A 72,089-nucleotide genomic window follows, 5' to 3' on the forward strand; every position below is an offset into this window, starting at 1 on the left:
GCAGGGGCCAAAAAACGGGAAAAAAGCCGCGGCTTATAGTCCGGAATTTACGGTACCTTTTGTTTTTGGGTCATGGTTTCACTACGCATTTTATGCATAAGGAGAAAAAAATGCTTCCATTTCTAAAATGGAAGCATGGAAAATGGAAATGCTTATTAGCAAAAAATCTATTTCTGGTCTATAATATGAAAGTATAAAAAAACACTTGCAAATGTAAAAGTGCTTCTTAGTAGGGCTGAACGATTTGGGTAAAAAATCTAATTGCGATTTTTCTGACCGATATTGCGATTTCGATTTAATTTCGATTTTTTTTTTTATCAAGTTTCAGTGCAATATTAACTGTAATAAATGTAAAACACAATGGAGCATTTGCCTACCACATTCAAACATCACAATCAACAAACTGCTCTATATTATAATGCAAGGATGAGAACTTGGATAAGAATTCCTTCCAGCAACATTTATTTGCTTTTAAACAACAGCTGCAATTCTCTCTGTGTCTCAGTCTTTAACAATACAAACAAAACAAAAAGCACCAGCATCGCTGCAGCTCTTGAAGTAACTGCCCAAGGATCGCTTGGCCTTTTTTGCAGCCGATGGCCTGGCTCCTTCCTGTGCTGCACTTTGAGGCACAGCAGCAGCATCTGGGGGTGATGGCAGCCCTCTTCTCCTGCAAAACACAGACACAACTGTTAAGTTTCACATTAATGCAATTCACAGCACACACATTCATTCACACATCAAATACGGGGCACAGGGCAGGCTATATACACAAGCAGTGTTTCAGTGAAGCCCTATTTTGCAAGGAAAGCCAGGGGAGAGAGGGGGAGGATAAGGAGAGAGGAGTGGGAGAGGAGAGAATTAATGCAAGTTACCTTTAGTGCCACCTGCACTTGTTCCATCTCTCTCTTCACCCGGGCCTTGATTTGTGGGACATTCTCTGCACTTATGTAGCTTGTTCGCAACTTTTCTGAAAAACAAAATAATTAACCAAATTATTCTATAAGTACTACATGGCTGTATTGCATTTTTAAATTGGAACTAATTATAGATGATGTAGGAGGGAGAGAAAGTAGGGAGGAGAGATGGGGAGGGAGAGAGCAGAACGCTGGGAGAGAGGACATTAGCTACTACAGAATCATTCCATTTCCCAGACTGACAATATATTGGCTATATAATATATTGGGGGAGGTGAAGAGGGGCATTTAGACATTACTGTAGGCTTACCCAGGGCCGATCCTGGCCATTTGGGTGCCCTAAGCGTAATTGTTCTGTGGTGCCCCCCCCTCCCCCCGTAAAACTTTCAATAACTGTCAAACGAAAGACTGCAAAATCATTAATTATGAACGATACTAGTGTATCTCACATTTCATTACATGTGGGAAACAAACAATTGTTAGAATTACTGTACATGTCAGCAAACAAGTGATTGTTAAACTGTACATGCAAGCAGGGGCGGACTGGGATCATAATTCAGGCCGGGCATTAGATACCAAGCAGGCCAGGCCGATACAGGCCGACGTGCGTGCCGGCGTCCGAAGGGCGGCGGCGAAAAATTTGGGCTGTTTGAAGCCCAATTTGGGCCGTTTGAAGCCAGATTTGGGCTGTTTGAAGCCAGATTTGGACCGTCTGAAGCCCGATTTGGGCCAGTTGAAGCCAGATTTGGGCCAGTTGAAGCCAGATTTGGGCCGGTTGAAGCCAGATTTGGGCCGCTTGAAGCCCAATTTGGGCCGTTTGAAGCCCAATTTGGGCCGAGTCCAATTTTACAATGAGATGCACCCTGAATAAAGTAATAAAACCACTAGTAAACCAGTAGGCGGCGCCTGGCCTGCTGTTCAGTGAGTGGCCTGACTGAGGGCACCAAAAAAAAAAAAAAAATTTTTTTTTTTTGGTGCCCTCAGTCACGTGATGCCCTACGCAGTCTGCGTACTCTGCGTAATGGGTTGGAGCGGGCCTGGGCTTACCAAGCTAACGTTACAATACAAGTAGCCTACTGCATTCAGGCAGAGTCAGACTGATAATGTTAAGTGAGAGGGGAAGAGGACATGTAACGTGAGCTAGCCAGTTAGGGCTAGCAAGCTAACTTTACTAGCTAAATGAGCTATCTCCTTAGGGAGAGAGCTAGCGTTAGTAAAGTTAACTTGCTACGTTGCTAGCCCTAGCTGCTAGGCTAAATAACGTACCGATGGCGAGGTGTAGTCTGTGGTGAAGCACTGGAGTCTGGTCCATCTGTTGATTTCCATAGCTTTTATGACGTTTGAAGCGTTGTCGGCACCGCGCTTGCTTAACACTGTCTAACTAACCGATGCTCTAAATCCAAAGTAGTTCCAGCCTTTCTTCGGTGCTAAATCATCCGGCGGCCGCTTCTTGTTCTTGTTCGGCTGAAGCTATTACACTTCCGAGTCTTGTTAGATAGCTGCCCTTCCATTGTAGAGAATCCAGTCAGTGGCGCACTATTAAAAATCCAGTCAGAGTGAATAATGTGTCAACTTTTGTAAAGTTCGCTAATCGGCTCGCTAGCTATATTCTGCAGACTGCTGCAGCCATGGAGCTGCAGCTAGGTTTCTCCTCCTCCATCCAGGCACGTTTGATGCTGGTGCTGCTGCGTAAACATACGTCCGTCTACTACGGCGTGCTGCTGCTGCGTAACGACGTCACGTAACGTGTACCTACATGCAGTCATGTCACATGTTAAATCGAAGCCTTTGCGATTAATCTAATTGCGTTGTTTCAAATCTCGGTTTCGATTTAAATTCGATTAATCGTTCAGCCCTACTTCTTAGCCATGACTACTTGTAGGATAACCTAGGTAATAACATTACGAGACATTGTACATTTTATTTTCGAAGCAAATAGATAGCCGGAGCTACTTTCCTGATAAAACAGGAAATGTCAGGAAAGTAGTCTCTTATGGGGTTGTGTTTCTGTGGCTTTCTCTTTAAAGCTGGAGTGAGTACATTTACAATTGCTGGAGTGAGTACATTTACAATTTGTTTATATAAACAAATGTCCATTACGTTCAAGGCATTGCCAAACAAGTTCCCACAATGCTGTATTTCTCAATATACCAGAGTTTTCAATCCGACACAGTCGTGCCCGACAGGTAGAAAACTCAGGTATACTGAGAAATGCACAGAGAGAGTTATGTGGTGCAGATAGGCTTAATCAGCATTGTGTGAAGTCGTTTTGCAATAGCTGAATATGTGCATAACATAAACATTCGTTTATGTTATGCACTCCAGCTTTAAGCAGCGAGGCCCAGTTCCATGTCTTTACGGTGAGACTTGTGCAGTATATTGGATACTGCATGCCTACATTATGTTTTGTACTTTGTCATTTTCACAATGACATAAGGAGAAGTGTTCACACTGTGATTTTTGTTTTAAGAGTCGCTTTATTGAAACTTGGTTTCAGTATCTGGTCAGCAAAAAAATTATACAAAATCTTTTTCTCCGATTTGATGTATAATGATTGTTTTAACTGTGATGGTTTTTCTAATTGGTAGTTTTCTAATCTTTTACATTGACTTTTGTCATCTAGGTTTCAGAAGACCCAAACGGTTTCCTGCGCCAACAACCTCTATCATCTCCAGTTGTGGTCATCAGTGAGGAAAACTGCATGATCGCCATGGGAGCATGCCAGTGGCGACCTTCGAAAGAGATCGGTTGAAAGAGGGACTTGTCTACCCGATGGCATATTATTATGTCCTACACCTCACTTACTCCAAGTGTGACTCAACAGTGCTCTCAGTACTGCAAGCTGAGATCCACCATGATGCCATCCGTGATGGACATTCAACCCCTTCCTACAAAAAGCCTATGGGCGAATGGAAGGCCTTCATGAGTGAGGTGAGTGTGAGAGAGTGAGGGACAGGCAAATGGAAGGCCTTCATGAGTGTTCTTTTTTTGGAGGAAAAATATATATTGGTCTGCCATCACTGTAGAAATGTCTTAAAACCTTGTCAATTGTTGTCTGAGCTTCAGTTCTGTGTTGTAACAGTCATGTTCTGCCATTTCACATTCAAGACCTTTTAAATGTGTTATTTTTTCGATGTGAATATATATGTTCTCAATCATGATGTTCATTTACGCTGAGTTAAAAATAATTTGCGTGCTTTTAAAAGAAATAATTTTATGTTACATGCATGTGACATTGTGTCCATGTGGGGGTGTGCGAAGAGTGCTCCAAGTGGTGCTCTGCTTTAACTCCCTGTCGTGGGCGTCCCCCCCCCCCTCCTCTCTTTCACTCATTCAGAGCTTCAACACAACAAACATGGCTGCTGTGAGCCCATACGGTCTTGTCTTGGACATGGACAGAGCGAAATATGGGATTATTTTGCTTACGTTACATTGCTGACAGTGACAGGGACTGACACTACATAGCCCGTCAGTAAACAATGTGTAAAAGTGCGGAGGCGAACTGGCGAAGGGAGCTGACCAAACGCCGACAAACATCCCGACTTAAAAGAGCAACAGGTTAGCGAATGTGATCGATAACCTAATTACATTCCCTCAAATAAGTTTTTTATTTTGTGACGAGCAAACATTTTTCACCGTCAGTTTGACGAGGAAATGTGCTCAGTACGAGCGACCCTCTGCCAAGTAACATTATTGAGTCATGACGCTGTTTATTTAATAGGGTGATCTGGTTGTAAAAATAAAACATTTACATCAGAAAGACATTGAAAGCAGTGATTGATAAATGAAATCCAATGTTTTTCTACAAATTGCATCATTGGGAGGTTGATTCTGGCACTCAATATTAAGGGTGGGCAATATATCGATTTTATATCAATATTGTGATATGAGACTATACATGGCAAGGCTGTCCAAACCCTTTTGAATGGGGGCCAGATTTGATAATGTGAAAATACCTGGGGGCCAGCTACTTTCTGTTGTATCTGAATTCTGTTGAATTGATACAGTACATAGAAGTTATGGCAAACTTAGTCTCGACGCCAGACCCATGAGAGTTCTTACGCTGATACACTAGGTTACTGCATGCTGCAGAGCTCTCTCTGGGTCTGGGACACTTTCCCTCAGAGGGCTGGTTATGGGAGGGAACCGTTCACTTGGCCAGTCATATGCCAGTGATGGCTTCAGTCCTCTCCAATCAGTAACGACTTTGCGATCAGACAACACGGGAGGCGCAGCCCATTTGCTCTCTCATCGGTGCTACGACCTGTCACTCATTCAATTTCAACCCGCCTTCAAAACCAGCAGTGGCTGTTAACTGGCACAGACTCACTTATGTAGTATACGGAGCGCAGCGATTCAACGTAATATTTGAGTCTGGGGAGAGACTATGGCAAACTAAGACAGATGGAATTGAATGCTTATGGGAGAGGAGAGTGACTGCTGTGAGGAAGATGTTGAAGATGATGATGGCTAAGACACATCCTTGTTTTACTCCTACTTTGACGTAGAAGGGTCAGACTGTTGTCCACTTATTTGAACGTGGTCTTGCATGCCGTCATGAAATAGCTTTAGAATGGAGAGGAATTTGGGTGGGACTCCAAATCGACTGAGTAGGTCCCAGAGTAGCTTTTGATTTACTGTGTCGAATGCCTTCGAGAGATCAATGAAAGCCATATACAGGTCTTGCTTATGTTCTCTGCACTTCTCCTGGATCCAGGCAGTGGTGGCCGATACAAATTGGCACTGACCTCAAACTATCCAATCAGACAAAAGTTGACATTTTCTCGGAAACAGAAGGTCAGATCGAGATGCCTATAAAGGACTATAATATATTTTCTCACCCCAAATCCATCCATGAGTCTCTACGAGTTACAGTTGCAGAGATACGTCCGCCCTGCATGCAGGACTACAGGAGAGACATAGAGGACAGCGAAGTTGGGGGTTTAAGTCACTGATCAAACACTCGATTTCAGTGATTGCTGTCAGAATATAGAGCCATTTAACACTTATTTTAACACAAAAACATTGCTGAATGTACCTTTAATGTGATAATCTAATTTCTTACGTTCTGAAAATAAATCCTGTTTTCTAAAATTCTGTATTCAATGTTGATTTTTTTCTTTTTGTGATACGAAAGTTTTGACATCAACCAGATTTAAATTTCTACCCATGTCTAGCCAACATTGGAGGCTGATGCCTAGCCAACGTTGGAGGCTGATGTCTAGCCAACGTTGGGTTTTGATGTCAACCCCAACCAAAATTCTGTGTCTATATAACGTTGGAGGCTGATGCCTGGCCAACGTTGGAGGTTGATGTCTACTCAACATGGGGTTTTGACGTCAACCCCAACCAAAATTCTATGTCTATCCAATGTTTGAGGCTGTCTATCCAACGTTGGAGGCTGATGTCTAGCCAACGTTGGAGGCTGATGTCAGCCCAAAGTTGGGTTTTGACATCAACCCAATTTTCATTCTCAACCAAACTTCTACATCTATCCAACGTTGGAGGCTGATGTTTATACAACGTTGGGGGCTGATGTCTGCCCAACGTTGGGATTTGATGTCAACCCGATTTTAATTTCCAACCAAAATTCTACATCTATCCAATGTTGGATGCTGATGTCTAACCAACGTCAGAGGCTGATGTCTATCCAACGTTGGAGGCTGATGTCTTGCAAACGTTAGGTTTTGACGTCAACCAGATTTTCATTCTCAACCAAAATTCTACATCTATCCAACGTTGGAGGCTGATGTCTATACAACGTTGGGGGCTGATGTCAGCCCAACGTTGGGATTTGATGTCAACCCGATTTTCATTTCCAACCAAAATTCTACATATATCCAACGTTGGATGCTGATGTCTAACCAACGTCAGAGGCTGATGTCTATCCAACGTTGGAGGCTGATGTCTTGCCAACGTTGGGTTTTGACGTCAACCAGATTTTCATTCTCAACCAAAATTCTACATCTATCCAACGTTGGAGGCTGACGTCTATACAACGTTGGGGGCTGATGTCTGCCCAACGTTGGGATTTGATGTCAACCCGATTTTCATTTCCAACCAAAATTCTACATATATCCAACGTTGGATGCTGATGTCTAACCAACGTCAGAGGCTGATGTCTATCCAACGTTGGAGGCTGATGTCTTGCCAACGTTGGGTTTTGACGTCAACCAGATTTTCATTCTAAACCAAAATCCTACATCTATCCAACGTTGGAGACTGACGTCTATACAACGTTGGGGGCTGATGTCTGCCCAACGTTGGGATTTGATGTCAACCCGATTTTCATTCCCAACCTAAATTCCACATCTATCCAATGTTGGATGCTGATGTCTAACCAACGTCAGAGGCTGATGTCTATCTAACGTTGGACGCTGATGTCTTGCCAACGTTGTGTTTTGACGTCAACCCGATTTTCATTCTCAACCAAAATCCAACGTCAGTTCAACGTTGGAGTCCAACGTCGATATGACGTTAAACTGACGTCCCGTGCCAGCTGGGAACCAGCGGATCTCTACCTAATAGAGGCTATCCCATACGACTAGAAATACCCAGAGTAAAAAGGCAGACATGTAAGTTCCCCGATGAGTAACAACACCCTTTGTACACCTCCGGGTCTTAATCTAGGACCTCTATCCCCTCCTCCCCGAACATCGGGTGGGCAGTCTACCAATACAGGTGGCCTTACAGCACTTTTTCCCTCCAGGGTGAAGGAATTGACTAACCTATATAGTAGAATCACCCAGTACTTACCGTATTTCCCCGCGAACGAGCTGAAGCCCGAGATCATTCTGTCATTTCTACATGCATGGAGGAGGCTAATTATCTGAACCCAAAATCATGCCTCTTACCTTATTGGATGTGTGGACCCTTCTCAATGATGTTTTGAAGAAGAAAAATAAATAAATAAAAAATCCTTGGTTTTTATAGGTTTTATATAAGTTAACACTTCTCCTTACAAAGCATACTATAATTGTCCATTACATTCAATATACATGACATCATTATCCAATATACCTTACCTTAATTCTCAACATGGAGTTCATTATACTCTCCCTATTTAAGCATCACTCTTGGCTTAAATGGCATTTCATTCATTTTCTTTGTTTGTATCTTCCCTGAAGGTCTCTATCTAATAGGAGCCTGTCTGGTAGTCAGTCAATAAAGTAACTCAACCCTACAAGCTATTTTCACGTCCTCCACATTGGGTTCCAGCAAGGGTATAAACTTATAGCCTATCAGCCTGATCTGCTGCACACTAACTCGACTCTACTATTCCCGTGAGGGTTTTTCCCCGAAGGGTACTAATCTTATAGCCTATCTCCCCTGAAGGTCTCTATCTAATAGGAGCCTGTCAATCTCCCTGCGTCTCTCTCTCCCTGGTGGAGCCGAGACCATTCCATTTAAGGCTACGTTCTCCCGTCTGACTCCCTGCGTGTGAAGGAGAGCACCAAGGCTCTGAGGTCCGGTTCGTTTATCTGTCATTGTCGTCGAGGGTGTGTCTATATTTTTGCTGACTCAATGACTTCAATTCTGATTGGATCCAACATGATCCCTCTCCTAATAGTGGCCCTGCCCATCAACTGGGCCACCTCCCTTAGGTGTCTTGAACTCAATGATACTCTAAAGCCCTTTTCCCACATGCGCTTTCTACCGCAAAATGACTGGAACGCAGTGTTGGGCAGTAGCTTGCTACAAGTAGCGAAGCTACATAGCTTAACTACATTTATCAGTAGCTTGGTGGTAGCTTCACTACTTTTGAACCAAGTAGCTTTTTCAGTAGCTAAGCTATTTATAGACTCAAGTAGCTTGTAGCTTCCCGCAAAAGCTACAAGCTACCAGAGAAAATCCATGAGCAAAGCACACAGTGGAGATTTCTGCTGCGGTTTGGATTAAACAGGAGGAGACATTGCATATGTCAAGTGTGCCTGTGTAGCCAATAAAGCACTTCCAGTTCCATTATGACGGACAACAAGTGTTGTTGTCTCATCCTTGCTTTTTAGCATCCTTGCCTCTCTTGCAGCAAGACCCGGCACTACTCTGCCTCTGATTGGGTTGGGTTTAGGCAATGAAGACTGACGATTGGTTAAGGGTAGGGCAAAATACGTCATGTGCTAGCGAAGTCACATCAGCAACAAACTTTGAAAGATGGTGGAAAGTTGTTCTTTGACATGAAGTTGATTCAATGTGAGAAAAAAAGTAGCTTTGATGTAGCAAGCTGCTTTTGCCATGTTGCTCGTAGCTTAGCTTGCTACATTTCTCTGGGGATAGCTTCAATGTAGTTTAGCTATATTTAATCGAGAGTAACTGATAGCTTAGCTTACTACATTTTCCAAGTAGCTTGCCCATCACTGCTGGAACGTGGTCTAATGCCTGCATGTGGGAAAGGCGCCGTGCCGGTATAAGCGCGACCCCGTCGTCGCGGCCATTTCACCAGTTTTGAGCCAGTCAGAAGAGCGGTATGCCGCGATAGGCAGACAGGTGAGAAAGGGGTCCAGTCATTTTCCGCGACACCGGTCCTTCTCTCATCATGGGCGAGGTGTACACACGTTGCTTAACGTTCACTTCCAGCTTGCGTCATCTAATCATTCGCGCACATCAAAGCAAACTACTTCCACATTTTGCTTTGTGCATTTCGTCGCTGTGCAATGAAAGCCACTTATCTCCAAATCGCCAACTTTTCAGGAAATGAAAAAAAAACCGTGCTCTTAACACATTCACTGCCAACAACGTATGAACACGTTTTCAGAATCCAGCTGTTCCCTGCCAACAACGTGTTTACACGTTTTTGGCATCGATTTTTTTTTTTTGACGGTGGGTTGTGCATCTAAGCCTTTTACATCTCTTATATAATTATTGGAGCCACCGAACGTTTACAACCCATTCCACCGACCCACTAAGTGGCAACAGTGCTCTCCTGGCTAGAGAAAGGAAAGCATTTTTTTAACTTGTCAAGCCATTCTCAGCCCAGCCATTCTCCTTTTCGCGCTGATTGCTGGCGATGCGGGATTGCAAATTTACATAATAGATTCAGCCGATCTACTATGATCGGGTGATAGATTACAGGTGGAGGAACACACTTTGAAACACGCAGCATAAATATGACCAGAATCGCAAAAGCTTCTCTCAACCAAAACTCCAAACGAGCGAGTCCATCCCGACTTCCTCAAACAGCGGCCCAGACATGCAGGCACAGGAGAGCAGCAAAGCACTGACTGGTGACAAGCTTGTCCGCCCACGGAGGGCGGAGTTGAAGCAACTCGAGAGGGAGGGAGAGAGAGAGAGAGAGAGAGAGAGAGAGAGAGAGAGAGGGAGGGAGAGCGAGAGGGAGGGAGAGAGAGAGAGAGAGCGAGAGGGGGAGGGAGAGAGAGAGAGAGAGAGCCAAAAATGAATGGTTAAAGTGACAGTTCCATCCAATTTCACAAAAAGCCGTTTATCTCTGAATATTCTTTTTCACGCTAAAACCATGCTGTATTCAACTGCTAATGCTTACATAACTACTAACTCTACAAACTAACTCTTTTAGACAGAGAAAGTACACATTCTATTAGTACTTTTGAGATATTGTATGTTCACAAACTCCAAGCTGAAACGAATCCTCGGCTCTTATAAAATGAGCCATAATCCTCAAAAAACGGCTTGGCAGAAGCTACCTACAGCAAAAAAAAACGTCTGGCAGTCAATGTGTTAAAATACTGAACACCACGTTGTCATATTTGACACATGTCTTCATTGTAGACAGTTTATCGCTGAATGTGTCATTACATTATTAATATCTTACCTGAATAAGCTCAAATGCTGTTACAGGATTATCACACCGTGTCTGGAGCACTTTCTGCTGGCCAGACAGCAGCGTGTGGGAGCCTGCCTTTTAGAGTGCGAGCACGAGCCGCTGTGCTCCAGGCAGCGGGGACGCGCGGGCGGAGGGCTTCACTCTGCCAAGCCGGGGAGAGTGGCTCTGTCATGGGTTGAGCAGTTCCGGAGTAACGTGACATTATTCTTGTCAGAAACAACTTCGATTTGCATACTTTAAATGAGTTTGCAGCCCAAGGACAAAACACCTTATTGATCTAAACCCGACCCCCCAAATAAGCTCCCCCCTCCCCCCGCCCCCCAACATACAGGAAATTTCGCTCCTAGATTCTCACATGCCAGCGCTGAGGTGTGAAGGGAAATTCCGGGAAATGTCCGATATTGACTTACAGGTAATTTTCAGGTACGCATGTGGGAAAACGGCTTAACTGAACTACCTCTTATCTGAAAACATCCATCAACTGGGACACCTCCTATGGTCTTGAACTCAATGACACTCTCTTCCCACTCTCATCTGAAAACATGTTATGTAACAGGCTTACTTCAGCACACAACAATGCATTAATACAATTGTCATTTCAACATTGCGCATGTAATATAGACTACTTCAGCATACAATTAAAATCCATTATTATTGAGGTTACTTTTATCACTTGGAAGTCCATAGACACGTGTTCACATCCCTCAGAACAACACAATGCATTTCAACAATATAATTCAATCCATGTTAGTATGAGATTGTGATATAAGGAGCAGGCTTCGTCACAGCCTGACGAAGACCAGTGAGGTTGAAACGCGTTGCGTTTTGTGCACCTGTCTATTTAAAGTGAAGATGTACTTTGTGATTAAATATTGGCTCCTTTTGTCCAAGAAGCTGATTTTTTTGACTTGATTCTTCTATTTTTGGCCTGTATCGTATTCTGATTCCCCGGAACCCCAGGAACAAGATGAGCCGGCACAAAAATTTGGCTGGGATGATTGAAGTTTGTAATATAAAAATAATTTATTATGAAACTTGCTGAGGTACAATACAAAAAATAAATGAAAGCAATAAGCTACAAAAATGACCTCTTAATAATATAATTGGAGTAAGAAATTCTCCATTGAAATGAGCCACACCCAATCTCATCTCCCAGTCTGCATCCAGTTATCTGACAGATGATCTTGAGTGAGACTGATCTCCAATGCCCCAGTGTCTGTTTTATAACAATCAGTGATTTCCTGCTTCAGGGTGTTTTTTTCCCCTATACACACACACACACACACACACACACACACACACACACACACACACACAACGAAAGTTCATCTATAGTTAAACCTCAAAAATGCATAATGCGTCACAGGAGTTCGACCAAAGTTCCTTTGTGGTTAAACCATACCTCGCTTCATGTAAGGTCCTCCATCTATCGACCCCACTTTCCCCGAAAAAGAGCGAGGACAGGAAGTCTCATTTGCACCTGCACAGGATGCCTGTACAGGTCTGTGCAGTCCTGCAGCCTGCAAATACGTATACTTCTCTGCAAGCATAATCATGTACACAAAGAAAGTCACTTTATAGGCTATTTATCTCTAGTATACTTAATGATAGAGGAGACAAAATTGTTGCACTTTCCAACACCTGCTTAGCTTTCTTGCGAAACCTTTATTTTTATTTTTCCTTTCATAAAATAAAACATGCAATACAGTGCTTGTGTTTTGGTCACAAACACCTCTGACACAGAGGCCTGCTGTTGTTTTTGTGAGTGTACCTTGAGGGTGCCTCCCTTCACCATGACCTTCTGTCTCTCTGGCTGAACCCCTGACAGGGCTGAGCCTTGAAGACCATGGGTGGCTCCTCCGTGTTCAGCTCCACTCCATCAAACTTCTCCTTGCCCCATTTCACATTTACTAATAGAAATGGAGAAACAGCACAGACAGGTCCTTGAGTTAGTGTCTGCTCATAGGGTGAGTGGTGACAATACTGAATGATCATGTATGACACGGCATGAAGTGAATTGCTGCATACAAACAGGCAGCTGCAAATGCACGATCGACCTGCATGGTACTAGCATAAAGTCACCTTAGTATAGCTGCTATGGATATGCCGACTGATTATTGATGAACCACTTTTCAAAGCGAGATGATGTCGGCAACTGCACTGGAACGCTTAAAAAATAGTGTACATTCATTTGGCTAGCTTTTAGCATAGCTAACGTCAACTACGTTACCCAACACGCCGTTTAACGCAACGCTACTTGTCAAACTGCATTCGTATTCAATAAATCATAAACCGATACAACATTAGCGTTAGCTGCACAAGTAGACCGAGAATGAGAAGATAACTAAAGCCTTTAGTTATCTATCAGGGTTCGAGTTATGGGGGGACCTATGGGGTCTTGGACCCCATAGATAGAGTCTGGGACCCCATAGTCCAGAACACCTGTGGGACCCCCACAAATATAACTTTTTTATTTTTATTTTTTTCCAAATAACACATTTTTCGATGTAAGAATTAGTATTATTTATGTTAACTAGATAAATAGGCTAAATAAGAAACATGTTTTCAGTTTTCCCAAAAAAAACTTTTGATGCTATATATTTCTATCAAGAGAGGAACTCTAACCACAAGCATGAAATTATTGATATTATACACAAATGATAGGAAGAGGAAACACAGCTTATTTGGTCATGGTTGTCAAATTAGAAAAACCATGTGACTGTCTACTGAACTTTGCAATTTAGAGAATTGATCAGGTGAATTTTAAAGAAGAGGGGAGTTCCACGTCAAGGCTGTAAGGAAGGAAGTTCAATGTCAAGATTAGAAGGCCTCAAATATACGTTTGACTCAATCTCGCTATGGAAACGGATGGCCTCCCATCTAAGAAACTGCAGTACATGGGGAACAGAGAGCATACTTTCACTTTCAAACAGCGGATACATTTTTGTATCACATCACACAACAGTCTAAACCGAATGTTAATTTAAAATGAGATATTCCTCTGGCTTCAAACGGCCACAATTTGAGGAAAAAACAGCCAAATTCTTTCTCGGTGCCCCCCTTCGGCCACCGACTTAGAGGGACCCCATAGCTATCTGACTATAACTCGAACTCTGACTAAAGGGGTTGCATTGTGGTTAGAAACACTGCCGTTACCTAACTTAATGTTAGTTAACTAACTAACTAACTATCGCTAACTAGTTTCTAGCTAGTTAGCGATGTTAGCTAGCTTTTAGCTGGCGACAGCTAGCCTTTTTCTGAGTCGGATGCCGGTTACGCTAGTTGGCTAACGTTAGGTAGCTGACTCAAACTCAGCTAACTGACAGAGTAACGTTATAGCAGTTATAGCAACATGGCCGTGATGTAATGTAGCGACCCAGGGTTTGACATGTCTGTGGTGATTACGACATTACGTGAAGGCAGCAGACCAGCCAGTGGTAGTGGGACTTCCGGTCTCGGGTGTGGAGTCAGTCAAGCTAGGCGAGGAACGAGAGTGGAGGTGTGTAGCTAGGAGCGTAGCTAATGCTATGAGCTGTGTGTGAAGCTATGAGTGGAAGCCCTGAATAAAGCCTGTACCAAGTATTGCCTCTTCTCCTCCTCACTTAACGGTCCCGGGAGCGGGCCGCTACAGTATGTTATCATGTCTGGAAATACTCTTTTTGGAACATATGCAGAGTGTTTAACGTTACTCCCTATGGCCTAGCCAGGATTAAAAAAAAAAGCTGCATCCATCATCATCTTAATCTTTTCCTTTTTTCCTTTGACCTGTTCCGCACAATTAATTACCATGGCCATGAATGTCAAAAATCCTTTCTTGTCCACACAAATGTTTCGTTCAATTCCACCAGTTCCACTCTTCTGCTCCGATTCATTTTGCACTTCCACTTTTTCCTTTCTCTCAATCTCCCTGCATTTAATAGCCTCAGCATACGACACTCCTTTCTCCTCTCTGATCCTTCTCACTTCATTCTCCTTAACTCTACGTGGACACTGCGCTGATCCTGTTCTGTGACTCCCCTCACAGTGCAGACATTTTGGCTCATCTTTACATTTCTCCCTCCTGCACTCCTTTCCACCACACCGTCCACATCTCCTTTGTCCTCTGCACACTGCAGCAACATGACCATACTCCTGACAAGAATAACACCTGAGAGGAGCCCTCTCATAATCCCTCACCCTATAGCTGACACAATCCAAAAATACTTGATCCGGGATTTCTCCTTCAAAACTCAAACACAATGAGGTATTTGGCCACTGTTATTTCCTTAACTCTATTTCCTTGTTTCAGTCCACCGGGGCGCGAATGTAGAGAGTGGGTTTGTAGAGTGGGTCTGAACGTCTGAACTCATTCAAACAGAATGACGCTGCAACAACACGCTGAAAATCTATCACTAACCTGGCCTGTCTGATGCTGAGAATAACTTTTTTTCTTTTTCTTCTTCAAATATTCATGTACAAACTATGTATACAGTGTTTGTACAACAACTGTTTTCTGTGAAAATTGAAAGTCATGATGTTTGTTACAAACATCATGACTTTCAATTTTTACAGAAATCACGTAGGCCTACATATCACAGAACAGACAAAATAGAGATCAAAACAGACAAGACAACGAAATAATAAATAACAGAAAGTGGGGTACCATCTTGTGGAACTAACTTTCATAGTGATTTTTTACGAGGTGACTAGGCTACTGCTAGAAAAGATGTGATAGCAATGTCAAGTCAAGTCAAGTCAAGTTTATTTATATAGCCCTAATTCACAAGCATGTCTCAGAGGGCTTCACAGAAAGTATGTCTAGTTGATTCTAGCTAACACACAGTAACAAGAATATACAGAATAAAGATAACATTTGAACAATTGATAATATAGAAAATATAGAAATGAAGAGAGAGCAGAGGAGAGAGCAGGAGAAGGGGGGAGAGCAGGGGGAATGTGAGAGAGTGATGGGGTGGGGAGGGAATGGGAGATGTTGGAGGGTATAGGAGGTGGGGAAGGAGCAAGAGGAGAGAGCAGGAGAGGGGAAGGGGGAGGGGTGTGGGGGAGAAGAGAGCAGGGGGAGGGAGGAGGTGGGGAGAGAATGAGAAATATAGACGCACATCTTGCAAACGGACATATGTCAATTTCTAAGCAACCAAACTATGCCTAATTTAATTGGCTGCAAGCCTTTAGTAATGAGTCCTTTTGCCAGATAAGCACATGTTCACATATAGAGCTTATGGGTGCCTTGCTTTAGGGAAAAGTGGGTGCCATGCTTTGAATAGTGGCGAAATACTAAGAGCATGGGTGCCATGCTTTAAATAGTGGCGGAATATTGCCATGCTATGCCATGCTTTAAATAGTGGCGGAATATTGGAGAGGATAGAGTGGGTGCCATGCTTTGGAGTAAAATGTGTACTATGCTTTAGAGTAGTGGGGGAAAGGGGGAAGGGGAAGAACACCGGGAAGAGGAGAAAGCAGGAGAGTGGAGGAGGGAGGGAGAGCGGGGGGATGTGAGGGAGGAGAGGGGGGAGGTGGGGAGAAAATAGGAAATGTGGAGGAGGAGAGAACAGAGGAGGAGAGATGAGGGTGCAGGGGAGGGAGAGCCAGGGTAGAGGTAGGGTCTAGGGTTGGGGGAGGGAGTAGGATACGGGCCCGGATTAGGGCGAGGGTGGGGAGAAATGGGAAATGTGGAGGAGGAGAGAACAGAGAAGGAGAGGTGGGAGGGTGCAGGGGAGGGAGAGCAGGGGGAATGTGAGAGGGAGGAGAGGGCAGAGAGGAGGAGAGAACAGAGAAGGAGAGGTGGGAGGGTGCAGGGGAAGGAGAGCAGCGGGAATGTGAGAGAGGGGAGAGGACAGAGAGGAGGAGAGAACAGAGAAGGAGAGGTGGAAGGGTACAGGGGAGGCAGAGTAGAGGTAGGGTCTAGGGTGGAGGGAGGGAGTAGGATACGGGCCCGGATTAGGGCGAGGGTGGGGAGAAAATGGGAAATGTGGAGGAGGAGAGAAGAGAGAAGGAGAGGTGGGAGGGTGCAGGGGAAGGAGAGCAGGGGGAATGTGAGAGAGGGGAGAGGACAGAGAGGAGGAGAGAGGCAGAGAAGGAGAGGTGGGAGGGTGCAGAGGTGGGAGGGTGCAGGGGAAGGAGAGCAGGGGGAATGTGAGAGAGGGGAGAGCAGGAAGTGGCAGGGATTCAGGAAAATAGGGGAGAAGAGGAGAAGGAGCAGAGGGGGGGAGAAGGAGGAGAGAGCAGGAGAAGGGAGGGGGGGGCGGTGGGATGTGGGGGAGGAAAGAGCATGGAAAGAGAGTAGAACAGGAAGGGGGAAGAAGGGAAGAAGCGGGGGAAGGGGGAAAGAGAGAGGGGGGGGGGAGAAGATCAGACAACTGACTACTCTAAGCATTAACCAGAGCTAACTGGGACATAGTATCTAGCTAATCTACAGCCTAATCTGGCCTATCCTACTCTGCTCTAGTCTGATTTTAGCCTGAACACTATAACAGGTCAGCCTTAGGCTGTAGCTAATCTATCGCCTACCTAAGCTGTTCTAAACCAACCGGCAGCCCTCGACCAGTGATGAAGAGCACCGATGCCCCCCGACCCGGCCCCCACCCACATAAGGCGTGGGAGGGAAGGCCAGGCCGGGACACAGCGGCGCCCCCTCACCCCCAGTGAACGCAAGAAAACCTTTCCACCATATGGTGGCAATCCACACATGGATCGCCACATGGATTGCCCCAGTGACTTGGCTGAGGAGGAACCTTGTGAGGTTGTTGTGCTATAGGGACCCATTGCTGCGGCCCGGGCGGACCCAGCCCCCACGCGACCTGCCCCCCCAGCCCCCAGCCACCAGCATAGTGACTGAGAGCGTGAGAGCAGGCCACGCGGGGGACGGGCCCACCCAGGCCACAGCAACAGACCCCCATCCGGGGACTCCCCTCCGAGACAGGCCGAGAGATGCCGGGCTAAACCATGCACAGAGTTTCCGATAATGAAACTCTGTGAATGGTTTATTATGGAAATAAAATTTACAAGAGAACAGAAAATTGAAAATGTAAAAAAGAGTCCAACAGAAGGGATATAAAAATGTAGTTTTTAAATTATCCTAAGATCAGGGAAGGGAGTTGAAAATCTAAAAAGTAGAGTCCAAAAAGAAATAGAAAATGTAGTCTTTAAGTGTTCGTAGGTTTAGAGAATACTAGTTAATTAGCTAGGTGAAAAAAGGGGTAATAAGATTGGGAGTTCCATGAGGATGATCTGAGGAATCCATGAGTCCGCATTGGTGACATGGATTAAGAGGAGGGGAGGGGAGGATAGGAGTCGGAGGTGATGATTAAGAGGAGGGGAGGATAGGAGTTGGAGGTGATGATGAGGCGGCGGGGGGGGGGGGGGGCTGGGGGGGCGCCCCCCCCTTCCCTTAGGCAAGCAGGTGACCAGGATGATGAGGATAGGGGTCGGTGATGGTGATGAGCCCGGGGTGTCAGACAGTAGAAGGAGTAGTGGGTAGATGGCCTAGAGTGACGACAGGTGGCTAGGGCGATGACGGCCGGACCTAGGGCTGCAGCGGCGGGGTGTACGTCAGGCCAATGAAGGACACCTGAGGGGGAGAGAGAGAAGAGAGCGGGGGAATCTGCGCAGAGGTGGAACTAACTCTATAGACAACAATAAAATTAGGTCAAATCAAAATTTATTAGGATTATTTAGGATGACTAATATTATACTGCTAATTCAGGTCTAGGTAGTCTAGGTCTAAGTTTAGACTGATACTGCTGGCTTGTGATAGCCCGCTCAGCAGTTCAGGACTAAGTTTATTCACCAGCTATTAGATTTTCTATCTGAGCTACTGGATCGGCTGATGCCATATTATTAAATTAGGTCAAGTCTAAGTTTATACTGATACTGCTGGCTTGAGATAGCCCGCTCAGCAGTTCAGGACTAAGTTTATTCACCAGCTATTTGATTTTATATCTGAGCTACTGGGTCGGCTGATGCCATATTATTAAATTAGGTCAAGTCTAAGTTTATACTGATACTGCTGGCTTGAGATAGCCCGCTCAGCAGTTCAGGACTAAGTTTATTCACCAGCTATTTGATTTTATATCCGAGCTACTGGATCGGCTGATGCCATATTATTAAATTAGGTCAAGTCTAAGTTTATATTGATACTGCTGGCTTGTGATAGCCCGCTCAGCAGTTCAGGACTAAGTTTATTCACCAGCTATTTGATTTTATATCTGAGCTATTGGATCGGCTGATGCCATATTATTAAATTAAATTAGGTCAAGTCTAAGTTTATACTGATACTGCTGGCTTGAGATAGCCCGCTCAGCAGTTCAGGACTAAGTTTATTCACCAGCTATTTGATTTTATATCTGAGCTACTGGATCGGCTGATGCCATATTATTAAATTAGGTCCAGTCTAAGTTTATACTGATACTGCTGGCTTGAGATAGTTGCATCAGTTGCCTCCAAATGTGTGCTATCACCCATTTTAATAACACTACCAAGCATATTCTTCAGGTCTCCTGCCCAAAATTACATCCCCCAAATTAATCATATCTCCTGAACCATGAAGCCCTATATATTATGCATTTTTCTGGTCTCCTTTGATAGGTAACAAGCTAATCAATATGGATATTATAATATTAATAATTATATTATAACTAATTACTATAAGTTCCATCAGTAGCCTACAGACATAGTCAGTCTAGTATCCATGGCGCTGTTGGTGGCACTCATCACCACAGAGCCGCACGGCATCACAGACGTAAAATTTGTCCTCTGGACCGGCTTGTATGGTCGCTACCCGGTCCTCTAAAATCCGATTTCAATAGGGGAGAGTGGGGTGAGTTGTGCCACTTTTTACTTGAGGTGTCTTTAAAGTGAGGGCATGACAGTAATGCCTCCAACTACAATATGTAAATATATTTCAGGATGTTGTGCACCACTGGGAACACTCCCTTTGGATCTTAAATAAACTGTTAAAAAAATATGGCTATTCTTAAAAAAGTGGTCTCTTGGCACAACTTGCCCCCGGTGCGGGGTAAGTTGTGCCTTTGGAGAGAATACGTTGGGGTAAATTGTGCCATTGATTACTGAAGTAAAACAGAACATTTTCATCTCATATACTGTAATGCTATATCAAAGCAAGACAAAATAAAGATAACACTAAAGTCCAGTGTACTATAACAGGGTTAAACAAGGCTAAACGGTAGCAGCAGTTGACCTACATATTTAACATTTTCAGAAATAGAAATTATGTTCAAAATGAACAAAATCACCTATCACAGAGCCAGGCTACACTTGCCAATACTGCAATATTCTTCAACAAGGTCTATTTAAACATTTAAGAACAAAATGAAATAAAATTTCACTAAATCAACTGCAACTGCACTGGCACAACTTAACCCAGGCCTTTTGGCACAAATCACCCCATCCCCACCATTTTAACAAACTTGTATCATATAGCTGGTTTGGAGCTAACATCATGCTAACAGTATAGCCTCATATTGTAGCTTACTAAAACACTAACACATGTGTGAAATGTTTTCAAGCTTGTCTATAATTGTTCAGACACAACAATCAATAAACCTTGATCATAAAAAAATTACTTTGAGAGGCAAAAAACAGTTTTTTGAACTTAAATGTGCTTAGCTCTTGTGCAATCTGCCTCCCTTCTTTGCAGAGTGAGTAAAATGGATGCCTCTTCAAAAATGTGTGGTCACATGACCAATTTCTTCTATGGTTTTCTAGATACAAGGGGTGGCACAACTTCCCCACTGGCACAACTCACCCCACTCTCCCCTATAGGTGTTATTTTGATAAATTGAGCTCATAACGGGGATCTATAGGCTACTGTTACGTGTATCTACTAACATTATTAAAATATCATAAAGATAACGCTGTTTCTGGTAGTTTACTATTAATCTACAGCTATGTTGCTAGGCTAGCGCTAGCCTGCCTTGGCTGTGCTGTTGTTGTGATCAGTTTTCCTGGTTTCCTGCTTGTGTCAATCAAGGAAGCCACACCCCAAAAGTTAGTCTTCTTTATCACCTCTTTTACTCAAAATGGGGCCATAATGAGAGCATGAAAAATACTTGAAATTGTTGATTCAGACCATAAACTAATTTGGAAAGTGTTTATTTCAGACACAGAGAGAATTTGAGAATTCAGCTAATTTCTTCATAGACCAATGTCACTTCCGGACCGGCACGTGGCGCCCCGCCTGGCCATTCGAGAGAATGCAATTTCCGCACTGGCCTCATAAATTCACCTCGAGTTATGGCCACTGGTGTATACACATTTATCATTCTCATTATCTCATTTACCAAAAACAGAGAGATCTAGCCTACTGGAAAAATGTATCTGTGTTTAAAATATATATAGCCTACTAAAACACCATCAGCTTACCTTTTGTACCTTTTAACCACATATCCATTAGCCTACTTCTTTTTTTACGATCAATTGTTTTTATTTTTATATATCATATATAATAAAACAAGGACAGTCAGAACATTTCTGATAATATAGAAACATAGACATTACACCTGCCATGAAATACACCGTACATTACTTCTTCAACTAGGTGAAGGTATGCAATATTCAAGATACAGTAAATATGTCACCACAGTATCAAAAATAAGAATAAAACAAAATTATTAGTGAAAGCAAGATTAAACGGAAAGAATAGCCCATGTTAAAATAAAGAGATAAATCAAATATTTCTGTTCTGATTGACCCCACCCACCCCCCCTCAACCCCAGAAGGACCCCATATCAGCAACTAAACAAGGCATTTGATCTTTGTCAATGCAGCATCCCAGAAGTCTATGTTTGGAATCTTTGCATCGTTCATTCTTGCAATGGATCCATCAATAGACATTATATCCAGAAATGAGAGCAACCATTCCCGCTTAGATAAAATATGGGGAGGTTCCATCTACATACAATCATTTTCTTTGCTGCTGTAAGGCCTGCTAGCCACAGCCGCTTCTGTGATACAGAAAGATCTAAATCAGAGCTATCATTAAGGAGCAGCACTTGTGGAAGCATAGGAATAGAATTACCAACAATGGTAGAAAGTATTTCACAAACCATTTTCCAGAAATCCATTTTAAAAACTGCAACAGTTCACACAACTTTAACACGACATGCATGTTATTTTATAAAAAAAAAAAAATCACCATTTTTTATCCCATTCTTATCCCCCATTAGTGCTAATTTAATTTATTTATCCTGGTTGCTACTCCACCCTCTGCCGATCTGGGGAGAGCCGAAACTGGCTCCATGCTTCCTCGGAGACATGGGCAGTTAGCCAGCCGCTTCTTTTCACCTGACAGAGGAAGCTTCACCAGTAGGATCTAGCACGTGGGAGGTTCACGCTATTCCAACCAGTTCCCCTCCCTCTGAACAGGTGCCCTTAACGACCAGAGGAGGAACCACATTAGCAACCAGGATATTGCATGTTTTGGTGAAGGGGGTTCCTATATGAAGGAAACCCCCGGGAGGCACGGGGAGAACATGCAAATTCCACACAGAAAGGCCCTTTTTGACGACCCCACCCGGGCGGTGGGCACTCGAGTACATGCGGACGGGCACGCATTCCTTCAGCGTTCACAGCGTCCCAGGAGGGAATCGAACCCAGGACCTTCGAGCTGTGAGGCGACATCGCTTACCACTGCACCACCGTACCCCCCCGACATGCATGTATTATACATCAAACTCTTGAGCTAATTCTGCTCTCACTCAGAATGTAAAAATATAAGTGATGTATAGTTTTTGAGATATTAACGTTTGTTTGGCACAACTGATACTATTAACTGCCGCGGGGTTCCGTATTTCTGGGTGGCAAGTGACGTCACGCTGATTCATCTGTATATATGTGTGTGTGTATGTATTGTGATATTCGACATAACAGAAGATTTGCCCAAGCATAGTTACAGTAGGACTGTGTTTGTGTGTGTACTGTGTCTACATTTGTTGATGGATTTATAGAAGGGTAAATAATTAACAGTGTAACTCAAAGAAAAACAAGGATCAATATTGTTTATTGTAATAAAACACATTCATTGAGACAAGCTGGGTGGGGGCATTCTTTCCATTGATGTCAACACGATCTTTACCAGCTTTCATAAAGTTCCGTTCTGTATTTGAGCTGTGCTACATGATGGAATCGCTGCTACATTGTGATCATACAAAGTAACTTGCTGTTCACTGGATAAGAAATGGGGGGGGGGGGGACACATTAGAGTTGTAAGGGGGGAAAAAGTATTGGTTTTCCGGCCCCAAAAGAAAAATATCCTCATAGGGTTGTGGGAACAGCAACACCTCCATCCCTTGACAAATGCCATTCTTGACTAGTCGGGTGTGGTGACTGATTCAATTTCGCTGTAGGGTCCGTACCGACCGAACTTGTCTTTACCCACCACGGCGAAGTGGTGCAAGTACCGGGGCTTGTAGTTGGTCATGAGCAGACACCCGGGCAGATGCGTATGCTTCACCTCACTCAGTTTTTTCCACTCCGGGAAGACGCCACTACCTGTCGCCTTCTTCAGTGTTCTGTAGATACTGCAGGAGGGAGAGAGAGAGAGAGATCTAATAAGTTCTTATCATAAGAACTTCACACGTTTTTAAAGTGTCTTATTACCAGTGTTGGGCAAGTTACTTTCAAAATGTAATATACTACATATTACTAGTTACTTTCATTTGAAAGTAATACATTACTTTACAATATTACTTTCTGTGTAGAGTAACTCGTTACTTATTACACTACTTTTGCATTACTTTTACCAAAACAACAGCAGCAGCAGAATGACATCAACCGCCTTGAAGTCAGTGTAAACAATCCAAAATTCTAAATGTTATTATTTTCCTTTGTTATTGTCATCTATAGTGGTTATTTGCATAAAAACACACAGTTTGATTAGGAAATTATTGTATCTTTTTTTAAATATGTGCTTTGATTTAATAAAATGTAACTCAATTTGTAACTTGAGTTACTTGACAAAGTAACTGGTATAATATTACGTAAATCCTATAAGCAATAAGTTATATTACCGAGTTACTGCTAAAAGTAATATATTACATGTAATATGTTACTTTTGTAATGAGTTACCCCCAACACTACTTATTACACAGCTTTGTTGAATGCTCAATTCCGATTGGTTAATCATGGCAGTGAGCAGTTTGTTATTTCTGTGTAACAGACAGCTGCTAGGAGTATCAGACCGGTTCCATGCACAGAGGCCACTTCAGTCATACCAATCCACACAAAGGAGTCCAGTCAATTTAACAAGCTCATTTGTGACACCCTGTGGCAAAAAAGTTAGCTAGCAACAGTCTGTTAAAATGGCAGGTAGTCTTCTAGCAAACACCTCTCTCTTGGACATATTGCTTTCTTCGTTAGAATCTCAGACGAATCCAGGTAACATTATATTGTTGTTTCTACACGGCAAGTCCAAGCAATGCTGGTCAGCAAAGTCATCTTAATTGTTTCCAGGTGTTTCAAGTTAACTGTGAAGCCCCGTCGGTGTAGGAAACAGACTATTTTGTTAGGCAGAAGCAATTAAATAATTTTCAAATCAATGAAATCGTTATATTTCAATCATGAGAGACCAGTGGGTAAAATTTGACAAGCAAGCTTTATTCACAAAAGGCATGGCAACTAGTTTGGCAACTCGTAGGGAATTCTTCAGGAGTCAAGATGTTGGTGTAGGCATGGGTCAGTGTAAAAATTATAAAACCGGTTCGATATTAAACATTTAATTGAACCAAACCGGTATACCGAACTTTACCACTAGGTGTCGCACTTTGAGCAGTGCTTCCCGGTGGAGGCGATAAATGACTGTAGTGCAACTCCAATCCACTTGGTGGTGATAATGCACCTCTAAGCTGGTTTGCCAAGCACCAACTAAATAAAAAGGAGAAGAAAAAGAAGAAGAAAAAGAAAAAGAAACTGGACGTTGTTTTGATTAAATGACCATCTGCAAGATAACGCTATAGTATAATGAATGAATAAATGGTCACACTTGACCACATATCCGTCGTCAGCACGAAGTTATGGCCCTCTGAGATCAAAACTTGAACCACGTTTCTCAGTTTGTTGTATGATGGCAACTTTAGATAAATAGGCTACTTTAGTTTTGACCTGGTGGATTATATTGATTGGTCGCTCGTCAGAGGCATGGATTTAAGACTCCTTTTCCACCGTTTTGAAGAACACCATATCTTTAACCAGGTGAGTGGTGATTGCTGCACGCTTTCTACACAGTACCACTGGCACTGTCCTGTCTATACTTCAATCTAACGCTGATCCCCATTCACCACACCACCCTCACCTGTAGTTGTCCATAGGGGGCGCTGAAGGGTCTACCTCATCCACGTCCCAGGTCACGATGAGGCTGCGGGGGTTCCTCATGAGCGCCAGCTGCACAGTCAGTCTCTGGGGGATGTTGTAGGAGGCGGCCTGCATGTTCAGGATGGAGGGGAAGGGGGTGGCTGGGAGAGGAGGGTACAAGAGCCCGTCCTTAAGGGTAAAGAAAGTGTGTGGGGGGGGAATTATGAATTGATCAGTCAAATGCTTATCAACTGGGTTTTTCCTGGTATGTTACAGTGGTTCTCAAACTTCTTCAGCTTCAGTAACCCCCTTTTTATGATTTCTGAATCCAAGTACCCCATTTACTAGGGGTGCTCAATCATCCCTCTTTTTTTATATTGTCCAATCATGGTCATTAAAGATTGGCGATAGACGATCAAATCGCCATAATCTATTAATTGGCCGTCATTTTCACTATTATTTTTGATAAAGAGACCTATTAATAATGCATTAATAAATTAAAACAATCGATCATAATACAGTGCATCCGGAAAGTATTCATAGCGCTTCACTTTTTCCACATTTTGTTATGTTACAGCCTTATTCCAAAATGGATTAAATTGATTTTTTTTATCTCAAAATTCTACACACAATACCCCATAATGACAAAGTGAACAAAGTTTTTCTTGACATTTTTTCAAATGTATTAAAAATAAAAAATGAAAAAATCACATGTGCATAAGTATTCACAGCCTTTGCTATGACACTCAAAATTGAGCTCAGCTGCATCCCGTGTCCAGTGGTCATCCTTGAGATGTTTCTACAACTTGATTAGTGACTGTCCACCTGTGGTAAATTCAAATGATTGGACATGATTTGGAAAGGCACACACCTGTCTATATAAGGTCCCACATTTGACAGTGCATGTCAGAACACAAACCAAGCCAGTCAAAGGAATTGCCTGTAGACCTCCGAGACAGGCTTTTATCGAGGCACAGATCTGGGGACGGGTACAGAAAAATGTCTGCAGCATTGAACGTCCCAATGAGCACAGTGGTCTCCATCATTTGTAAATGGAAGAAGTTTGGAACCACCAGGACTCTTCCTAGAGCTGGCCGCCCGACCAAACTGAGCAATCGGGGGAGACGGGCCTTGGTCAGGGAGGTGACCAAGAACCCGATGGTCACTCTGACAGAGCTCCAGCGTTCCTCTGTGGAGATGGGAGAACCTTCCAGAAGGACAACCATCTCTACAGCACTCCACCAATCAGGCCTTTATTGTAGACTGGCCAGACGGAAGCCACTCCTCAGTAAAAGGCACATGACATCCGGCATGGAGTTTGCCAAAAGGCACCTAAAGAACTCTCAGACCAAGAGAAACTAAATTCTCTGGTCTGATGAAACCAAGATTGAACTCTTTGGCCTGAATGCCAAGCGTGATGTCTGGAGGAAACCAGGCACCGCTCATCACCTGGCCAATACCATCCCTACAGTGAAGCATGGTGGTGGCAGCGATGTTTTTCAGCGGCAGGAACTGGGAGTCAGAATCGAGGGAAAGATGATTGCAGCGATGTACAGAGAGATGCTTGATGAAAAGCTGCTCCAGAACGCTCTGGACCTCAGACACCTTCCAACAGGACAATGACCCTAAGCACACAGCAAAGATAACAAAGGAGTGGCTTCGGGACTCGTCTGTGAATGTTCTTGCGTGGCCCAGCCAGAGCCCAGACTTGAACCCGATTGAACATCTCTGGAGAGATCTGAAAATGGCTGTGCACCGACGCTCCCCATCCAACCTGATGGAGCTTGAGAGGATCTGCAAGTCTACAGTCAATCTACAGTCTATAGTCTATAGTCAATCTACAGTCAATAGAATGCGAGGATAGTGTCACATGATCGCTGGGTCGGGGATCATGTGACACCATCCTGGTATTCTATTGGTTGTGGATTTCTGACAGGATTGTTGCACACAAAAATCGATTACCTTGGGGCTGCCGTCACCGGGGAGGTGATCCACTTCCACAATGGCGTCATCCTGGTTCTCAAATGCCTCTAGGTCTATTATTTCATACCTCTGAATGAAACAACAAATCCAGTGGTGGAGAGGAACGATCAGGAAAGAAAGGCAAGAAAGGAATGGAGACCTTATGAGTAATGGGTGGAAAGGTAAGCAGTGTTGATTCTTTTTTAAATAAATAATGTAAGTGAACTATTGAAAATGGCTATCTGCAGTATTAGTATTAGTGGGATTATGTCATTGCACATTTTTTGCTAGCTTGAGAATGTGTCTTCAATTTTACAGTAATATATTAATGATCAAATCGTGCATGGACCATCTTCCAAGATTCAAAGTTGTTTCATGCCTTTAAAGGATTTCATTTAAAAATTAAAACTATGTATCAAATAATTTCCCTTGTCGGATGCTAGAGTGAATGAGAAAATCAACAATGAATACAATTACCTTTTCATTGAGTTCCATAGTATTCTTGCCCACTGAAAAAAAAACATCACATTGCATTAATAATACATCACGTCCAACACGAGGGTCGCAGGTTCGCGCCCCCCGTGTTACCTCTGGCTTGGTCGGGCGTACATACAGGCACGATTGGCTGTGTCTGTGGGTAGGAAGCCAGCATGCGGGTATGTGTCCTGGTCGCTGCACTAGCGCCTCCTCTGGTCGGTCGGGGGGGCCAGTTTCGGGGGGCGGAAGGGAACTGGTGGGAATAGCGTGGTTCTCCCACGTGTTATGTTCTGCCGGTGAAGCTCCCCGCTTTCAGGTGAAAAGAAGCGGCTGGCAACTGCATATGTCTCGAAGGAAGCGTGTGTGTGTGTATGGCTCTCCCCGGATCGGCAGAGGCAGCGACCGGAGCAGCAGGGGGAATTGGCCAAGTACAATTGGGGAGAAAATGGGGGGGGGGAATAAATTAAAAATAAATAAATAAAAACATCACGTGACTAACAAATGCCAACACTCATTAGTGCACATATCCTTACTGGGTCCTTACTGTGAGACACGGTGTCCAGGACTTCATCCTTACTGTGTGACATTGTGTTCATCACTTCATCCTCTGTGTCTTCCCTGCAGAATACAACGTTACATTGCATCAAACCTGACCCACTCTAAATGCAAGTGTACACGGCACTGCAATGCAATGGTTTCTCAACTTTGTCTGAGGGCTAATATCGCCTAACTTGGCTCCACATACCTGTCGATTTCCAACTTGACCCGGACTACAGGAGATGGCCGCAGACTCTGAAAGACAAACATTTATGATCATATTTGAGTCCATCAAGCCCGTTAAGTATTCATCATTACTTTTTCAACAGCAGACTCCATCACCTTAATTCAGCTTTAATTTATCTTTTGTAGTCTTTGAGAAATCACAATTTATGTTTTACGCTTTTTTCAGCCTTTTATAATGGGACCCACTCACTCTAGGAGGCTGTACCTTAACTAAATTCACACATTTTAAAACTGCGACAGTTCACACAACTTTAACACGACATACATATACATGGGACCCTTTAGCTACTTCTGAACTCAGAATGTGAAAATATAAGCGATGTGACGTCTAGTTTTTGAGATATTAACATTTGTTTGGTCCACATTTTCAGCTTTATTTTGTGCAGGAAAAACCCTGCAGCCTCCATTATCAGGCTATATTTATTGCTTACTGGTCAAATTAATTTGAGTGGGAGGTCCTCCTGATTAAAATTATGTATAATGGCACTCCATGGTTTTATAGGAATGTGATGATCTAAACAGCTGTTCTGATCATAAATTATGATGTGATTGTATAGTGCTACCCACGGAGAAATCGCATTGAACTATTTAGAAATTATCTAGTCTGCAAATTACTCTATGAAGATTTATGATGTCACAGTTCCAAATGCTGTCCCAGGCTGGGAGGCTTTTGATGGCTAAAAGGCCCTGTCAGCCATCTTGGGTAAGGCAATCATGGCATGAACGAGGAGGAGGGAAAGTCCAACGTCCATGAACACAACAAATCTCAATATGACAACTTTGGACCATTTCATTTGTTTTTTATTAACTCTCTTGCATGACATGCACTTTAGTAGGGGTGTCACGGTACACAAAAGTCACGGTTCGGTACGTACCTCGGTTTTGGGGTCACGGTTCGGTACGAATACGGTACAAGGGAGAAAAAAAGCAACAAATCCCAAATTCAGTTTTTTTTCCCTTTGAATTTTTCTGAATTCTGTGTTTTGCTTTTTACACTCATTTTACCAGTAGAAATAGTGTCTAATAAGTGGGAATTAATACATTTCCACAATTTAATAAGATCTAGGCAATCCACACAAAAAGGTTTTACTGTAGAGCAGTGATTTTCAAAGTGTGGGGTGCGCCTCCCTCTCAGATGTCTGTATTACAGCTGTTTGACAGGGCAAAGGCATTTCCCCCCACTTTAAATCTTTATTGTACACAAGTTTGTAAACAGAGTGCATGTGTGGAGTAGCCTAATACTCCCACCCACCCCTCCCCCACTGTCTGACAGACAGCGGCATGGGTTTCACTTTCCGAAGTAAGTAGGCTAACGTTATTGAATGCGAGTTTTGTTTACCATAATGATTATGTTCGGCAGGGGTGGAAGGAACAAATTACAACTACTCACGTTACTGTAATTAAGTACTTTTTTTGGGTACTTGTACTTTTAAAAGTAATTTTTTCAAGTCTGTAATTTTACTCTTACTTAAGTATGGATTGCACCATGTAATCTACTTCGTTACTTTTTAAATCATACTGAGTACTGAGTACAATTTTAATTAATTCAATCCAAACATCCAAACCTTTGATCTGAATTTTACGCAGCCAATAAACTATCAAGTGATCGCAAACGGGGCAATGAAAACCATGAAATGGGGGGGTGGGGAGACGCCCACAGGTTAGATGTTGTTTTCCGGCATGACCGGCAGAGACGGGGATTTCAAGCCGCTCGTAGGTAGGGATGGGACTCGACCCGAAACCCGAAAATCAATAAGGTCCGACCTTATCGATACTGTTATCGAGCAGCGGCCATTTGGTCCATTAATCCCCCCCCCCCCCCCCCACCAGTCTTTCCCCTCTGATCTGTCCGCTGAATTCGCTGTCAAGTGCCCTGTCTCTGTCACTGACTCAAGCCTGTGTGCAGACGCGTGAGTGACTGTCTAAATAACACTTTTAATTCGATTAAGGATTGAATCATGTGTGACGCGACACGCCCCCTGTTCACTGCTCATTTGATAGGCCTAATTAATTTAATTTGGTTGCGAACTTGCGTGACAGACCAGTCGACACAGGACTCAGGAGGAAGCGACATGATGCTGAACCCTTCACCAAAGTGAAAGACAAACCTGAAGCCAAATGCCACCCAAGGTATGCATTGTCCACGGTTCGTTGACATAGGCTACAGTAATCCACTTGATAAAATAATCCCAAAATATGCGGTCTCAGACAGTGATGAAAGTTCCTTGTGTTCTGTTCCCTGCTCTGTGACACGTCATGACATGTACCGTTGTCCGACCATATTAGGAGGGCATTATATTATGGGGCTATTATATGTAGCCTAATAGGTGACCATGGGTATAGAGCATTGATTGTATATATTAGGTATAGAGGCTAGTCTACCCAGTGTGGATATTCAATGTGTATTCCGTAAATAAAACCAATAAAAATAAGCCCAAATAGTTTGCCGTGCACAATAAATGTGTTTTCACAGCAATATAAAATTGAGAGAGGGAATTATGACCTGTTTAACGCCTAACAGCTTGGTATAGGCTATAAAAAATACTAATGACAAGATTTTTGTTTCAATCAAAGCAAATATTTAAATGAAAATACAACCATTAATTTCATAATAGTTGTTTCCACTGATTCAGTATCAGTACAGAGCACATCTTGAAAAGTCTGGAAACAAATCATAGTGGTGTAAGGAGAACAGTTACTCGGTATGTGAATAACATTTATTTTCTTTATTGTTGGAAAAAGTGTTGCTGAGTGCTGATGTCTGTGCTGCTATTATTATTTTACTTGCATGTCATGTGGGCCCTATTCCTTTTCAAATAAATGCACAGCAACAGCATCAGCAGGTTTTGTTTATTGGAGGCGAGGCTAATCCTTCTGTTCAGAAATAAAACAGTCGCACAGTTAAGCAATAAAAAAACAGTTCTGTAAAAGAAAACGTGAAATGTTCATCCTTCTAGCAAATCTAGGTAAATTTCAGACTTGAAAGCAGTGTCCTGTCTTCTCTGAGGTGACATGCAAATTAACTAGATTCATATGATCAAATGTTTCCTGTCCTCTTTAACACGTTCACTGACAACGACGAGTTGAGTCGTCAAACACAATCCAGCGGTTCACTGCCAACGACGAGTTGAGTCGTCAAAAAAATCAATTTTTTTTTTTTGACGGTGGGACGTTGATCTAACCCTTTTACGTCTCCTACACCAGAATTGGAGGTATTGAATGTGTATAATCTATTTTACCGACCCACTGAGTGGCGACATGTCTCTCCACAGTAGAAAGAGGCGACCCAAAACTGGAGGGAAAAGCGCGAGGAAGCCGTTCTCATACTGTAAAATTGATGGCGAAAACGCTTTCACTTTCGCGCTGATGCACAGCGGTGGCAACGGTGGGGGGTTCCAAGAATAGATTGGATGCACACTTTGAAACACGCAGCATAAATATGACCAGAATCGCATCAAAGCTCTCAACCAAAACTCCACGAAACGAGCGAGTCCACCCAGACTTCCTCAAACAGCGGCCGCGCAAACAGGCAGCAGCCAGGCAGCAGCAACTTCGTTGTGACACGCCCGCTGGAGAGCCAGGGAGGCAGGAGGAGAACACACACGGAGGGAGGAGTTGGAAGCAGAGGGGGGTTTCCTGCTGTTATGGAGGAAATTACTGTTCAAAACTATTGTTTAGATGTCTGACTCTTACTGATGCCAAAAATGAATGGTTAAAGTGACTGTTCTATCGAATTTCACAAAAAGCCGTTTATCTCTGAATAATTTTTCTGACGCTGAAACCATGCTGTATTCAACTGCTAATGCTTACATAACTACTAACTCTACAAACTAACTCTTTTAGACAGAGAAAGCACACATTCTATTAGTTCTTTTGAGATATTGTGTGTTCACAAAATCTTAGCAGAAAAGAATCCTCAGGTCTTGAAAGATGAGCCAGAATCCTCAAAAAAACCCTCTGGCAGAAGCTAACTACAGTAAAAAAAAAAACGTCTGGCAGTGAATGTGTTAAGAGTTAAATGCTTACCAGTATTATTAAAAATGAATAACATCTGGGGGATGAGCAAACCTTCAGCAGGTGTGACTGACAGACCCCTCCCACCCACCAGTTTTCAGTTATTTAGGGTTTTGCTCCCTGTTGATACTAAGAAGCGATTGATCTTTCATTCATATAATTTATTAGAGAAATATGCTTTGTTGAAAGTGTATAATGTATTTTCTACATGGATCTCCCGTTTCAAGTGAATGCCTGTGACAGCCTGCTATTAAAAATCGATGGTTAAAAAAGTAGCTAATACTCTGCGTAGTTTTTTAGAAGAGTACTTTTTACTTTTACTTAAGTATATTTTTAACACCAGTACTTTTACTTGTAATTGAGTAATATTTCAGTAAGGTAACAGTACTTCTACTTGAGTACAAACTTTCAGTACTTCTTCCACCACTGATGTTCGGTCATCATTAGAGCTGCCGAAAATAATCGATTCAGAGATGCATCGCGATGCTTAATAGGACGATTCTGAATCGATTAACAAATATCAAAAATCGATTTAATTTTTTTTTTTTTTTTAAATAATCAAATAAAATAGAATGTAAGTACATGCAGTTGTTTATTTTAATTATGGATCATAATACAATGCAATTCCAAATGCACTTTTATTTTAAAAGTAGCCACACAGTGAGAAAAAAGAAAGAAAAAATAAATCATGTATTGCGGAAAAAGTGATGCATCGATTTAAGATGCATCGAGATGCATCGGAGATGCATCGTATAATCGAATCGAATCGTAGACTTGTATAATCGAATCGTATCGAATCGTGAGATCAGTGAAGATGCACAGCTCTAGTCATCATAATGCATTATTGGAACATGACAAGGAGTCATCCCCTCTTCCTCACCGCATCTTGCTTGTCATCTCAGCGATGTAAGTTGCTCGTTTACAAGTTAACAGCTTTGTCAGTGTTATGTAACGTGTAGCTATATAGAGGACATTGCGCGTCGCGGCTACGTAACGTTACATTAGCAAGCTTACCTCATTGGCTTGATGTTGACAGAATTTGCAAAACAGCTTATCGCCTGAGTCATAAAAGTCATTAGGATACTGCTCTGCACTCGCTTTTTTGATGACGGTTAAGGGGGGGGCAGCTGGACGCTTCAATATTGTTGTGGTTTTGTGAAGTAGCATGGACGCTGCGGCTTGTAAACACGCTGGAGCGACTGACCCCCGATAATGTTTCCTCTCCACAAAATGTTCTATTCAGTGAACGCAGATTTCTATGGCCCTTGTGTTGTTTTGGTGTGTCTTCTTCTGTGGCGTTCATGGCGTTCAAACAGCGTTTAGGTGCTTTACCACCACCTTCTTCTGGATTTGACGTATTTGTTGTGTCGCTTCACGCACCGAGCCGTGACGCCCATACCGTGAATTCACGTACGAGTACGAGTACACGTACCGCGACACCCCTACACTTTAGTGATGATCGGAGCTTCAATCACTTATTCAAATGTTTATGAATTGGTTGCATCCCATTTCTACCTTGGAGGAGAAAATGGCGGCGCGACGCTCCGGTGCGTTCTGGCAGCACTACACCGCTGGGGACAATGTAGATGAGTATGAAAAATGCTGGTGTTCCACTACCTTGCTGGCCTCTTCACCGGTCTGCTTGGTAGTGATTTTGCAGTGGTTGACTTGTATCTTCCTGTCGTTCTCAGCTACAGCAGACCTGGCCACAGCACTGACCACGGCCTGGACTGCTACAGCAGGCCTGGCCACAGCACTGACCACGGGCAGGACTGCTACAGCAGGCCTGGCCACAGCACTGACCACGGGCAGGACTGATACAGCAGGCCTGGCCACAGCACTGACCACGGGCAGGACTGATACAGCAGGCCTGGCCACAGCACTGACCACGGGCAGGACTGCTACAGCAGGCCTGGCCACAGCACTGACCATGGCCAGGACTGCTACAGCAGGCCTGGCCACAGCACTGACCACGGGCAGGACTGATACAGCAGGCCTGGCCACAGCACTGACCACGGGCAGGACTGCTACAGCAGGCCTGGCCACAGCACTGACCACGGGCAGGACTGCAGTCTGGACACACAGAGCAAGAGAATGAAAAGGCATGTCCATAAAAGACATCATAGTGATAAAAACCTAATGTCTCAAAACAGCAGAAACTGACAGCAACCCCACCTTGGGACTATAATAAAACACTCAAAACAGCTGACTTTATAGCCAGGTTGACAAGCGGCATTCAAGGCATATCTGACCCCTTTTCAATTAATTTCTCCCCACGAAAGTTAACTCTCGAATATTTATATTTTATAATGCAACACTATCAGCTCCTTGTTGCATTTTCACCATTTAAGACAGAGGACAGAGGCAGAGCAGGAAAAGAAACAATTCAACTTTTACAGAGGCAGAGGAGGAACAGGAACTTTTAGCCAACTTTACTCGCCAATTTGGCATTTTCTCTTCCAAATCATCCAGCCACGGAACTATCCATCTGAAATCACATGGGAACTATCCATTCATGAAATGAAATCACATGGGATTTGGAACTAATGCTTTGTCAAAGTGACATTTAACAATAGGACATTGTCAAAATGAGTACTGTTATGGAAAAAAGTAATATAAACCTCTATGAACGAGCAAGAGCCAGATGAAAGAGATGTCACACAGCAAAAGCACTCTTGAAAGTAAATGAAGTATTTATTAAATCTGCAGATTGAGCAATTTCACTGAGGTCAATACAGCGTCAGTGATAGAACTGAGGTTTCACCGCGCAAGATCAAACATTTATACAGCCAGAGGCTGGGTCTCACAAAAAGGGAAGTCCCCATGTGTTGCATGTAGATAGCAAATCTTCCCTAGTCACAGGGTGTAGCTCTAACCGTTCAACTGTCCTCGTGGCGAAACAGGTGTACGTGCGTTTTTGCACAACAACAAGAAGAAGATATCAAGAAATGGTTTGTTTCATGAAGTCTTCTTAGGACACGAAACCAAAACCCAGACTAGTGCACAACCTGTTTTATAACAGAGGTGTCTCAGCAGTCTGACGTTACGATACATGAAACATAGTACTGAAACTCCTGTCTGGATCCAAACATCCGTTACCATAGTTCCTATAGGTCATGCATAATTAATCAATTTTCCATTACAGTACAGTTCACCCACATTCCCTCAAATATATGTTTTGAGGTTAGGTAATTTAGCACACATAACAGAGCTTGTATTCATCTTGATTTGGAGCAGTTGCTATGTAATGCCTTGAAGTTAGTTTAGTTGACGCACACATACAGGGCCGCTTTTGAAAGGACAGTGCAGATGTTGTAATGTAATGTTGTAATTTTGACAAACAAAAAAGAAAAAGAACAGTAACTCATTGGCTGCCAGCCACTTTTGGAAAACGGATGCTCCCAGTGCCAGCCCTTTCAGAGCGTTTTCAGTGATTTCTCGAGGCCCACAGAATATTGTGTGATATTACTATGTAAACACCGAACACGCCCAAAGAACGATGAGACTCTATTGTATCATCAGCAAAAAAAAGTTTATTGATATCATTTTCCGTTCTTTAGTTATCAGCCGGAGAAGATAGGTTGTTTTCAGCAAAAACAGACGTTTCAAACTAGAAGCTGAGATAATCAGCCTTTTGTGAAATGAAGCATTTCAAGCACATCACTGACTCTGAAGCTAATATTTTCTGATGTAGTGACACCTCAAAAATAATTTCCTTCAATAAAACAGCGAAAACGAAGGAATTTTGTTTGGCAAAATAATATTTTTTAGCTGCAACCAGCAGCGCTGGCCCCTGCGTGCGCAGACCCTACACTTTCTTGCTGGTCTTGATTTACTGCTGGTGGGCATCAGATATTCTAGCTTGCCAATCTGTCCATCGAGCCTGCTGTCTGGGTCTGTCTGGGTCGGTGTTGTATGCTGCCCTGCGTGCCCCACCCCCCTCTACTGCAAACCCCTCCTCCGTGGGTGTGTCTCTGGTGTCTCTGGTGGCTCTCTGCTGCGTTTGCTCTGCACTGAAAACCCAGCTTTTTCACAGCGTTCCGCGTGTATTTGTCACCGGCTCCCAGCGCTTCCAGTTGAGAATAATAACAACTCCACAACTAATCATGTGGAGGGGCTATCGCAGCGGACACGGAGGGGCTCAATTGTGGGAGCAGATTGGCTGCTGCAGGCACAGCTAACGTGCATACGATGCATACCGATGCGGTTTCCGTTTCATCACGGGGCTTCTTCTGCTGTTTTTCCTCACCTTTCTCTAATCTGGAGAGCACTGTCGCCACCTAATGGGTCCGTAAAATAGGTTATACACATTCAACATGCCCCAAATTTTTACAGGAGATGTATCAGGCTTTGATCCACGTCCCACCGTCAAAAAACGCAATTGACGACTTTAGTCGTCATTGGCACTCTACGTTACTATTTGAATTTACGACTATAGTCGTCATTGGCACTCAATGAGTTAACATCTTTTTTTTAGGGGGGGGGAATGTAATTTCCTTAAGTAGAATGGCATGCTTCCTCTAGGCTCTGTTCCGTTCTTTAACCACTGATAGCACACTTTACAAATTAAGGTGTGTAGTTATGAAAGGAGATTTATTTCTGATATATGCCAACTGTACAACATTTGTTTGCCATTATACAATCTTCACACTAGGGCTGCACGATATATCGTTTACACATCGACATTGCGATGTGCGCATGCGCGATAGTCACATCGCAGGACGTGCGATGTCAAAAGCAAATTAACTCGTCATGTTGCTTGATAAACTCTCACTTTAGGGGTAGCCTACTGAGTGAAATGCAGGCTCTCTCAAAGGAGAGAGACGCCCCGCTACTGTACTCACTCATTTAGTGCTTAGCTTCAACACAACAAACATGCACAGAGACCTAAATTGAATTATCTTTTGCTTATGTTGCGTTGCTGACAGTAGCCCGTCTGTAAACGATGTGGTTGTGGAGGCGGACTTGTCCACAGTTTGCAGCGCACTCGCATACAGCAGGCTGGCTGCTCTAACTCAACATGTCCGTGGAGTGGAGATATTTACTCTTGAAACACCAAAAAGCAAGACCGCAACTTATGTCACGAAGGCTGATTACTGAGAAGTTGTCCGTGTTATCACTGTGGCTGTCTCTCCCCTTCAAGTCTCTGATGTTGCATCACATGATAGCAGTAACGTTACGGTAGAGTTAATCATACATAGCGACTTATTTACACAAAACATGTCAGTGAAAATAAAAAGAGAAGAGACATATCTGGGCAATTAAATGTATATTTATTACTTTTCACGAATGAATTGTTTGTCACCGGTCGGCTGCATGTGAATCCTCGTCTCTCTGTACTGCCAGCCTTGCGCTCAAAAACCGGAACTCCGCAGATGCGGAGTGTACCACTTGGTCGTTTCTGGAGGGGGTTTCCGGGGGGTCAGACCAAGTGTGTAAAGTGGCAGGGGTGTTTCATTGTTGATTTATTGAAACGTTAGAAGAACGAAAGAAGTTGAAAGCAGTGATTATAATCAATGAAATCTAATGTTTTTCTGCAAATAGCATCATTGGGAGGTAGATTCTGGCACTCAATATTAGGGGTGGGCAATATATCAATTGTATATCAATATTGTGATATGAGACTATATGGTCTTAGATGTTGGATATGGTAATATGGTGATACAGCATACATGTTGTCTTTCCCTGGTTTTAAAGGCTGCATTACACTAAGTGAAGTGTAGGCTAGTGACATTTTAAAGTAGAATGTCATAACTTACTCACTTTTTCATGTATGTAGCCTAAGTCATGGAAATCCATTGGTCAAAATGTGTATGCACCCTGATAGATGACGCTCTGAGGCCTACAGTATAGGCGACAGCCCAGTGGTTGAGAAACATTAAAATACCTAATTTCCCCTCCAAAATCAGATGGACTCCTCTACAAAATCATCCCAATCATTCTAGAAGTATTCTTTTCTTTAAAATAGAGCTATTCTGGTAATCTGGTGAAAATCTGTATTTTTTCATATCGCAATATATATCGCAGGGGCAGGGAATATCGCAATGTCAGTTTTTTCCAATATCGTGCAGCCCTACTTCACACATCTTTAGAGGAATCAATTTAACCACCTTTACAATAGAAATGCATCTCCATACGATAGCACTCACTCTACACTCCAAATAGAATAATTTGTCTTAAGCCCTTCTCTATAGCAAAACCCACTCCTATGAATGCCGGCTGTGTTTCTAATTATATAATCAATAATAAAATTACCCCAACCTAGGCAACTTATGGACAATCTTTGTTACAAATTGTAGTTTCCTGTTTTAAATTAGCTTTTTCCCCTCATATCATATATTTCCTGTTTCAAGACAAAACGGCTTCGCTAACCATTTTAAGCCATGAACATCCCCGCTTAATCACATCGAACTTCCTCCCAGCCGCTAACCAACAGGAACATAATATCATTTAACAGTTAAAAACCCACTTCCTTTCCGTGTCCACATGGAGAGAAGAAATCAGCCCGAAACCCATTCTAAACGTAACCTGTGTAAAACGAAAGATGATCTCCTTATACGGTTTACATCCTACACCTGTGTTGAAAAGGTTTCCTACCCGTTAAAGTCAGACGGGGTCTCGCTCGGGGGGTTCGCTCTCGCTCCGTGGCTGGTTTAGGCTGGCTGGTTGGTTCGTGGTTCGATCGGAAATAGCATCTGCACGCAAGGGGACGTGAAGACCCCGACTGATGATTTCTCTTGTCTTTTATAATAAATTTCCGCCAAATCATTTCCCCTTAGCCAATATCCTACCTCACCACTACTTCCTCATTTCCCCCCGAATCGTTTCCAAACAGGACACTGAACTTACTCAATATATCCACCTTGCAGCACCTGTGACTTTCCATTGGAACATTTCCACATATCTTCAGACCACCGCTGTATTTCTCAAGCAGGCACCTGTCCTACTTCCTCTTTTTCCCCTTTTATATAATTAAACGTGCCTGAATGGGCTCTCTGAATACTCCATGTTAAATACAATTGATTAAACCTTGCACATATCAATCAATCATCATAGGCTCGCCTGCCGCGGGTCCGTACTCATCGACAATTTTTTTAGGGTGTGGGGGGGGGGGGGGGGGGGGGTGAAAATTACAACATTACATTACAACATCTGCACTGTCCTTTCAAAACCACAAATACTGATATACACATTTGTCAATACCCTTCATCATATCCTTCCTGCCAAAGGCACACTGTCCTTGTCCCAGTGTTCAAAAGCTGCCACTTCCTCAAACCACCTGAGGCCTTTACAGTAGCCACATCTAACGCCTACATTCCACTAGGTCCGTGTTCGGTCCGTCTGCGCTGCGGTACGGCATCGGAGCCGATACGTTTCCACTCTAATCATTGTGTCAACTCCCACCTACTCCGCTGCGTTGCGTGTCTACTCCGTCCCAGCTCCGACGATCCGGAGCTCTCCGAAAAAGATACGCAAGGGTTCTATTTTTCACGGATGACGGAGCAAAGCCGCAGCAAGTTGGGCGGAGCCAGGCATGAAATCAACAGGGCAGAGGTGTTTACAGCATTCAACATCAAGCCAGAGGACAAACATGTATGAGGAAAAGTTCATAATTGAAGTGGAAAACCACAAAATAATATATGACACGACACATCCTTTTTACAAGGACAACACCAAGCAAGCCCACCCCTCCTCTGCTCCTCCAGTTGGGAACAATGATCTTCTGCCTGTTTGTCGTTGTATTTATCCCACATACAAATTGTCTCGCTCGATTTTACCGTGATAACCTGTGGGTCTCGTCACTCTAGCTGTCTGGCGGAGCAGAGCCGCGACGTGCTCTGCACGCAGCCGGTTAGTGTTGGCGGAGCACAGAGCACGGAGCAAAACCGGAGAACAGCTGCAACGCAACGCAATGCAACCAGTGCAATCCCGGCGTAAGCCCACTCAGGACACAGTTCCACTAACATACAGGGTAGGCAGGACATAGTGTCTAAGCCCACCCAGGACACAGTTCCACTAACATACAGGGGAGGCAGGACGTAGTGCAGGGTGAAAAAACCCACGGCAAACAAGCCAACAAAGCGGCCCAGCTGAAGCCATGTATTAAGACCATTCCAAACTGATGCAGCAGCAGCAGCAGAATGGAAGCTTTGGTCACGTGTGTCCCCAACCTTTTTCTGTGTGTTGGTGTCTTCGGTCCTGTTGGTCCCCAACTTCTTGATGTAGGCAAGAGTTGCATCTGCTCTCATCTTGAACAAGTTAATGTCAGCCTGAAAGACAGATAGAGGAGAGACGATTATTATTATTATTAGACCGATAGAGACAGAGTGAGACATTATTATTATTATGATGGTGGTTTTATTGTGATGCTGTAAAGGTTTTCTTGTATTTATTGTTACTAGCAGAATACCCGTGCACTGTGCAGTGTATCAGGCTGCTGTGTATCAGCTCACTTACTTTGCATTCTTATTATAGCTCTGATTCTCACTGGAGCAACACAATCACTGGCCATTTAGTCAGGCCGCGCTCGCAGAGTTGGCATGCAGCCTCTCCTCTCTCTCCCCAGCCAGGGAGTCCACTTCCCTGGCTGATTCCAACTCCGCTCTAGTCTCGGCTCCCAGACGTTTGGCGGGCGGCGCCAACAGAGACTGAGAACTGAGTCTAAAGCGCTCATTATACTCGAGCTAGGCTCCGCGAGGTGGAGCTCCGCGAGTCACCGTGCGGACCTCGCGCTGGGGCAGATGCTTTTATACTCAGAAGTGATGATCAGCCAAGTGATCAGCAAAGCATGTATTGTACAATGGTAATAGTGAGAACAGCCCGTGAAAAGACGCAATGAAACGCTATTATGTGCAGTACTGAGTGCGCTTTCACTCTCAAACGACCGTACATCAGCACATGAATGAAATACCAAACTTGTTTTTACTGAATAGCCGTTTCAGTTCTCAGCCCTGATAGCCTAGCCTGGGTAAACCCAGCCTCCACGTGACCTGAGACTGAGAGCAGGTCTGAGAGCAGGTCACGTGGAGGCTGGGTTTACCCAGGCTACTGATAGCCTACTCCGTGCTGCTTTTAATCTCTCTCAATCATGCTCTCAACACAACACATTTACTTGGTGAAATGAGTAAAAAAGAACAGTTGCAAATCAAAGTTTAGCCTACCACATGGGTCAAGAAATGTGGTGAAAACACAGCTCAGCGTTCAGGGCTCAGTGGCTCGAAAGCGGCCATGTTTGGAGAGAAGAACGTGCGGAGGTCGGGCTGTGAGAAAAATCTTCAGGTACGCGGTGGGCGGCCTACGGAGGTTGCGCCCAACACATCGACGTCATTTGACGCTTGCGGCCCTCGCTCCTCCCCCGCGCCCTTCGCGGCACAGCGAGTATAAAGCAAGCTTAACTCTGCCCAGGTGTGCTTCTCCACTCAGCTGAGCTCCATCAGTAGTGAATGGAGCTCTCCATGGTGCTGAACCTGTGTCCACCCATTGTGGTCACTAATTGGCATTTTCCCCCACTTTTAGTCAGCAATAATGACCTAATTCAAAAATCCGACTAGATTAGGACACTACAGGTATAAAAACAAGTGAAATGTAAGACTTGTTAAGACCTTTTTAATACCACTTTAAATTAGATTTAAGACAAAACTTGCGATGGAATTTACACAGCAAAAGTGAAAATATACTCTGTCCAAGCACATTGATAGATATGTAGCACATGTGGCTTTGTGTCATAGATATGTTCCTATTTTTATTGAGCGCAGGGAGCTTATACTTAGCTTACACTGCACACGCTGGTGAAACTTCATATTGCCTCCTGACCTCTGCAGCACAAACTGTAAACAACCATCATTAACAAAAAAACTAAAACAAACACTGATACTCAAACTAGGCCCTAAATATGAGACGACGCAGGCAGGAGGAAATCCAGCACAAACCACACGGATGAACAGACGCAGGAACGAGTCTGGAAATCATCGATGCTAACAGTCCTGGTTCTTCACTGTTTTCGCCTATGGGAGTTTTGAATGGGTTTTTGGCGCGATGCTTCTAATAATCTCTCTGGGCAACGCTGGCTTAATCAAACGCGAACCAGTGTTTAGTAATATCATCTTCACACACGAGGACCACTTTTATGAGTTTTGAAGCTTTTACGTGCCGTTAAAAGGGCGGCTAGCTAGCAAACGGCTAAATGAGACTACACTGTTGAGTCGAGGGGGATATTATACGTCAATAACGTCACCACTTCAAAGGACGAACACGGAAATTCTCTTTCCCTCACCTGGTTCAGCCCCGTTCAGCCCGGGGTAATCAGTGCACACATCAACAACAGTCCAGGTTGAGTCAGTGCTGACGTGACGTGGAAGCCTATGCGACAGTGTGTAGTTCTGGATTAGCTTAGCTCGAGCTTTTTACTTCTAGGGCTCGCTTTTACGCTACAAAACTCATGAAAGTGGTCCTCATGTGTGAAGATTATCCGACTGAACTCTGGTTCGCGTTTGATTAATCTTGCGTTGCCCAGAGACCGTATTTGAAGCATCGCGGCAAAAACCCATTCAAAAATCCCATAGACAGAGACAGTGAAGAACCAGGAAGTCCGGGACTTCCGCGTTCTGACTACAAAAATATGTCATCCCTGCGGCTCTCTATTTAGAACTCATTCAAAACTTGACATGGACACAGCAGATTAGCCCTAGCCTGGGTAAACCCAGCCTCTCAGACCTGACCTGCTCTCAGACCTGCAGGTCTGACAGCAGATCAGGTGGAGGCTGCCTCACGTTGGCTGAACGTTAATTCATTGAGTGCCATGGACGAGTATGTTCGTCATTTCGTTTAGTAACGTAGAGTGCCAAGGACGAGTATGTTCGTCAATTGCGTTTTTTGACGGTGGGACGTGGATCAAAGCCACAGGCATCTCCTGTACAAATATGGGAGCTATTGAAGGTGTATAACCTATTTTACGGACTCATTAGGTGGCGACAGTGCTCTCCAGATTACAGAAAGGTCCAGAAAACAGCAGGAAAAAGCTGTGATCAAAGAGAAACCGATGCATGCTGCAGCCAGAGCCATATAGATTGCTCTGTCTGCAGCTGACGTTGGCTGCGAACATCAGTCAATCCGCGCCCACAACTGAGCTCCTCTGCCTCTGTCTGTCTGTCTGCATATAGTTTCTCCACACGATTACCCGCCAGAAAGGCAGCACCCGACGCCGAAGGGCCAAACCTTTCCCTGCAGTCCGGTTTGGCATTTCCGTGTCGCGCTGAGAGCCGCCCGGCGCACAAAAACTGAGCGCTCCGAAAATAGACTGGGTGCGTAACCAGGATAATTTTCCTCTCCTACGTGCACGTGCTGCTTGAGGCTGTGTGTTAGTGTGGGGAGGAGTTTGCAGCTGAGGGGGGGAGAGGGGGGTGGGGCACGCAGGGCACCACACAACTACACCACGTCACTACATCAGAAAATATTAGCTAGTCAGTGAATGTGCTTGAAATGCTTCATTTCACAAAAGGCTGAATATCTCAGCTTATAATTTGAAACCTGTCTTTTTGCTCAAAACAGCCTATCTTCTCCGGCTCATAACTAAAGAACGGAAAATGGTATCAATAAACTTTTTTTTGCAGATGATAGAAGAGAGTCTCATCGTTCTTTGTGCGTGTTCGGTGTTTACATAGTAATATCACACAATATTCTGTGGGCCTCGAGAAATCACTGAAAACGCTCTGAAACTCTGGCACTGGGAGCGTCCGTTCTCCAAAAGTGGCTGGCACTCAATGAGTTAAGGTCAACACACTACAGCCTCACGTTAGCTGAACGTTAATCAACACACTACAGCCTCACGTTGGCTGAACGTTAAGGTCAACACACTACTGCCTCACGTTGGCTGAACGTTAAGGTCAACACACTACTGCCTCACGTTAGCTGAACGTTAAGGTCAACACACTACAGTCTAGGGATGTAGGTACTACCGGTACTACCCCCGAACCGCGGTACTATTGCTGTAGAACAGGTTCTATACTAAGATTTAAAAAGACCCGGTACTTTTCCGACCGCTGCTATGACTGATAATGGTCAATATGAGCCTGTCTCTTTAAGAAATGCGCTGGAGTGAGTGACGTCATATCCACATGTCAAGCGGTGAGGAAAAGAGTTTGAGGAAAAAAAGCAGCTGAGCACTGACGGCCCAGCCACATCTACGCGTCGTTTGACGCGGGCTGACGCTGCTGCCCATCCACTTTGTATTGGAACATGCTGCACGCGTCGTCTGGTCTCCCAGCATGCTTTGCGAGGCGTCGAGCAGCATGTTCCAATACAAAGTGGATGGGCAGCAGCTTCAGCCCGCGTCAAACGACGCGTAGATGTGGCCGGGCCGTCAGCAGACCCGCGGCGCGCACATTAAAAGCAAACTAGCAAAGCACCCGGACCTTTTCCAAGCCTTCAAGAAAGAACAAGAGGTGATAACTGTTCAACTAATGTTATAGTAACTGTTAACTCACAAAGAAACACAAAGCCTCTCCCAGCCCAGTTAGTAGCAGCAGCTGTGCCCTTTCACAGTTTACATCTAACGTTATGTAGGCTACTTTCACGCATACTTCAGTCAGGGTTATCGACAGTCCATATTATTGCCTCTGCACGTTTCCCGACGCTACAGTGAGAAAATGCGCTCGTTAATGCGCTTGTTAACTAACGTTACAGCGGACTCCGCTGTACTAACGTTACAGCGGACTCCGCAGTAACGTTAAACGAGCGCATTAACGCTCACTGTAGCGTCGGGAAACATGCAGAGGCAATAATATGGACTGTCGATATTTAACCCTGACTGAAGTATGCGTGAAAGTAGCCTACATAACGTTAGATGTAAACTGTGAGTAATACTGCCTGAATAGACCTTCTCACTGAAGTTAGAAACAGTAGTGCTGAATTTGTTTGTTTGTAAGATCTAGACTGACCGAGGAACATGTTGACACCCTCGTTTTCTTGGCTAGGAACCTGAAGAAGACATTGGGATGGGAGGGACTGAGTGAGTAAACTGAGAGTCAGCCAAACAGTGAGTCTGTCTACCACCCATAGGAGAACTAGGGTTTAGGCTGAGTAGGCTGGGGGACAGAATGGGAATATGAAGCCAGTTATGCTGCTTGTTGAAGAAAAAAAGATTTGAGTTTCTGCTGCTATAGTGTTTTATTAGATTATAATTTATTTTATTTATTTTACTTATTCCCATTTCCCACTGTTCAAAAGATTTGTGTTATGTTACTGAGTGTGTACTTATTTGACAAGTAAAAGTTAGACAGAATTTAAATGCCACCAATTATTTATTTATTGTTGTTATTGGTGTTTCTCTGAGTTTTTGCTGCTATAGGCTAGTGTTTTATGGTCATTTTATTTTCACTGGCATTACTTTATTTTACTTACCGGTATTCTCACTGCTCAAAAGGTTTGTTTTGTTCAGCATTTAAATGCCACACCAATTTATTGGTGTAATTGTTCCCAAACTCTTAAAATAAAGCCAAATCTTGACATTGGACAGTTTCACTTTTTTTTTTACAAAAAGTATCGAAAAGTATCGAAATACAAATTGGTACCGGCACCGAAACAGAAATTTAGTACCGCTACAAGCCTACTACAGTCTCACGTTGGCTGAACGTTAAGGTCAACACACTACAGCCTCACGTTAGCTGAACGGTAAGGTCAACACACTACAGCATTACGTTAGCTGAACGTTAAGGTCAACACACTACTGCCTCACGTTAGCTGAACGTTAAGGTCAGAAGCACTTTGATAGATTATATATTTTTAATATAGAGTCATCATCACGGATCAGCGTATAGAGTCATCACCACGGATCAGCGCACATCAGTGCTCTAAATATATATTTAGCTCTTGGTCAACATGAGCTGAAGCAACCACAGAACAAAGTTCAGCTTGTTGAAGCAACAGATAGATACACACCAATGTCAGGGAACATGAGCAGGGTTGGTTTTAATGGATAACTATTGACAGAATGACTTTAATCGCACATTTCAGCATCTGGTCGAACCTTCTGACCAGGCTGGCTATGTTGTGACTCGTAATATAACTAGGGATGGGTACCGAGACCCGGTAACAAACGGGCCCCGGTTCCGGATTTCTAGATACCGGAGGATTTGACGTGATAACGTTACTCTGTGGCATTGTTTACTGACAACCGCACAAGCAAACACAACCAACAAACAAATGGCTATCTGCTATCGTTTTAAATGGATTAAAAGTAGCAATTACCTTGAAATCCAAATGGTACACTGCTTGGAGGGGATTTATTCAAAGGGGAGATGTGTTTTTTTTATGTTCGCCTGACTGGTATGGGGTGATCCGTCATAGAAATAGCACAGAGTGCAATCTCAGACTACAAGATGGAAATTTATGAGTGTAACGAGTAGGGATGCACGATATATCGGCAATCATATCGGTATCGGCCGATGTTGGTCATTTTTTAACATATCGGTCATATCGGTATCGGTCAGATGTTGCAATGTTAATATCGGTTATCATTATCAGCCAAATTCTTCACATTGATATGAAATAATGCAGTTAATCTATGATTTGTGGGCTTTTCCAAAGGCTTTGCAAATAAAGAAATGCATAACTTTTTCAAATTCAGTGTTAACATGTGTTTTTCAGTATGTACAAAATGTGATGATCACAAAAATGTGGTTTTATACAGATCATATCGACATCGGTAAATATCGGTTATCGGCCATAACAGCAATGTTAATATCGGTTATCGGCATCGGCCAAAATTTTCATATCGGTGCATCCCTAGTAACGAGTTGAACATTCAGTCTGATATCAGGCTACAGGTATATAACACTACTAATCAAACCCAACCTATGCCCATGCACACACCACTTTGTTGCTGACTCAAGTCACTCATGCCATTACAAGGACACACACAGACCTCCAGGTTGTCGATGCTAGGTCCATAATTGAGGTCATGCTGCATCTGTAGAATCTTTTCTTCTAACAAACCCTCCAGTCTGGTTTCTTTCTCTTTCATTCTACTGAGAACCTCCTGCTGGATCAGTGTCTGCACCTGTGGACACACACACACACACACACACACACACACACACACACACACACACACACACACACACACACACACACACACACACACACACACAGCAGAGTTGCACTCAATAACTGCACGAATGTTGGTTATGGTATTGATATGCACTAGTATTCATATGCACAGGTACACAGTCCGTAAATGATCCACAACGTTTGTCATGCTGTCTCTCACTTCAGATTTGTTGATCATCCTCCTCTCACCACTGGCTGTTTTGGGAGGCGAGGTGTTGGACATCCTCCTCTTCATTATTATTCTTACACTTACACACACACACACACACACACACACACACACACACACACACACACACACACACACACACACACACACACACACACACACACACACACGATAACAAACTAGCGAGGAATCAGCGTGACGTCACAACAACAACAAATCACCTCAAAACACCCGGAACCGCGGCAGTTAACTAGTATGAGTTGTGCCAAACAACAATATCTCAAAAACTATAACGCTACATGACATCGCTTATATTTTGACATTATGAGTGCGAGCAGAAGTTGCTCAAGAGTTTGATGTATAATGCATGTCGTGTTAAAGTTTTGTGAACTGTCGCAGTTTTTTAAATGTACACATTATGGCACGAATCACCCATGCCAAAATTCAATACAATACACACATTGAAATACAATACACATATCGAAAAGGCAATACACATATCGAAATACAATACACATATCGAAAATACAATACAGTTGTTGTATTTTCGAGATGTGTATTGTATTTTCAATATGTGTATTGTATTTAAGAATTTCGGTATTGTATTTATTGTTACACATGTATTGTATTCTTCAGATGTGTATTGTATTTTCAATATATGTATTGTATTTCCAATATGTGTATTGTATTTCAATGTGTGCATAGTATTTCAATGTGTGTATTGTATTTGATTTAGGCACGATCCATCCTCCATAGGCTGATCCCTCGTATATTATGAGCCCATAGTTAATTTGTGTGATAACGTTACAATTAAGCACTAGTAGCTAACTAAACATAGGCACTAAATATTAAATTCGCTAGACTAGCGAATGTAATGTTTGCAACATTAGCTAACTAACTAGCCTTCAAAAAAGCTTTAAAAAAGGCAAAGCTTTAAAAAGCTAGGTGGCGTTACTGGCTACCGTTAGCTACAAATGGAGAGGACTGCCATTCCGCACCAAATTAAACCCAACTGCAATTAATACATACCTCGAGATGATGTGTACAATTCAATCACCAGTGTTCATAATTCGTCACATCAGTAGCAACGATCGGCCATGACCGAAGGAACGGAATGCGAAACAGGACAAAATACCTCACGTGTTGTCTCTTATTTCTTCTTCTGGGTTTAACGGCAGCTTGCATCCTTAAGGTTGCACTACTGACACCTTCTGGAGTTAGTTAACGTCTACATCATCATCATCATCATCATCAGTATATAAATGGGAGCTGGGACTTTATTTGATTCTCTGTTTATTTATCTGTCCCACTGTGATGTCATAACCCCACTGTGACATCATCCATGATGTCATAAATCCCACTGTGACATCATCCATGATGTCATAAATCCCACTGACATCAGTGATGTCATAAATCCCACTGTGACATTATCAGTAATGTCATAAATCCCTCCACTGATGAAATCCCACCGTGACATCATCAGTGATGTCATAAATCTGACATCATCAGTGATGCTGGTCTCATTGGTCACAGCAGCTGAGCTGTGGGCAAGGCCGCGCAGCAGGCGATTCAAGATTCAAGATTCAAGATTTTTATTGTCACTCCGTAGTACAAGTATCACGTGTGAAATACTTGTGCTGTAGACTCCGTTACAACATAGTGCAAAAATAAAATAAAAAATAATTAAAAACAAGAGGCAACAAGCAATAAAGCAGTAAGACACGCCACAGACAGTGGCACATATGTGCACATGGCATGAACATACTTTAAACATAATTAAACATAATAACATTCTGTTAGGTGCAAATAGCATACCTAATTAACATACTATTGAACATTAGTCATACGTGATGGTAGCAGCTGCAGTGCGGTACAGTACGGCTACTACACTATTTGTATATGTTAAGGAGTCTCGTGGCCTGCGAGAAGAAACTTGTCCCTCAAGCGATTTGTGCGTGCTCTTGGGACCCTGTATCTCCTCCCTGAGGGTAGCAGGGAGAACAGACTGTTGTGGGGGTGGTTTGTGTCTTTGATGATCTTCAGGGACCTCCTGAGGCACCGCTGTTGTACAGATCTTGCAGTTCTGGCAGCTCACATCCTGTTACATGCTGGGCCGCGCGCCTCACCCTTCTTAGCGCCCTGCGGTCCATGGTGGTGCAGTTCCCGTACCAGGTGGCAAGCTGCAGGACGGGTGAGGCCACGCAGCGGCCGAGCTGGCTTGCCTGCGAGCCTAGGAATTGAGCGCGCGAGATGCCTAGTTTTGTAAAAGTTACCAACAGTATGTTCCGCCAGTGTTGCAAGTTACTTTCAAAATGTAATATAGTACATATTACTAGTTACTTTCATTTGAAAGTAATGTTACTTTACAATATTACTGTCTGTGTAGACTGTAGAGTAATTCATGACTAATTATTATTACACTACCTTTGCATTACTTTCACCAAAATAAGTAACAGAATGGCATCGCCGCCCCGGAACCATCCCGGAAAAGAATTTTAACCGTCTTTAAGTCAGTGTAAACCGTCGAAAATTCTAAAAGTTATCCTTTTCCTTTTGTTATTGTCATGTATACCTAGAGGGAGAGAGACTGAGGAGACATTGTGCATGCGACAATAAGGCAGGCGAGGCCATGCAGCAGCTGAGCTGCAGGGCCAGCTTGGCACACTGCAGGGCGGGCGAGGCCGCGTGGTGGCCAGGCTAGCAAGCGGGCCCGGCGCCACGAGGGGGCCTAAGGGGGCTTTGCACCCTCAGTTCAATTTTCTGCTCCCTCACTTAAAAAAAATAAAAAATAAAATAATAGTTCTCTATAAAGGCCAGTTAGGCAATGTTTGTACCTGACATGTTTCGGCTGCTGTTTCTGCAGTCTTCATCAAATTTGATCAGTTTAAGTTGATGTAGGCTACCCCCTGTAAACATAGCTGTTGTTTCAGAATTGGCAGGGAAGCGCTATTTGCTGTGCTTTGGTTGTCACAAGGTGTCAGAGATGTAGCTATTTATTAAATTTGGACCTCACTGCATGTTGTAGTGATCATGACGTGATTAAAACAGACACACACACACACACACACACACACACACACACAGAGACAGAGAGAGACAAATCAGCTGCACCCAAGCACACAGCATGCCATGAGCAGAAAGATGGAGACAACGCAGCTGATCACTTTATTTCTTTAATTTAATGAACCTGGCACTGACTGGCTATTATTTTGTTTATTTTTTTGTCGATTTTTGCAGCAATTGTTTATTCTATGACTTCTTTTGATGTCTTTTTGCTGGATATTTTCTATGCACAATTCTACAAGAAACCTCTATAAGGGAATTATTAATGCAAGCTTTGTCCCCAACTAACCTAATTTTCTGCCATTCATTTCTCCACAAATCCAAGGACAAAATAATCTCCCTGGGGGCAGAGTTACAGATGTATGGAGTTCCTGAAGCATTTATTTGAGCATTTGTTTTGGGTGTTAGCTTCTCCAAGGCATATGCTACTACTGAAAGGATCACTCAGTGAAACTTTGATTAATGAACGTCTAAGAAGCTGCAGCACACCTCGTGCCAAAGCATCAAAAACCACTGCAATCTTTTGGCGTGACTAGTCATCTGAATTCAGAGAGGAATTCATTATGCGTTAGTAACTGCCTCAGCAATAATAAGTTGTGATACAATACAATTGTCAACCCATCTTTTATAAGTGTTTTATGTTTATATTCAATACTCTGGTTATTCCAAATGTAGTAATTAGTTGGTGAGAAATGGTTTGTAAATGAGTTTCCAGGCCAGCAGAAATTGTTTATGAAAATTTGCCAGCTTTACAGGTACATTTTATAATCACATTTAAGGAGCAATTAAAAGGGGTCCTCATCTTGCTAAACACAAATTTCGCCGTTTCATATATATATATAATGCATTTATTTGTTTATTCATTCAAGTGTACATCATTAACAGTGTTAATCAATGTAAAACAAGGAGCCATATTCATATTTAGCTCATATTGAGATTAACAACAGGTGTGCGGGGGCATCCAGTTATGTCAACAGTATCTTCATCAGCTTTCATAAACTCTGCTTCCATATTTCCATATTTCATTGGATAAAAAAGAAACTTGCTCACACTCCATTGGCAAATGTAAAATATAGGAAGAATTTTAAAATGTGTGAATTCAGTTAAAACAAAAACACTCAAGCTGGGTCCATAGGGTCCCACTGTAAAGGTTGAAAAAGGTATCAAACTCTGGTAACAGTACAAATACAAGAACACAAGAAAAGCAGGGGGAAAAAAAAAGGGGGGGGGGGATCCCCATCAAATCCTACTCCCAAGTCCTCCCGAATCCGACTAGTCGGGTATGACGGCCGAGGCAACTTCGCTGTAGGGTCCGTACCGGCCAAATTTGTCTTTACCCACCACGGTGAAACAGGCCATGTACCCGGGCTTGTACTTGGTGATGATCACACACATGGGCAGAGGGATGGGCCTCACATCTCCCAGGCTTTTCCAGTCCGGGTAGACGCCGCTACCTTTCACCTTCTCCACCGTTATGTAGATACTGCAGGGGGGAGAGAGAGAGAGTCTAACACTAATATCTGGAATGTCAGAGACAAGTACCGTAGACAGAAAGGACTAGAAAAGATCTACTGTATGATTAAAAGAGATACATTATTTGACCAGTGAGCTTCACTGGTCCAAATGCAAGTGTCACTCACGTACTCCACGTCTTGACAATTCAAGTGCAGGACAAACATATTGTTTGTTTGTGTGTGTGTGTGTGTGTGTGTGTGTGTGTGTGTGTGTGTGCTTGCGCGCGTGCCTGTGTGTGTAGTATGTATGTATGTATGGTATATATATATATATATATATATATACACACATATATATATATATATATATATATATATATATATATATATATATATATATATATATATATATATATATATGCGCATTTCCCTTCTCTTTCCGTTTTCCTCACGGAGATCTCCCATTTCCTCCTCTGCCAAAGCGCTCTGTTCTGACGCGTTTTACGTCACAACGCATCAGAACGGAGCTGCGGAAGTTCTGCTGGAGAGGCAGAACCTGCTCCAAGGGCGGCTGTTATCGTTTATTTTTATTTTTCAAGTCTCGTAACGGACAAGCCCGTCCCCCGTCCCCGTCTCGTAACGGACAAGCCCGTCTTTTATTGTCACACGAACACCACAACACATGCATGCGGCCACAACACACTCATGCTGACGGTGGCCGGTGAAAAGTGTCCTCTGCATTTAACCCATCCAGGCATGTCCTTTCCTCCGAGGGGCAGGCCAGGAGCAGTGGTCGCTTTCTCGTACAGCGCCCGGGGACCAACTTCGGATGTTGTCGTCACTGGTCGGATGACGATGACGATCTGATCTTCTGCATGTTTTTAGTGGGGGGGTTATATACGGAGGAACCCCCTGGGGGGTACGGGGAGAACATGCAAACTCCACACAGAGAGAAAGGCCCTTACGACGAGATAACCCACCTGGGCAGTAGGCACTGAAGATATGGGGGGGAACACAACCACAGCGCCCACAGCGTCCCAGGCGAGAATCGAACCCAGGACCTTCCAACTGTGAGGCGACAGCGCTACCGACTGCGCCACCGTACCCCAAGTATGCCACATTGAGAGCCTTAACAGCCTTAATGACTTGCAGCTGGTGCCAGCGGAGTTTCTGCAGACAGGAGCAGGAGCATTTTCTCCGTGAGGTAAACCGAGAGAGAAAGCAAAACATGTAATTATATTACCGAGATTATATATGATACAAAGTGGGTTAATTACCCGGTAAAGCCATCCTTTAACCACACCTTAGTCAAATGGGCTGCACGTTTAGAACCAATTCTCTGTTTTGAGCGCACTCCCGTGACTGCGGAGCATATACCACCCCAGGCCCTAGTCCAACCTCCGCACCGCTGGCACAGCCAGCTCTAGTTTAGCAGGTCACAGCTTGTGCTCCGGCACCATGAGGGGGGGGGCAGGTGGATGACGTGCTAAGCGAGTACATGCAAACCATTCAATGTCCCCGTGCTGTTTCATCATTTCACAGTAGTTACGTGGCCGGATTATTTGGAAGAGAGCCAAATTGGTGAGTAAACAAGTAGCCTAAGAGTTCAATCGTTTCTTTTCTTCCATCTGCTAGTTTGAAAATGTAACAAGGAGATGATAGGTACTGCACATTAGGCTGTTGGGTGACAACAACAAGTGCCCGGTCTTAACGTTCACGTATATTAATTCATCAGTCAGCATAATATCAATGAATTAAACAGCAAACGTATGATCACACAGCAGCCACAGCCAGGTGGGAGAGATGAGAGAAGCAACACATCCTGTCCACGGACGGGGGCGACTGAACGCAGAGAACACAACGCTCTGCAAAGTGGAAGATTCGTTCACCAGAAAACACATTTTCGTTCGGAGCTTTTAAAATTTCTTTCTGCGGAGCTTCAACTCGCATCGACCCTCTTGCCCGGCGTCTCACCTGTAACTGTCCATAGGGGGCGCTGAAGGGTCTACCTCATCCACATTCCAGAACACGGTGAGGCCGGGAGGGTTCCTGATGAGGGCCAGCTGCACAGTCAGTTTCTGGGGGATGTTGTAGTCAGCAGCCTCAAGGCTCAGGCTGGAGGGGAAGTGGTGAGTACGGAGAGGAGGGTACGAGGGGTAGTCCTTAAGGGTAAAGAAAGTAGGAGAGGGGGGGGGGGTTATAAATTGATCAGTCAAATGCCAATCAACTGGTTTGTTACTCTACGCTACATGCCACTTTTTCCGGCGTGTGTGTTACCTTGTGTGAATCTATCTGTTCGTGTGTGTGTTACCTTGTGTGAATCTATCTGTTCGTGTGTGTGTTACCTTGTGTGAATCTATCTGTGTGTTACCTTGTGTGAATCTATCTGTGTGTTACCTTGTGTGAATCTATCTGTTCGTGTGTGTGTTACCTTGTGTGAATCTATCTGTTCGTGTGTGTGTTACCTTGTGTGAATCTATCAGTTTGTGTGTGTGTTACCTTGTGTGAATCTATCTGTGTGTTACCTCGTGTGAATCTGTCTGTTCATGTGTGTGTTACCTTGTGTGAATCTGTCTGTTCATGTGTGTGTTACCTCGTGTGAATCTGTCTGTTCATGTGTGTGTTACCTTGTGTGAATCTATCTGTTCATGTGTGTGTTACCTTGTGTGAATCTATCTGTTCATGTGTGTGTTACCTTGTGTGAATCTGTCTGTTCATGTGTGTGTTACCTTGTGTGAATCTGTCTGTTCATGTGTGTGTTACCTTGTGTGAATCTATCTGTTCATGTGTGTGTTACCTTGTGTGAATCTGTCTGTTCATGTGTGTGTTACCTTGTGTGAATCTGTCTGTTCATGTGTGTGTTACCTTGTGTGAATCTGTCTGTTCATGTGTGTGTTACCTTGTGTGAATCTGTCTGTTCATGTGTGTGTTACCTTGTGTGAATCTGTCTGTTCATGTGTGTGTTACCTTGTGTGAATCTGTCTGTTCATGTGTGTGTTACCTTGTGTGAATCTGTCTGTTCATGTGTGTGTTACCTTGTGTGAATCTGTCTGTTCATGTGTGTGTTACCTTGTGTGAATCTGTCTGTTCATGTGTGTGTTACCTTGTGTGAATCTGTCTGTTCATGTGTGTGTTACCTTGTGTGAATCTGTCTGTTCATGTGTGTGTTACCTTGTGTGAATCTGTCTGTTCATGTGTGTGTTACCTTGTGTGAATCTGTCTGTTCATGTGTGTGTTACCTTGTGTGAATCTGTCTGTTCATGTGTGTGTTACCTTGTGTGAATCTATCTGTTCATGTGTGTGTTACCTTGTGTGAATCTGTCTGTTCATGTGTGTGTTACCTTGTGTGAATCTGTCTGTTCATGTGTGTGTTACCTTGTGTGAATCTGTCTGTTCATGTGTGTGTTACCTTGTGTGAATCTGTCTGTTCATGTGTGTGTTACCTTGTGTGAATCTGTCTGTTCATGTGTGTGTTACCTTGTGTGAATCTGTCTGTTCATGTGTGTGTTACCTTGTGTGAATCTGTCTGTTCATGTGTGTGTTACCTTGTGTGAATCTATCTGTTCATGTGTGTGTTACCTTGTGTGAATCTATCTGTTCATGTGTGTGTTACCTTGTGTGAATCTGTCTGTTCATGTGTGTGTTACCTTGTGTGAATCTATCTGTTCGGGGCTTCGGTCACTGGCGAGGGGATCCCTGGCAGCATTCTGCTCCTCCATCTTCTCCTCCTGGCGGTCAGCTGCCTCCACTTGGATCACCATGAATGGCCTCTGAATGAAACGACAAATCCAGAGGTGGAGAGGAAAAGTCAGGAGAGAAAGACAAGACAGGAAGGGGGATGTTATGAGTAATGGGTGAAAAGGTAAGCCGTGTAGGATTCTTTGCAAATAAATTATTTAAGCGGGGAGAATGTGTTATATTAACACGTTCACTGCCACTGACGTATTAATACGTCAAAAAAAATCCAGCGGTTCACTGCCATTGACGTATTAATACGTCAAAAAAAAATCGATTTTTTTTTTTTGACGGTGGGATGTGCATCTAACCCTTTTACCTCTCTTATATAAGTATTGGACGTGTACAACGTGTACAACCCATTCCACCGACCCACTAAGTGGCGACAAGGAAGGAGGAAGGCAAGCAAAAAGCAGTGTGACGAAGCCATTCTCATGAAAATGGATTGGCGAAAACGCTTTAGTTTTCGCGCTGATTGCTGGCAGTGCGGGATTGCAAATTTGCATAATAGATCACGGATGGAACACACTTTGAAACACGCAGCATAAATATGACCAGAATCGCAAAAGCTTCTCTCAACCAAAACTCCAAGAAGCGAGCGAGTCCATCCAGACTTCCTCAAACAGCGGCCGCGCAGACAGGCACAGGACAGCAGCAAAGCAGTGAGACTGGTGACAAGCTTGTGACGGCCGCTGCAGCCAAGAAGAACGCCCACGGAGGGAGGAGTTGAAAGCAACTCTCCCTCTCGCTCTCTCCCTCTCCCTCTCTCTCTCTCTCTCTCCCTCTCCCCCTCTCACTAGGATTAAACCTAGTGCGTCTCCGGGAGAGAGAGAGAGAGGGAGGGAGAGCGAGAGGGAGGGAGAGAGAGAGAGGGAGGGAGAGCGAGAGGGAGGGAGAGAGAGAGAGAGAGAGAGCGAGAGGGGGAGGGAGAGAGAGAGAGAGAGAGCCAAAAATGAATGGTTAAAGTGACTGTTCTATCGAATTTCACAAAAGCCGTTTATCTCTGAATTATTTTTCTGACGCTGAAACCATGCTGTATTCAACTGCTAATGCTTACATAACTACTAACTCTACAAACTAACTCTTTTAGACAGAGAAAGCACACATTCTATTAGTTCTTTTGAGATATTGTGTGTTCACAAAATCTTAGCAGAAAAGAATCCTCGGGTCTTGAAAGATGAGCCAGAATCCTCAAAAAACCCCTCTGGCAGAAGCTAACTACAGTAAAAAAAAAACGTCTGGCAGTGAATGTGTTAATCGGTATGCGATTTTGGTCACGTTTTTGGTCCCCCATTGAGAGATTTGTGATCAATCAATCAATCAATCAAACCTTTATTGACAGACACTTGGTCCATAGATGTCACATACACAATTACAAAAAGCACATAATAGCACAATAAAAGAACAAAAGTACATTATAAAAGAGTCATACCAGAGTTTCCACATATGTGACTGGTATCTCACAGTGCTTAGCCCAGGATCAGTGAGCAACTTAATAATAACATTCTGAGACACGTTCAATCTACAGATGAACCTGTACCTCAGATTTCCCAGGAGCGCCTGGAAAGTGGCCACCCCCGCCTTGCAGAACAGGTCACTAGCACTGCTCCACCTGGGCTTTTTCAGCAAGATGCGCATGCAGTCATTATAGGCAACCTGAAGTTTATGCATGCTTGCCTTCTTAAACTTTGCCCACAAGGGGGCAGTATAGATAGGGGTACAGTAAGCCCTAAAGAGTGTGATCTTCACATCATCAGAACAGGAGTGGAATTTCCTGACCAACATGTTAGCCTGAATGTATAACACACGCCGCTGTCTATACATATCATCATCATCACCCATATGGTCAGTGATGAAGTGGCCCAGATATTTGGTTTTGTCACAGACACATAGAGCATGCTCAGACAAAAGAAAGACAGGAAAAGCACGATCCCGGTCCTCTTTCGTTCTACAGATCATAACAACACTCTTCTTAGCATTGTATTTCACATCAAATTGGACCCCGTAATCAGAACAGATATTCAGCAGATGTTGAAACCCAGCGCTGCTGGGGGAGAAGATCGCCAGGTCATCCGCATACATAAGGTGGTTAATCAAGGCGTTACCAATCATACATCCTGTTCTGCAGCCTCTTAGCTGAACAGAGAGATCATCCATGTATAAATTAAAGAGAGCAGGGGAGAGTAGCCCCCCCCCTGCCGTACCCCATTACCAACACCAAAAGGGGTAGAGACACTATTGCCCCATTTTACCAGCATACTCTGGTTGGCATACCAGTATGCCAGTATGCGTATTATGCTGCCAGGCACACCTCATTGACTTAATTTTAGAAACAGCTTATGATGATTGACTCGATCAAAAGCATTCGATGCATCTATAAAACCAACTAAAGCGGAGGAATGAGAGCTGAATCTACTGTGAAAAGTGTCGATCTTACAGCAAGTGACCTCACGGCCCAGTATGTCTTTAAGATGTGCAGATAGGACGTTTGCGTCTAGGTCAGGCGAGAACCTGCTGGCAAAGACACTCACCAGTCTAGTTTTAACCGTTTTAATGTTACTCACGGAACCAGTGCCTACGATTGGAACCGCATTGGGCCTCTTTCTCCGACCGGGGGGGGCGGTGCTCAGCCTACCCCGAACAGCAGCCTTCTCCGAGCCCAGCTGGCGTCGGCCGTTCCTCACAACACTGGCCCGTTTCGGTGAAACAGGCAGTGGCGCCAGCCCACCAGGACCATTCCTCTCCGATCCTCGCCGATCCCGAGCACAGACAGGCACAGCTCTTACACCTGCATCCAGGCCCGGGCCCCCCGCCGTAGCAGCACTCCTCTCCGTAGCAACGCCGTTCAAGCCCGCCGCCTCAAGGATCACGCTAGCTCCAGGTACCAGCTCCGTGATCTCAGCTGGACCTCCAACCCGCCCCGGGTCAGCCGGCCGGTCAGTGGGGCACTCCAGTGCACCCACTCGGTGATTGAGCTCCACGGTGATGGCTGGAAACTCTTCACTGACGTCCGCCTGAAGCTGCACCACCCGTTTCAGAGCGCACACCTCAGTATACATCTGCTCCATTTTCCCGAGTAGGCTCGAGACATCCATGTTCGAAAAAGTTACCGGAGGCAACTCATCCAAGTAGTGGGAAACAAATCTGGGTATTTTCTCCCCAAACTCGTTCAATAGTTTGAGGCAACTTTTTATGTTGTTTGCGTCCCTCTGAGCTCCTTTATGAGCAACATAAGGAACCTGAGAGTTAGGGCACAGCTCAAACAGCACTTTCTTAGATGCCTCTATCTCTTCAGAGCCAAAGGTTTTAGTAGTCAGGAGAACAATTTCATCCTGACTTAGCGTCTTGATTTTAACAGCAAGGAAATTAAGTAGTTCATCCTCCACAATAACCTTGCCATCGACGGTGGTGTATATCTCCGGCTTCACTCGAGCCCGGGGAGCCATCCGACCGGGCAGCTAGCTGGTGGCTAGCTAGCAAGCTATCCAGCTAGCTGAGGGGAGGCAGACTGTCACCGGGCTAACCGGGCCCAGACAGACCCAGCCAGGTTAGCAGGCGCGAGATGAAGCAGGGAGGATGTAGAGGGTCCAAGCTCTGGATAACAGAGTTCTTGGCCACTCTCGCCGGTCTGATGCTGACAGTGATGTGACATCATCAGTGATGTCACAATGTTTATGACATCATCAGTGATGTCATCAGTGATGTCACTGGAGCAATTGTGATGTCACAATGTCATCAGTGTTGTCATAGTGTCTCTATGTCACTGATATCATCATCGGGCGCTCGAGTGACGTCACTTTATCGAGTGCTCATCATCGGAGTGCTTGAGTGGCTCTATGGAGCTGCCTGGGTCTCTGGTGCCCGACAGGGGGGCTCTTGGCCTGGGCAGAGGCAGTGTGGAGGTAGGGGGACTTGCCTGGGTCTCTGGTGCCCGACAGGGGGGCTCCAGGCCTGGGTAGAGGATGGGTGTCACTGAGTGATGTCATCAGTGATGCTGCGCATGCCAATACGGCAGGCGAGGCTATGCAGCAGCCGAGCCGCGCGCAATCCACTCTCGCTCTTCCTCCCTGCACGTTCACCTTGCACGCGCACGCATGATACGCGGGCACTTAATGACGAAACGTGCTAAACAATTTAGTTAGTTTTTACGGTGTTCCAAAGATACAACCATGAAGTGGTCTAGAGCTGATAATTTTACAAAACAAAATGAGGCAGAGCAGACAGATTAGAATATCCTAATTGGGCCATATTGAGGTTGAACACCCCCATGCAGAAGGTAAGGTGTTCTGTCCTCGCTAAGTGTTGTCCCCATGAACGTATACTCGGCTATACAGACAGCTAAACACTCTCCCAATCAAGCTCCAAGGAACAGACCGATGTGTTGAATTTGGCAGTTTAATCAGAAGTAAGTGTAAAACTGTGAATAAAAGAACAGGGGAATACAAATGAAAATATTGCATCAGTATGCAATATCACACAAAGCTTGGCTTCAGTGCTAGATGACATTTTGCAACACCACATTACAAAAAACATAAGTTTTGTTACAGCATATGGTAAATACAGTGTAAGTCTGTAAATCTATGACCATTTCTTTAAATGTCACTTATCAAACCATCTAATTTGACTGTAAAACAAACAATAAACTCCACAATTGCTGATGTAGACAAAGCACGGTTAGCTAAAACCCCATTCACAACCATTGCTAACTTAGACAAGGCATTATTAACTAAACATGCAAAATACCATATATTCTCAAACAAATAATCATGCATCTATGTCACTTTTATGTTAATAAGCAATGCTACTTACAGATGATGCCATGTATAAGCTACAAAGAAGAGGATGGCATTAGTGTTGTAGCCAGCAGTGAAGTGTGGCTCCCTCAGGCAAGATTTTGAGAGAAAAGGATCAGTTTCTGTTTCCGGAGAAACACTTGGAGGCAGGCTTAAGAAGTTAACTCATTGAGTGCCATGGACGGACATGTTCGTCATTTCAAATAGTAACGTAGAGTGCCAAGGACGGACATGTTCGTCAATTGCGTTTTTTGACGGTGGGGCGTCGATCAAAGCCTTCTGCCTCTCCTGTACAAATATTATAGCTATTGGAGGTCTATAACCTATTTTACAGAACCCTTAGGTGGCGACAGTGCTCTCCAGGTTAACAGAAAGGCAGAGAAAAACAGAGAATAAGTCGTTGGGGAAACGGAAATCGCATCGCATCCGTATGCATCGATATGCATGAAGCGTTTTAACGTTAGATGTGCCTGCAGCAGGCAGCAGCCAATCTGCTCCCACAATTGAGCTCCTCCATGTCCGCTGCGACAGGCTGTCGCCGACAGCCCATTCGCATGATCAGCCGTTATTATTCTCAACTGGAAGCATACAGTAGTAGCCGGTGACAAACACACGCGGAAAAAGCTGGATGTCGCCGAGGCGCACCCTTCACAGTGCAGAGCAAACTCAGCAGAGAGCCACCTCCCATAAGGAGGAGTGTGCAGTTGAGGCGGGGCGGGGCGGGGCGGGGGGGGGGCACGCAGAGCAGCACACAACACTGACCCAGACAGACCCAGGCAGCAGGACAGGGTTGGCAAACGCAAGCCAGAATATCCGATGCCCACCAGCAGCAAATCAAGATCAGCAAGAAGCTGCAACCAGCAGCGCACGCAGGGGCCAGCGCTGCTGGTTGCAGCTAAAAATATTATTCTGCCAAACAAAATTCCCTGGCCTTCACTGTTTTATTGAAGGAAATTATTTTTGAGGTGTGACTACATCAGAAAATTAGCTTCAGAGTCAGTGATGTGTTTGAAATGTTTAATTTCACAAAAGGGCCATTATCTCAGCTTCTAGAAAAAAACTGCTCTTTTTTGTTAAATCAAGCTATCTTCTCCGGCTGATAACTAAAGAACGGAAAATGATATCAATAAACCTGTTTTTGCTGATGATAGAAAAGAGTCTCATCGTTCTTTTTGCGTGTTCATTGTTTACATAGTAATATCACACAATATTCTGTGGGCCTCGAGAAATCACTGAAAAAAGCTCTGAAACTCTGGCACTGGGAGCGTCCGTTCTCCAAAAGTGGCTGGCACTCAATGAGTTAAGTTTCTGTTTCCGGAGAAACACTTAGAGGCGGGCTTAAGAAGTTAAGAGAAACTACCCAAAACAACCAGCAGAGGGTGACAAAAGGCATGCAAAACAGATCTGGGTCCAGCACATAAGGCATGTGTCTCATTTCAGTTTATAGCCAAATGATAAATAATAATGATCATGGAAAAATCCTCTATAACTTAATTATAATTGCCTATAGAATTTAATGTTAATTTAATGCAATCACATAAATGACAAGACACCGGTAGCTTATAAAAATACACACACATGCTGAAGGGAGACGAAGATCGTATTGACGGTAGGAGCGAGGCTCGGCCAAAACACACAGGACGTGGAAGCGCAGCGCAGAAGCACACATGAGGTGTGTGTGTGTAAAAATGCTTAAACGATAAAATAAGAATATTAGCCTCTATATTGACAATATAAGACAATACAAGACCCCGCCACACACACACCCACACACACATAAACGGCAACAAAACAAAAACAAAAACCAGTGCAACCAAATCATGTGCTGGTGCAGGTCGCGCCAGTGTTACCAGTGGAAGTTAGTCTGGGACCCTGGGACCTGCCTTTTAATGTTCACACAATGAGGTGCACAATGTAAAGAAGCTTTGATTTCTGTTGGCTGGTTATGCTGATATTTATTAACAATATGTGGCTTCTGGGTGAACATTTAGCGGAGTGGAGGCAGCCATACTGTTTCCGGTCTGACCGGCTGAAGGGAGACGAAGATCGTATTGACGGTAGGAGCGAGGCTCGGCCAAAACACACAGGACGCGGAAGCGCAGCACAGAAGCAGCAGAGCGCGCTGAGAGTGTTATCCTTTTTGGACAACAGTGCTCCAGCCATGACGTTGCAGTGGAACATCTTACCAATAATAATAGACAAACTTTAGTGCAAAATATTAGACTGGTGACGTAGTTGACGGCGGCGCGTGCAGTTTTTCATTTCCAGTGTAGAGCAGGACTGTACACAGGTGTAAAACTGACTGGAAAGGGCTTTAAGGTGTGTTTAAACTCAATAAACACAGAATACCTGCAGAAGCAGCTACCTACCTTACGTTGAGGAGAGACGGGAGAATCACAGTGTCTAAGACGTGGAGGTGGCGGCTCCTTGGTTAAATGAGCTATGGCAGCCTTCAAAGCTGAACAGGGATTAGGCAGTTTAACAAGCAACAGAAGAAAGGAGAGGAAACAGGAGAAGAAGAGAACAACTTCAACATTCTTCCATGGTATTCCATTAATGGCATTATCAATTCATCAATGTATACATGGACGACCTTTCTAAGAAGCTAAAAGAGTGTAAGACTGGATGCATAGTGGGGAATAGTCTTATTAACCATCTGGTGTACTATGCTGATTATTTAGTTGTCTTGTCTCTGTACAGTGCTGGATTACAGGAACTTCTCAGAGTATGCTCAAAATATGGTGTGCAATATGACATCAAGTTTCACTCTAAAAAGATGCAATATGACATCAAGTTTCACTCTAAAAAGATGCAATATGACATCAAGTTTCACTCTTAAAAAGAGTGTAGTCATGATTGTGAAAACCAAGGAGGATCAGAAGCTGCATTTCCATAGATTCCTTTTTGAAAGACCAAGTGCTAAATGTAGTGGACAAAGTAAGATATCTGGGTCATATCATCAGGCATGATTTATGTGATGATGATGTGAAGCGCCAGTGTTGCAAACTCTATGCACAAGCCAATATGCTGGCACGCAAATGCTTTGTGTACAGATGGTGTTAAAACGTCTCTTTTTAAAGTCGAACTGAACCCGTTCGGAGCCCAAGTGGCGCGTGGGTCGGAGTCCGTTTCAGACTGAGAACATAACTTGACTGAGATGACAGGTTGAGAGGCGGGTCATAGTAGCATGTCGATGATTTTATTTGACAATTCTGGGGACTGGATTGGGCTTTGGCCAATCCTGGCGTGTTCCGCCCCCAAATCGAGTGGGATTCAGCGTGTTGTGGCCATGTGCTGCTCTCCTCGGGAAGAGCCTGGTGACGCGAGCTACGCGAGTAGAGCCGCAGCAGGCAGCCAGCTGCCTTTTGTGTGGTGCGGAGCGAAGAGTGCAGCCCGTCGGCCTGGAATCTCCGAGGGGCCGGGGTCTGAATTCGGCCTTAACAACGTTAACTCACGTTATCCTTGAATGCGAGTTTAAGAGCCAGTTACATTTCTTTGCATTCTTAGACATTACCGTTTGCTTCTTTTTCGTATGTTACCTACAATTGGCCAAGTTAGTACCGGTAGTTAGTTTATGGGCTAGAAATTCTGCCAGATTACAGGCACTAGTCGCCATTCGCCATTTTCTCCTTCATTTGGAAGAGAAAATTATCCTGAAATGAAGATTTGATTGACAGCTGCCATGTCGTGATATGACTGGTTGAAATGGGGTAGAAATTTGATAGTACTAGGTGACGTCAGCAAACTGTAGATTACTGTTATGAATGAAATCTTGAAAAATGAACTTTTGATGTGAAAAAGTGTGAAAAACTAAAGAGATTTGATTTTTGTGATTTTTTTTTGGCATACATTATTAAATAGGGGCACTGCATACCCAGGTATTTGAACTACCGGTAAAAGAAAAGAAAAGTCATTTTTGGGTTCAGCTCGACTTTAAAGCTTACTGTACTCCTCTCTATACTGCCCACTTGTGGTGCAGTTATAGTAAAACAAAAATGAAAAAGCTCCAGCTGGCATATAATGATGCATTTAGAATCCTTCTTAAGCTTCCAAGATGGACAAGTGCTAAATAAATAGTTGAAATCAAATTGAACTGAATTATAACAGCTCGCCATGTCAATTTTCCATAAGAATGGGCAAAAATGTCACCAGTGGATATTAAACATACCTGAAGCTTTAGCTATCCAAGTTCCAAACATTCTGTGGTGTAAATGAAATCTTACCTTCATTATCTGCTCGCATCTTCTTCAGTGCCTTTTTCGTGGTTTTCTGGAAAGGGAAAGCACCAATCTCAATAAGTGTAAACAAGGAGGAATGTTGAACCTTTTAGTATTTGTTATATTACACTGCCCTCTAGAGCTGCTGTGATAATGAAGTATGGCAGTATACATTTACCATTGTTCCAACCAGCTCTGCATTGACTTCCATAGTATTCTTGCCCACTGAAAAAACATCACATTGCATTAATAATACATCATGTGATGAACACAATTAATTCCAACACTCATTAGTGCACACCTCCTTACAGGCAGGGTCCTTACTATGGATGTTCATCAATTATCAAAAATCGATAATTGATCGTTAAGGAATTGATTCGATCATGTGGAATTTTGATCGATTATTATTATTATTATTATTTTTTTTGCGGACTAGGTTTGGGTGGAATTCGTTCCTCCTCGCCCCACTCCATTGCACAGCCGACTAACGTGAGGTGGAGCTTCATATAGGCTCTAGTTTTCTGGCTGGGCACGGGCCTTTGTGCCAACAAAACTGTTTTAAACATGGGGAATTCACACCGGCATGCGCCGGGGACACAAACAAACGCACCCAGCGGTCTGCGGACCTCAGTGAGGCTCAGGCCTGTTGATTTGACTCTTGTGCTGTCAGCTAAGCTGGAAGACGCCGATTGCCTTACATCATGTAACCTGACATGTAACATGTTTGTTTACCTGGCCACAGCGCTAGTGTCTGATATTCTTACTACACAGCGGCATCGGCATTATAGCTGGGGACACACTGTCCTTACTGTGTGACACGGTGTCCTTACTGTGTGACACTGTCCTTACTGTGTGACACTGTCCTTACTGTGTGACACACTGTCCTTACTGTGTGACACACTGTCCTTACTGTGTGACACGCTGTCTTTACTGTGTGACACGCTGTCCTTACTGTGTGACACGGTGTCTTTACTGTGTGACACTGTGTCCTTACTGTGTGACACGTTGTCCTTACTGTGTGACACTGTCTTTACTGTGTGACACTGTCCTTACTGTGTGACACGCTGTCTTTACTGTGTGACACTGTCCTTACTGTGTGACACGCTGTCTTTACTGTGTGACACGCTGTCCTTACTGTGTGACACGGTGTCTTTACTGTGTGACACTGTGTCCTTACTGTGTGACACTGTCCTTACTGTGGGACACGCTGTCCTTACTGTGTGACACTGTCCTTACTGTGTGACACGCTGTCCTTACTGTGTGACACTGTGTCCTTACTGTGTGACACGGTGTCCTTACCGTGTGACACGGTGTCCATGACTTCATCCTCAGGAGCTAAAAGAGACAGCACCAGACTCTGAAAGAAACATTTATGATCACATTTAAGTCAATGCAGCCCATCAAGTATCCATCATTACGTTTTTCAACTGCAGCTACAGCTGGACGTGTGTGTGTGTGTGTGTGTCTGTGTGTGTGTGTGTGTCTGTGTGTGTGTGTGTGTGTGTGTGTGTGTGTGTGTGTGTCTGTGTGTGTGTGTGTGTGTGTCAGGGATTCCGTTAGCCGGTAATTGCCGGCTTTTAGCCGGTATTTGTTGCCGTGGGCCGGCAAATTAAAAGGTCACCGGCTCAAGTAGCCGGTTGGAAATGCCAAATAAATACATTCATCATATAAAATAGCCCAATATTATGTGACCAGTGATGTTGCCATAAGCTACAACTTAAATATAGACTTAAATATTATATAGTTTTGCCCCGCTGTTATGTTGAGTGTTGGGTGATAAAGAGGAAAAATACGCTCTTTAACTGCCATGCAATTAAGCCGCACACTGCAGCTGTGCAGCATCCCGCAGGCCGCAGCCGACAGCGCTTTGGCTTTACACAAGAGACCGAAATGTCAACGCAGACATCCCTCGGCCAGTTCTTTTTATGTAACGATGGTCCAGAACAAGATCCAACCAGCCATGAGAAGCGGCCACAGCGAGGAAGAGTTGGGTTGATAAGAATCGCAAGTTGGCTTTGCACATGTAGCGGAGCGCTGATCATGAAGAAACTGCCGCAAGCGTATTGCGAGAATTCTCACAGCGACAGAGAGGTCCTCTGCAGGTTGTAAAGCTTATTATTATGTCCGTTAATTTAGCCACTAATGTCAACATAATTTCAGCATGAATAACCTACTAGAACCTCAGTTGATTTGCCATTTAAGGAGGAGTATTTAACTCATTGAGTGCCAGCCACTTTTGGAAAACAGATGCTCCCAGTTTCAGAGCGTTTTCAGTGATTTCTCGAGGCCCACAGAATATTGTGTGATATTACTATGTAAACACCGAACACGCCCAAAGAACGATGAGACTCTCTTCTATCATCAGCAAAAAAAGTTTATTGATATCATTTTCTGTTCTTTAGTTATGAGCCAGAGAAGATAAGTTGATTTCACCAAAAAGAGACGTTTCAAACTAGAAGCTGAGATAATTAGCCTTTTGTGAAATGAAGCATTTCAAGCACATGACTGACTCGGAAGCTAATATTTTCTGATGTGACACCTCAAAAATAATTTCCTTCAATAAAACAGTGAAAACAAAGGAATTTTGTTTGGCAAAATAATATTTTTTAGCTACAACCAGCAGCGCTGGCCCCTGCGTGCGCTGCTGGTTGCAGCTTCTTGCTGGTCTTGATTTACTGCTGGTGGGCATCAGATATTCTAGCTTGTGTTTGCCAATCCTGTCCTGCTGTCTGGGTCGGTGTTGTATGCTGCCCTGCGTGCACGCATGATCCACGTCCCACCGTCAAAAAAACGCAATTGACGACTTTAGTCGTCATTGGCACTCTACGTTAGTATTTGAATTGACGACTATAGTCGTCATTGGCACTCAATGAGTTAATGGGCAGCTTTCATTTATTTGTCTGAACGACTTTATGGAGCATCATCTCAAAGCTCACAACACGCAACAAGGGATTTGGTTCTCAGATGTACGCTACAGGTGTTAATAATGCTCGATTACGCAGTACAGCGTATCGAACCTGGTTCATTCCTCTCACCACGCCTTTTTCTATTTAAGGCGACAGACCGCCGCCAGGTGGTGAGGGTAGGCAACCTCACCTCCTCCCCACTGACCATCAGCATAGGAGCGCCCCAGGGGTGCGTCTCCAGCCCCTTCTGGTACGACCTCTACACCCACGACTGCGTGGCGACTCAAACCTCTAACACCATCGTGAAGTTTGCAGACGACACAGCAGTCGTGGGGCTGATCTCGGGGAGCGACGAGACGGCCTACAGAGAGGAGGTGGGGGCCCTGGAACAATGGTGCCAGGACAACCACCTCTCTCTGAACGTCTCCAAGACCAAGGAGATCATTGTTGACTACAGGAGGGGGGGGGGGGGGCGCACACCCCCCAATCACCATCAAGCGCTACGGAGAGTGAGACGCGCGGCCCAGCACGTAACGGATGTGAGTTGCCAGATCTGCAAGAACTGTATAAACAGCGGTGCCTCAGGAGGTCCCTGAAGATCATCAAAGACACAAACCATCCCCACAACAGCCTGTTCTCCCTGTTACCCTCAGGGAGAAGATACAGGGTTCCGAAAGCACGCACAAATCGCTTGAGGAACAGTTTCTTCCCGCAGGCCACGAGACTCCTTAACATACACAAATAGTGTAGTAGCTGTACTGTACCGTACTGTAGCTGCTACCATTACATATGTCTAATGTTTAATTGTATGTTTAATAAGGAATATGCTATTCGCACCTGTATGTCAAATACGCCGAATTTAAAACGCCGAGTTTAATTGTATGTTTAATAAGGAATATGCTATTTGCACCTGTATGTCAAATACGCCGAATTTAAAATGTTGAATCACGTCTAAAGTATGCACACGACATGCGCACCTATGTGCAGTGAATATGCCACTGTTTCTGACTTGTTGTTTTTGCACTCATATGCCCTGTTATATTTGTACTATGTTGTAAACGGAGTCCACAGCACAAGAATTTCACACGTGATACTTGTACCATGGAGTGACAATAAAAATCTTGAATCTTGAATCTTAGTTACCCTATCCGCGGTTACTTCCTTGTGGACACTCGTTACGGTATAGAATGTCTAACTAATAAACCAGGAGGTAGGGGAATTCGTTCCGCTGATTCACCTTACTCCTCCCGGGCCGAAATACCTTACAACACCCGTGAGTTTCCCTCTGACATGTCCTCACATCTTCAGCTAACCACTATATTTCTCAAGCATGCACCTGCTCTACTTCCTCTTTTACCCCTCTTATATCATCAAATCATTTCTCTCTTTTTCCTCTAACACACACACTTAATTTAACTCCCTACACCCTTAATATAAATGTGTGTGCGTGCCCATAGTCCACTGTATTTAACTGTGTGTGTATGTGCCATCTAACAAATGTGTGTGCGTCATTTACACAAACACACACACACACACACATCTCTCCAAGACCCGAGTGTGTGTGTGTAAGTGAATAACTCAACATTAAACCTTGTACATAAGTGTGCCCTCTCACACTCCTTACTCATGCTAATACAACTCACAACAGATACAATACACCTCACATAGCCTAGCATCTTACCCACGGTTAGAAGCCCATCTATGATTCCAGATACACGCACCTGAATGTTACATCCTCCACGTGAGTGTTCCGTTCACTCTCTGGTTCTGCTGCATCCCATGTGCCGGATGTGTGCACATTGCTACACACATCATTGTTACCCCACAGGCCCTATGTGCCCTGTGTGTGTGTGTGTGTGTGTGTGTGTGTGTGTGTGTGTGTGTGTGTGTGTGAAACTCATGTTTTAACTATACTGTACTTGTACTGTAACTGTAGTTTCATATGTATCCACCAGACACATTTAGAACACATTGATTACCACTTGTAATCTATTAAACACATAAACAAAACCTGATTATAAACCTTATCATTACGGAATTATACTATCATAATGCAATAACCTCTAACTTCTTCTTTTCTTCCTGCTCCTCATGCCATTGGTAGCAGAGGATGGTAACACAAGGCTAATATTCTTACCTTTTGCCCTTCAGTTTAAAGTAAAGCAAATATTCTCATGTTGTGAAGTAGGCTATAAGTCCGTTCTGAAAGAGAGTTGGATGCCCGCGTGTCAACCAGCTGCAGTCCCTCGTCATTGTTGTCAATATAGACCCGCTTCAGAAAATATAGGCCATAAAGTTTTGACTGACTGCACGTCTCATCTCTGGCTTGTTGCAGGTAGGCAACTTCTTAATTTAGATTATCTTTCAAGTTATTTAATTTCACATTCTTGGATGCAAAGAGACATTTAATGTAGGCCCGCCAGAGTCTTTCTTTAGACTTAATTAAACGGGAATGTATGACAAACTCGATCAGTTCACAAAGTTTGTGACGAGTTCATTCACTATAATAAAATACATTTGTTGGACGATTGGATAATAGCTTTTGTTTTTTGTGTTTTATTGTTTAATCTTAATTGGTCTGCAAACCCGAACCGAATTAATTAATTAAATAAGGAGCGGTGTGCAGCTCGCTCCCTTTGCACTCGCAAGCGCAGACCGCAGTGAATAGATAATTATTTTGAAATCAAAAAATGATTTAAATTTAAGATTTCGTTTGCTAAAAATTATACAATAATATGTTATGTATTTAAGAAATGATCAGGCTACATCTATCTTTTTTCAATAGGCTGCATTTTGACTGGGCCGGTAAATATTCTATAAGGCCGGAATTCTGGAATGTTGCCGGCTCCATTGGCCGGCCAGAAAAGATCCTAGCGGAATCCCTGGTGTGTGTGTGTGTGTGTGTGTTGTGTGTGTGCACTAGAGATGTGCGGATATATCCCGCAATGACAGCGGATATATAACAACGAACGATATATAACAATGATCGTTTCAGCGTCAAGCCTTCATCAGCTGATGAAGGCTTGACGCTGAAACGTTAGTTGTGTGTCGTCCCACGTGACTTATTAAAATTCTGAAAGGACATTTTAAAGTGCTGACATGCTTCTTCTATTACTCTTGTGACTTGTGTTGGCCCTGCACGCTAATGGAACTCGTGTTGTGAGTGTGCTCGCATTCGGTGACTTTGATTACTGTGAGCATGTTCGAGTCCCTATAAGACTGTTCACATCTCTGATGTGCACGTGCATGAGGGCTTTGATACTGTGAGCATGCCCAAGTCCCTACACTGTTCACATGTGTGCATACGTCTGTGCATGTGTGTCCAACCTTTTTCTGTGCGTTGTCTTTAGTCCCGTTGATCCCCATCTTCGTGATGTAGGCAAGAGCTGCATCTGCTCTCCTCTCAACCTTCTTACCGTGCACCTGAAAGACAGAGAGAGACAGAAAGAGAGAGAGAGATTTTTTACATTGACGATTGTAATGTTATGGTGGTTTTCTCGTGATTCTGTAAAGATTTGTGGTGTTTATTATTATTGCAGACACATTTTGCTTCTTTTGCGAGCTCATGCTTTCTACTCACTAGAGATCATGGGATTTCAGATTGACAGAACAAACATGATAGATGATACGGTTTTATTTTCTCACAATTTCATTAATATACCTGCGTGTGTCGCTTATAATGAACAAAAACAGTTGGAACCGTCACAGTTGGAACCGTCAAAGGAGGGTAAACAGAAGGTAACTTGTGTATTTAAAAGGCCCGTCCAAAATTGAGATCCTGGCACCGTGGCTGTTCCTGCCATCTGCATGTTAAACATGGATCTCCTCTGAGTAATCCTGGACAGATTTCTGCCATTCACATTTCTCTGTAACCCCAATGGCTAGTTCATTGTGCCAATTAGATTTATTACCTCTCAATCAAAGGTTACGATCAGAAATGTAAATGCGGGGATTATCGCTGCGCTCGCTTTGGAGTCATTACGCATGCATGTGAGAGGGAGGGAGGGAGGGAGAGAGAGAAAAAGAGACATAGAAAGAGACAGAAGAGAGAGAGGGAGAGAGTCTGCTCCTCTGGATGTGGTGACTGCAGTCAGTGTTAATTGGCGTGACAGTTGTTTGGGCGGCGTGAGTGCCTGAGATTGAAGCTGAAAGACTGTCACCCGCCAGAAGCAGGTGAAAGACTGTCACCCGCCAGAAGCAGGTGAAAGACTGTCACCCACCAGAAGCAGGTGAAAGACTGTCACCCGCCAGAAGCAGGTGAAAGACTGTCACCCGCCAGAAGCAGGTGAAAGACTGTCACCCGCCAGAAGCAGGTGAAAGACTGTCACCCGCCAGAAGCAGGTGAAAGACTGTCACCCGCCAGAAGCAGGTGAAAGACTGTGTCACCATCATGA

General features: G+C 43.9%; 2 protein-coding genes across 8 annotated transcripts in view; both read right to left on the reverse strand.

The window, feature by feature from the left end:
- Nucleotides 1-21,446: 21,446 nt before the first annotated feature.
- LOC310787426 (uncharacterized protein) lies at nt 21,447-48,649 on the reverse strand. The gene is made up of 11 exons (XM_083648846.1): nt 48,557-48,649; nt 47,519-47,606; nt 47,174-47,308; nt 40,425-40,523; nt 33,871-34,326; nt 28,202-28,248; nt 28,001-28,074; nt 27,457-27,488; nt 26,980-27,069; nt 25,019-25,206; nt 21,447-23,249 (listed from the first exon to the last, which is right to left on the reverse strand). Exons 2-11 carry the CDS (start codon nt 47,591-47,593, stop codon nt 23,039-23,041), a joined length of 1,407 nt encoding a protein of 468 aa, XP_083504972.1. The 5' UTR covers nt 47,594-47,606; nt 48,557-48,649; the 3' UTR covers nt 21,447-23,038.
- Nucleotides 48,650-51,332: 2,683 nt separating this feature from the next.
- The window catches only part of LOC310787425 (uncharacterized protein), a 54,011-nt gene continuing 33,254 nt past the window's right edge, over nt 51,333-72,089 (reverse strand). For all 7 annotated transcript variants that reach the window (XM_083648844.1, XM_083648840.1, XM_083648845.1 and 4 more), the window contains 8 exons: nt 71,023-71,118; nt 66,089-66,146; nt 64,968-65,014; nt 64,796-64,841; nt 62,942-63,030; nt 55,692-55,814; nt 54,019-54,206; nt 51,333-52,073 (listed from right to left, as the gene is read on the reverse strand). In XM_083648844.1, coding sequence (XP_083504970.1) covers nt 51,863-52,073; nt 54,019-54,206; nt 55,692-55,814; nt 62,942-63,030; nt 64,796-64,841; nt 64,968-65,014; nt 66,089-66,146; nt 71,023-71,118 — 858 coding nt within the window. In that variant the 3' untranslated portion in view covers nt 51,333-51,862. The remainder of the gene's footprint in view (nt 52,074-54,018; nt 54,207-55,691; nt 55,815-62,941; nt 63,031-64,795; nt 64,842-64,967; nt 65,015-66,088; nt 66,147-71,022; nt 71,119-72,089) is intronic.

The sequence above is a fragment of the Poromitra crassiceps genome (assembly GCF_964638095.1).
Source record: "Poromitra crassiceps genome assembly, chromosome: 13".
Classification (NCBI taxonomy): domain Eukaryota; kingdom Metazoa; phylum Chordata; class Actinopteri; order Beryciformes; family Melamphaidae; genus Poromitra; species Poromitra crassiceps.

What these genes read in the sequence shown, in the direction of transcription:
- LOC310787426 (XM_083648846.1), bottom strand. Translation starts at nt 47,593, where the DNA reads ATGAAGAGGAGGATGTCCAACACCTCGCCTCCCAAAACAGCCAGTGGT. An exon ending in CCGGTGACGGCAGCCCCAAG is followed by an intron (nt 25,207 to 26,979) that starts GTAATCGATTTT and finishes TTTACCCTTAAG; the next exon opens with GACGGGCTCTTGTACCCTCC. An exon ending in CCCCCTATGGACAACTACAG is followed by an intron (nt 23,250 to 25,018) that starts GTGAGGGTGGTG and finishes TCCCTCCTGCAG; the next exon opens with TATCTACAGAACACTGAAGA.